The 72089-nt window shown below is 39.5% G+C and overlaps 1 protein-coding gene, 1 long non-coding RNA gene and 1 pseudogene across 2 annotated transcripts; 1 reads left to right on the top strand and 2 right to left on the bottom strand.

Moving 5' to 3' along the window:
- Positions 1-11058: 11058 nt before the first annotated feature.
- SLC30A4 (solute carrier family 30 member 4) lies at positions 11059-42665 on the bottom strand. Its single transcript, XM_040226443.1, has 8 exons — positions 42513-42665; positions 41897-42401; positions 32410-32556; positions 19584-19737; positions 17944-18145; positions 17020-17125; positions 16131-16265; positions 11059-15512 (listed from the first exon to the last, which is right to left on the bottom strand). The coding sequence occupies exons 2-8, from the start codon at positions 42285-42287 to the stop codon at positions 15358-15360; spliced, it is 1290 nt and encodes a 429-aa protein (XP_040082377.1). The 5' UTR covers positions 42288-42401; positions 42513-42665; the 3' UTR covers positions 11059-15357.
- On the top strand, positions 18789-26625 carry LOC120852945. Its single transcript, XR_005718688.1, has 2 exons — positions 18789-18976; positions 26553-26625. It is a non-coding gene; the product is annotated as an uncharacterized LOC120852945 (long non-coding RNA).
- Positions 42666-59997: 17332 nt separating the features above from the next.
- LOC120853634 lies at positions 59998-61519 on the bottom strand (annotated as a pseudogene).
- Positions 61520-72089: the final 10570 nt, after the last annotated feature.

Consider the following 72089-nt stretch of genomic DNA (forward strand, 5'->3'; position numbering starts at 1 on the left):
TACGTGGCATCATGCATTTGTCTCTCTGTGGCTGGCTTATTCCACTTAGCATAGTAGCCTTCAGGTTCAGCCATATTGTCGCGTATGGCAGAGCTTTCTTCTTTTTAAAGGCTGGATGGCAGTCTATTGTATGTATATGCCACACTTGCTCTATTCTTTCATCTATTTATGGACAGTTATGTTGCTTCCACATTTTGAGTAGCAAGCGTTTTAAAGAAAAGGGAAAGTACCCTCTCAAGAAAGGATGAGATCTGGCTGTCTGGAAACCAGAAGCAGCCCCGTGTTGGGTAGGGCTGGGTGTGTTAAGAGTGGTGGTGCCTCCCCATGTCATTTGACTGGCAAGTTAGTTAGCTTTAGGTTATATAACTTTTCTCCTCATGTGCAGGTGCTTTCGTGGGGAAACCCATGTGGTGATCGTGGGTCAAAAACTGAAGTGCTAATTTATTACAAATACAGCACAATGAAGCCCAGGTTACTTTGAGTCACCTTTTAGATCTTGGTACTTGTGTGCCAATGTGTGCTGGTGGTTTTTTTCTTGCCTGGTCATGATATGCCTAGCAGGGGTCCTTGGCCACAAGAAAGAAGGTCTTTGGCATGTTCTCATCACCAGAGTCCAGGTGGAGGAGAGAAAGATGGACCCAGTTCAGGATAGTGCATGGATCCGCTCATGTCTGACTACCTAACATACTTATGCTGCTGCTGCTGCTAAGTCGCTCCAGTCGTGTCTGACTCTGTGCGACCCCACAGACAGCAGCCCACCAGGCTCCTCTGTCCCCGGGATTCTCCAGGCAAGAACACTGGAGTGGGTAAACATACGTATATTTCTTCCTAAATTAAGGTAAAATGTGTATTTCTTCTAAGTAGTGTTTCCCAAATCAGTTTCCTCTTATCTCTTTTAATGTTAATGCATTTTCTGAAGGGGGTTCCGTGGTCAAAGAATATTGGAGAACAAGAATTAGACAAAAACTAAACAACTTCCTTTATTACATTACTTACCAGATCATAAATATGGTAGTTTATTCATTGAACAAAATATTTATTGAGCACCAACTATGAGGCACTAGTGAACAAACAGCCAAATGTATATTGTGTATTTCTAGGTGAAGGACACAGTAGATAAATTTTCTCTAATGCGTTTGAGCAAAAAGTTTTTATATCACTCATTAACCTTTTATATGATTCCACAGAATATCCTGATCTGGCATTTTTGCAGTATGATGTGAAAGACATGAATCAGCTTTCCTTTTTCCCTAACAGACTGATCCATATTCCTTAGCAGAATTTGTTAAATGTGATTCTTCTTTGTGTGGTTTCATTGTCTTCTACTCATTGAATATACATTTTCCATAATTTGGGGATTTGTGGCAGAGTTGTTTGTTTCATTGGTTCATATTTCTGAACTGTGTGTTGATCATGAAGGAATTGTTATTCAGTCGCCAAGTCGTGTCCGACTCTTTGTGACCTCATGAACTGCAGCACACCAGGCTTCCCTGTCCCTCACGATTTCCCGGAGTTTGCCCCAAGTTCATGTCCATTGAATCGATGATGCCATCCAACCATGTCATCCTCTGTTGCCCTCTTCTTCTTCTGCCTTCAGTCTTACCCAGCACCAGGTCTTTTCCAATGAAAATAAGGAACTAGCTGTATCCTAAAAGGGACAAGAACTTTCACTTTTCCCACCTTTAATTGTTGCTAAGATGAAGTGGTGCCCTTGAGCCGCAGTTTCCCTAGGCATCTGCCAGCAAGAACTGGGCATCTCTCAGAAGAAGCATGAGAGCAGAGGGTATAATGTCTCTGGAGTCTCCTCAGCCCATTCAGCCACCGGGAGGGCTGGCCCTGGCTGGCGCAGGAGTATTTGGAGTCAGAGCAGGAAATTGATAGTTACCGAGTGCTTACTATGTGCAAGCCACATTGCATGTAAGGAATATTTAAGGAGAGAGTAAGGAAGCCAGAAGCAGCAGCAGAGAAATGAAAGGAGAACCAGGAGGGAATACACACAGACTGAAGGAGGTGAGTTCCCAGGATGGGTTGGTCAACAGAGTAAAAACTTACAATCTATTCTTGGTAAAACAACAACAACAACAAAATCAGCCTATAATGCAGGAGACTGGGTTCGATCCCTGGATTGGGAAGATCCCCTGGAGAAGGGAATGGCTACCCATTCCAGTATTTTTGCCTGGAGAATTCTATGGACAGGGCAGCCTTGTGGGCTACAGTCCATGGGGTCCCAAAGAGTTGAACACAACTGAGCAACTAATACTTTTCACTCTTACCATACAATCCAGCAAATCACAATCCTTAAAATCTAACCAAAGGAGCTGAAAACTATGTTCAAACCAAAAACTTGCTCTTGGATGTTTATAGCATTTTTATTCATAATTGTCAAAATGTGGAAGCAATCGAGATGTCCTTGAGTAGGTGAATGGATAAATAAACTGTGGTACATCCAGACAATGGCACATTATTCAGAACTAAAAAGAAAGGAGTTATCAAGTCATGAGAAGACATGGAGGAAAGTTAAATGCATATCACCAAGTGACAGAAGCCAACTTGAAAAGGTTACGTACTATGTGATTCCAACCATATGACATTCTGGAAACATCAAAACAATGGAAACAGTAAAAAAAAAAAATCAGTGTTTGTCTAGAGTTGGGTCAGAGGAAGGATGAACAGGTGGAGCACAGATTAATGGTGAATACCTGCCACTATAAATTTGTCAAAACCCACAGAATGTACGTCAAGAGTGAACCCTAAAGTATGGACTTTGGGTGATAATGATGTGTCAATATAGGTGTTTTTGTCGTTGGATTTTTGTTTTGTTCTGTTTTTTTTTTTTTTTTTTTGCTACACTGCGTCTTCCTTTTTGGTATGCAGGCTCTTTGATGTAGTGAGTAGCCTTCTCTAGTTGTGGCACGTACAGGCCTGGTTGCCCTGTAGCATGTGGGATCTTAGTTACTGGACCAGGGATGGAACCTGCATCCCCTGCATTGGAAGGCAGATTCTTAACCACTGGACCACCAGAGGAATATAGGTTAATGAGTGACTCAATGGACATGAGTTTGACCAAACTCCAGGAGACAGTGAAGGACAGAGAAGCCTGGCATGCTGCAGTCCATGGGGTCGCAGAGAGTCAGACACGACTTAGTGACTGAACAAAAACAGCTAACAAAAAGAACAAAGCATCACTCACAATCTGGTCATGTGGGTTAAGTCATCACTCACTGATGGAATGTCCTGAGGGAGATTCAGGATGGAAAAACAGGGTGACACATTCTGTACTCTGGATACACCAGTCCCCGGTAGCTAAGATGCATATCTAAGGAAGAATTTCAATGATTTCAGATTCTTGCACCTTCTCATACATAGAAAAGCACGAAAATCATTAACCGGGGATGTCTGTTCTTTGTGATTAGCAGTCATCTTTTACCAAAATGTATGCTGGATACATGTATTTCCCAGCCAAAAAATTCACATGTATACTGGCTCTTGCCCTAACTCTTTGAAGTAGTCCCTTCAAAGCTAGTAAGAGGCTATTTTCTGGGGTAAGGGGATGTTGACAGTAGAGGAGACTCTGCATGCAGAAAGTAAATAGGAAATCTCTTACCTTCCTCTCAATTTTGCCATAAACCTAAAACTTCTCTAAAAAAATAAAATCTTAAACCTCAGCCTTGCAGATCCAGTGAGAACTCAGCAAGACAAAAGAGTTCCAGTTACTGGCATGAAAGATGACTAAGATGATATTCCTAGATGATACGAAACAGTTCCCCTAAAACCGAGTACCCTGGCCAAGTTTATGATTAACCTCTCCATCCAAAACTTTATTCTCTTTTTTTGTCCCACATTTGTCCCCTCAGGATTGAGGAGTATCAAAGAAAAGGGGAGACCGAAAGTTAGCGGGACCCTGTGAAGCCCTCCCAGATACAGTCTCCTCTATGCGACCCCCCCCTTCCTGTTTGTAGAAAAAGGCTTCAGCCTCCTAGACCTTCTTTAGTTTCAAAGGGCAGATTCAAGTACTTCCTAATTAGGGAAGAGAGGGAATGTAGAAACAAAGGAAAAGCCGTCAAAAAACAATATGTGTGCTTATTCAGTCGTGCCAGATTCTTTGCGACTCCATGGACTGTAGCCCACCAGGCTCCTCTGTCCATGGAATTTTCCAGGCAAGAATACTGGAGCGGGTTGCCATTTCTCTACTCCAGGGGATCTTTCCGACCCAGGGATCAACCCATGTCTCCTGCATTGGCAGGTGGATTCTTTACCACTTGCCACCCGAGAAGCCCCTCAAGAAACAATGTGCAGCAATTTAACAGAGTCCTGGTTCCTCCTCAAGGGCTGCATGTACCAATTTGATACATAGGCTTGAGTTGTTCTGTAGGAACTAAGGTCCCGACCTTGGGCCTAGTTCACAGAGCTGAATTTGGACTGACTGCAGGCAGGATCAAAGCCCTCTCTTTTCTGCTGCACCATGCTGTCTCACCTTAGTGTCTCACCCACAAAGTGTATGAGAGAAGAGGCACGAAGAGCATAGCCCCTTGGGGTCTTTATTTGCAAAACCTTCTAGAGAGCCTCAGGCAGTCCTGGGAGACGTGGGGTCAGAGATACGGTAACCTGTCCATCCAGTTGGACAATCACTGATGAAGCAGGCACAGTCCTGCTGGGTCCCTCTTCTTCCATGTCCATCCCACCCACGCAGGTGGGTTCTTGCAATGGCCCAGGACAGTGAGCCCAAGCCCTCCTGACCCTCTCAGAGCACCACACAACATTGCGCTTGCTAACCCATGTGGCCAGTCACAGCTCTAATCACATCATAAAGGGTAAGAGAGTGGACACTGGAGCCTGATTGCCTGGATTTGAGTCCCAGCTCAAGGTTACTAGTTAACCTTAGGCAAGTTTCTTAACCTCTCCCTGCCTTAGCTTCCTAACCCATAAAAACAGGATTATAATAACTCATAGGTTTGTTTGGTAGGATTCTCAAAAACCTGAAAAGCTTTTACAACAGTTAACTACCCCAAATGAAAATGAACATGTCTCTACATGAAATGGATTAAGAAAAAATAAATACTTGAACCTTTTAGAACAAGGCCTGGTATATACAGTCCTAAGCACTCAATCAGTGTTTTAAAAATAATAATAACATTTATTATTATTATCATTATTTTTGGCCATACCATGTAGCGTGTTAGTTCTCAGACCAGGGACCAAACCTGCACCCCTGGTGGTGGAAGCACAGAATCCCAAACACTGAACTTCCAGGGAAGTCCCTATTATTATTATTCAGATAGCCAGACTGAGGCATAGAAATACAAGAGTAACTTGTCAAATGAAACATGTATAGAAAAGCTGGAACCAGAACTGGTTCTTTTGCCTTTTAATCCAGTGTACTTTATATACTTGGTTACATGCTTTAACACTTAAGATTACTGATTTAAAATTCATCGATTATCTGAAAGTAGCCTGAGCTGTTCCCCTTTGCAGAAAATAATCACTTTATTAATTCATCTTTTTTAAAGTCTTTTATAAAAACAAACTGTAATCAAGAAGACTAGAATTGACAGGAACCAGCTCAGTTCTACCACTGCATTGGACTCCAAGAGGGAGATTATCAGGCTATGTAAGTGATAAAAACTGCTGGTTGTTAGCACCAGTTTCAGTTCAGTTCAGTCACTCAGTTGTGTCCGACTCTTTGCGACCCCATGAATTGCAGCACGCCAGGCCTCCCTGTCCATCACCAACTCCCGGAGTTCACTCAGACTCATGTCCATCAAGTCGGTGATGCCATCCAGCCATCTAATCCTTTGTCGTCCCCTTCTCCTCCTACCCCCAATCCCTCCCAGCATCAGAGTCTTTTCAAATGAGTCAACTCTTCGCATGCAAAGAGCACCAGTTTAGTTGCAATTAATTGCATAACTGTCTTGGGTGTTTCAGAAAAGTGTCTAATTTCTGTTGCAGTCTTAAAAAGATAAAACCATAAATACTTGCATAGCAGTAGTAGAATTACACATATCCTAAGTATCAAAAACCGATCTGGAATATTTTAATAGAAGAGTGGGTTTCAGTGGCATTACTAAGAAGAGGTTAAAACATTGGTGGTGGGGATTTTTAGGGCACCTTAAAAAAGTTTCTGGGTATAAATTGATATTTGGTGATGGTATAGTTTCCAACCGGGGGAACATTTATGCAGCCCTTCAGTGTCTCTAACGTTGAAGATTGGAAGAGCAGACCTAGGTCTCACCCAGGACAGTGGTGGCTTTCCAGGGTGATGGTGACAGAATGAGGGAGGTGAGCACAGAGGTGTGTGTGTGTGTGTGTTAGTCGCTCAGTCATGTCTGACTTTGTGCGACCTAATGGACTATAACCCGCCAGGCTCCTCTGTCCATGGAATTCTCCAGGCAAGAATACTGGAGTGGGTTGCCATTTCCTTGTCAGGGGATCTTCCTGACCCAGAGATCAAACTCAGGTCTTTTGTATTGCAAGAGAATTCTTTATTGTCTGAGCCACCAAAGAAGCCCAGAGAAGGGGCTCCTAATAGGGAAGGCAAGGAAAGCTTCTTGAAAGAGATAATGCCTGAGGAGTCTTTAAGGATGAGTTGATTTTTGTGAGGTAAACAACTTGAGGAAAAGGTCTTCCAGATAAAGAAGGAGACGAAGGAGCAGAGGATAAGAAAGTCTGTCTTGTTCTGGGTTTGCAAGATGCAATGCTCAGCTTTTTTTTTTTTTTAAGTCTGCATTTGTGAAGAAATTAACCTGCAGTAATTAGGATAGCTGATGTTCGAGTTTTGTGTGTTCTTAAGACTGTGATTATATTGGTCATTTAATTCTTGTAAAAGTCACATTAGGTAGAGATGCTTATTGTCCCCATTCTGCAGATGGAGAAACTGAGGCACAGAGAAGTTCAGTGATTTTTCCCCATTCTTCTGGAGAACCAGGATGGTAGCCTAAACTGTCTGTCAGAGACTTTGCCTTTGTGTGAGCTCACAATGAGAGCATCTGTTTGGTTTGGAGCTACCTAGTAACTAACCCAGATAACCAGATTATACCCACTCCCAAGCAAGATGAGATCAACTTTAGCTGATAATTCCATGACTTGTGGGAAGTTCATTCTCTTCTTGAAAATTTCTATGAATTACCAGAGGCTTGTGTTTTATTTTGTTTCCTGTGGGTTCACATTCTCTATGCAGCATTTCTGAGCTGTTTCTTCGTCTCTATCCTGTCTTGGTGATGGCCAGTTGGTGGGTACAGCCCCTTCTTAATTTAACCCCTTCCTCCCCCAGCTAAACCATGCATGAATTAAGATTTGGGGGGCTTTTGAGACCAATAGATGCCATGGCATGTTGACTGTAACATGGAGTTCCCTCCCCTTCCCGCTTCACAAGCAAGAGCAGCTGTGGGCTGGGAAATGCAGTGTCCTGACCTTAAAGGAGTGGCTGGCTGCAGGCCAGGATGCGTCCAAGGCCTGTGGCCTGGATCCCAGCCCTTGCCAGTCATGGCCTTGAGGGCTGAGGAATAAGGAGAGGAAGGGCCAGGGAAGGGGATATGCTGGGACCCGATTCAGTGCCATCCTGGTACCTCAATTAACAAACGGTAAACTTTTGGCTGCTTTCTTGCTAATCATGCAAGTAATTATATAAGGTTGAACGTTCCCTAAACTATTATACTTCTCTTACTTTTATACACCTATTATCTAAAACCTGGTTGTGATCGCAACTGCATTAGTTTATATTGCATCCCTTTAGTATTACATGTTTACATGTTTTTGTATTACATGTGTGTAACTATATTTAGGAGTCATCTGTGATTTCTATTCCTGAATTACTGCTTGACCTATGGGACTTTGGGCAAGTCACTTAATTTTTTCTGATCTCAGTTTCTTCACTTGCAAAATGAAGATTATAATTATCTTCAGAGGACCATCATGAGGATTAAATAATATATAAAAAAGTGCATGGTACAGTGTCTGAAGGGCAGTAATGGATCAGTACATGTTAGCAATCATTATTTCTCCCATCAACCAAGAGCTGACTGTAGTTTGGCTGATGTAGGGGAGGTAGGATGGCAGTAAGCAGTCATTAATTAGAAGGATTTTGTGTTTTTACCCAAAGGATGGATTTCATCCTACAGTTTTTCAAGCCATCTCTAGTGGGAGTGGGATCTATCTGTAAGGGTGACAGTATAACCCAACATGCTCTCCAAAAACATAATAAGAGTTTAATTTCCTGTTTAATTTTAAAAATACATAGGAGTTTCATGCTCTATTCCGTAACGTGTTCAGTGGTACGAAGGTGGCCTTCAAAGAGCAGTATTTAGTTGAATGATTATAAAATCAGCATCTGAAAGGAGTCTCAACCTATTCTAGAAAAAGAGAAAATTTCCAACCAACAGAGCCAACTTTTTGAGATGTCCTGATTTCAGTACCATGTCATCTTAAATTCAACACTGCTTCTAAGATCAAATATATATATCAATGATTAAAACACTCTACATTCTGTAATACTTTGTCTTAGGGATTAAAAAAAAATATCCTGGGCTTTGGAAAATGTTCTTACACAAGAAAGCAAAGAGAGGATGGAATATGCTTGTGTTCTGAAAATACTGAAACTTTGGTCAAGCTGTAACTGATTAAAAAACCTGTTGGAACTAGGATTTGCCTTGGAGCCTTCACAGTTGAATATGATAGATTAGTGAATGGAAGTCCAGGAAACTCTTACCTTCACCCCAGTTTTGAAGTTCGAGGCCAAACATTCAGTGTAATCTCTGTTCAGAGGTAAATATATCCCTGTTACCTTTATGCTGTTAGCAAGTTTCTTTTGGAAAGGATATAGGGGAATGGTGATAGGAGAAGGTGCGGACAGGCTGACTTTCCTCAGTCCTAGGAAAGTCAAGGGAACAGTCTTGCTCTAAGGCTAGCCTTGCTTCATGAAGTCTGTAAAAGTTTCCTATTTAAAAAAATCCCAGCAATTCCAGCAGCACAGTTTTTGAGGAACTAGCCTACTGTGTTCCTCCTTTGCTTGGCAAAGTAAATAAAGCCACTTTCTTTCTCTTTCAAAAACAAGAAAACAACAACAAAAAAATCCTACACTCTTAACAAGAAATACCTCAATATATTTTGGAGAAAAATCTACCCATACACATCTTCTCCATACTGTCAGCATTTTGTTAAAATGAAAAAAAGTATTAAAAAAAAAAAAACAAAAACCACCACCACAACCCACAAACCAATGTGCAGAAACTGGGAAGTGAATCACAGACAATAGGAATTTAAGTCAAACCAGAACAAGTCTTTGAAAAGTCCCGGCCAGGATACATGGAAGCTATTTGGTAACTTACAAAATATCATCTTCATGTTCGGTAATACCCACAGGCCAAATTTACAGTTTATGTCCTGTGAAAGTCACATGAGAGCCTTAAACCAGAATGCTGCTTGAAAATGATGAGCTCATTGGTGATACTTCACTGAACCTTACAATTTTAGGAGGTTTAAACATCTTATCTCCATGATTCACGAAGAGATATTTAGTCATAGGCTTTATACTTTCTATATATGCTTCATTTATTTCATAGCTTATAGCAATTATAGAAGATCATAGTTGGAACTGAAATATAACCCCAAAATATTCTTCTAATATATTAAGTAAGGCTGAAAGTTCAGCATAAACAAGTTTATAAGATTGGTACCCCAAATTAAGATTATTTTAATATATGACATAAACCCTAAAAATAAAACATCAAAAAATAGAAATAGACCAGAGTATGTCACAAAGAGTATGTAACATATAAGTGCTTACTAATATAACATATCTAAAACTGTATTATTATTTTCAAAAATAGTTGTCTTTTACTAGCTGGGTACCTGAAAAACTTTAAAGAGCATACTCTTTTAAAAGCCTTATAAGCAATTTTCAATTAACTTAGCAGATAAAATGCTATCTTTTTGTTTGTGAACTCCCAGGTAGCACCAGCTACGTAAGGAATTCAACATGTATATATTTTTATTTCATTCATTTTTTTGGTCATAACTTATGTGCAAAATATAAAAATTCAGGTGAATAAGCTTTATGTTGAAAAGTATTCTTAAATGGTACTGGTGATCATGGTGCTGTAGAAAATGGCTTTGCTGCTGAATATTATGTAGAACATATGGTAATTGAAATCTTGCTACCCTTTCTCTATATTGTGGCCCCAGACTCCAAGGGAGATAAAGAAAAGAAAAATGATAAAGGGAGGAGAATATCTTTTGGTGACTCAGTTAGCTGTCAGATCAACCAATCACAGGAACTTCCAAGCGGGCTGTTGAGAGCTTGCTGCATCCATTTATGCTGTTATGGTCCTAAAATGGCACAACAGGACACACCAGAGGCCAGCAAACTTTTTCTGTGAAGGGACAAGCAATAAATATATTTGTCACAACTACTCAATTCTGCCACTGCAGCATGAGTGCAGTTGTGGTTGAATGAGTATGGCTGTGTTCAAGTAACTTTATTTACAGACGCTGAAATTTACCTTATGTAATTTTCACATCATGAAATATTATTATGATTTTTTAACGTTAAAAAATGAGAAAACCACCCTCAGCAACTTGGGCCATACAAACAGATTGTGGCAGATGGGCCAGTGAGGTGTGGTGTCTGAGCCCTGGTCTGAAACAGTTGGAGGTCCTTCGGGCACTAAGCTCACACTTTCTGATGGGCCTCACCAAACTCACTCCCACAGCAGCTTCTTTCTTTCCTTTCTGCCATTGTTGCTGGGCTGCAGGGACATCAAAAGGGGCTCATATGGGAATTCCCTGGAGGTCCAGTGGTTAGGGCACCCCACTCCCACTGCAGGGGTCCAGGTTCATCCCTGGTTGGGGAACTAATATCCTGCATGTAGCATGGCCCCCGCAATTTTTTTTTAAGAAGTGACGGATATAAAAAGATAAAAGTTATTTCAATCTCTCTTTTATCCTCTCTGAAAGATTTTCTTCAGGTTTATTTCTTAAACATCTAAGAGGCCATTAAATTGGAGATTCTAAAACTAGATAGCTTAAAATCTATTTTCCAATGCTTTTCTTTCTATGAAGATTACATTTTGAGGCCTATTATGATTATTTATTCAATTTTAAATACATAGAAATTTAAGGCACTGTACACTTTCATTTTTTTAATAAACCACATGGCAAAACAATACTTTAATAAATGTATAGGAAATTACAATTTGAAGATTGCAAATTCAGTACATATACATATACTATAGTTTGATTTTAAATTACATGGACAGACTCCAGCTTCAAAATCTTTCTAAAATCAATCTTTATGCAAAATACCTGGTTTCTGAAAGTGTATATGGGAAAGTATATACAATTTCTTCAAGTGTGATATGGCTTACTTATTAACATGTATTTATTTAGAGAAGCATAAGCTTTCCAAATATACATTATCTTTCAGGTGCAAAGCTGACATACTGGCACATTTTAATTTTGTTGCAGTTATTTCAGAATATACTTAATTGCAGTATTTAAATTGACACTGTCATAGGTTTAACTGGGAAAGTCTTCTTAAGTGTTTTCCAATCTTACCAAAAATTAGAAAATGTTTGTTGGTCATCACAATTTGACTAGAAGAACAGGTTAAATCTTTTGAAAGTGAGAATTCAATGACTGGCTGGCTAGAATGTGTAATGGAAGGGCACACACACAATTTAACACTGAGGACTTCCCACGATGGTTCTTCTCTACAGTTTGTGTGCTCCTACTGGCATCACAAGCAACATCCCTGGCTAGCGATCGGTAACATAAATGTGAAGCCCTGTCTGGTGGGATTCATAGGACAGATCTGTAGCTAGGGTTTGCAAATGATATCGTGGTTAGAGAGACATTAGGCATAATCAACAATTTGGGGATCAAGCTGGCCTCCCCTCAACAGAGCATACTGCAAAGTGTCACTTTGCATTTGTGACTAATAATACCCAGCTGGCTCCTAAGTGAAGCTTGATTCAAAGACAAACTGAACCCGATGAACTAGTCTTGTGAACACATTCTGTAACTTTAAATTTACTCTATGTAAGGCAGAGGCAACAGCAAAAGTGTCTAAAACCTTATTCCAAAGGGGCTCAAATTCTATAGAAGAACACCTTATTTCATTGAACCAGCGGAAGAAAACACATTTAGCCAATTGTGCTTGTTTCAGAAGTAAACGCTTCTCTGTGGTGAGAGTGGTTATTTGAATCTTAGCAGTGATCCTGGCTTGCGATTGCGCAGCGCATCTACCACACTTACCATAAAGCTCGGCGAGCAGAGAAATTTGGATCAGGAACAATCAGCAGCTTAAACAAAGGTTCTACCTTACCCAGAAACACATTTATAAGTGGTGCTTTGTCTCTGAAGGATGTTTTTTCCTCATATTAAAATGAAAGGGAAGCTCATATATCTGATCCTGCCTGTGTCTATTCTGGGAAAATTCTACTGAAGACAAACACTCAGTGAGGACACCTGAGCTCAAGAGGTAGAACCAGAACACAGAGACTCCTAAGAGCAGGAAACTAGTTTTAGAAAATGGGAAGGAAGCACCCAAAGTCGAAAACAGTAAAATAAGAAATCTAGTGATTTGGCAAGCAGTACTGATGGGAGCTGCAAGTTGTGAAAATCCAGGCTCACATTACACAGGGAATAGCTAATGGAAAATGTATGGAGGAATTCTGTCGCTTCTGGTTCTGCATTTCAAAGCCCTCCGAAGTATGCCTTATGCAACTATATTCGCCATGTTATATTTCTAAAGCAGCATGGTCGTTAATGAAACAATAGGCCATAAAAGTCAAAATGCTGCATCTGGCCAGAGCTGTGAAACACAGGTTATACACATAAGTAACTCTGATTATTTGCAAATAAGAACCAAAATACACCTCACTGAAGAACTGCCCAGTTTTTATGTTGTGATCTGTTTTCCTTATGCAAAATTAATAATGCTAGGTGTTTATACAAACAGCCACTGCCTTTGCTGGACAATGGAGAGCCCTTTTTGAGAGCTGGCTGAGGAGTATAACTAGGGGCTGTAACTAGGCGGGGAAGGACAGACCAATTGTGTAATTCCTGGTCATATCTGCTAAGTTCACATCCTTCTCTGAGGGTCTTATGAAGTTACAAGTTAAATCTATCAATTCTCAAATCTTATACTCCCAGTGAAGTACCAGTACAAAGTCTATAGTCCTTGCTACAAAAAGCAAAGCATAGGAAAACTGCATGTGTTTCTCATTTTAAGGAGAACACTATAAGATTTACAAAAGTTTTTGGTCTTTCTGCGTTTTACAAAAGGATCCTTTCAATCCTCAAATGTATTTCAGACTGTTTCATCATCAAGTAACTTTCCAAGGAATGGGTTATTTATGAAAAGTCAGACATAGCTATTTAAGATAAAGGAAAATTTATAAGAAACAAGTTGGGTAGCTATGAGGAACAATTTGCAAATACGGGGAAATCTATTAGCATAATTAATGCATATTCTTTTTCCTTCTCTTGCTAAGTGCTCAAAGTCTACAAGTGCCCAAATGTCCACTGAAATGCCTCTCATTTATTCTTACTTGCCCTCTGTATTTTAATTTTATATTTATTTTGATTTCAACAGCTTATGTGCTACTGAAATTTTTGAAAAATTCAAATCTTTTTTTAAAAATAGATTCACAGTAAGAATCTCATAAAGTTAATATTCAACAAACACGAGGTTTTATTAGGAACCATTAATCCTCATCTACCCTTTTACTGGATACCGTCAACAATAAATTTTGGGGTAAATCCAGGTTTTATCTTAGGTTTATTACATAGTGAGGTATTTGGCAGAAAGATAAAGCGTGTGTCCTGTTCATTTATATCAGGAGTCATCTGCATGCCCATCTAGGATTTCAGTTCACAACTTGCTTGGTATGCTGCTCTACTCTGAATCTGAGGAGTCAAAGGACCGTATCTGTTCTTGGTATATGAAACTGTTCTTCTTGAAAATGGATTTCTAACATGCATAAAGATAATCTCAAAACCAAAAGTTGCAAAATGAAACATGAATATTCACAGCTGCCTCTTTAACACAATCGTTACCAATTAGTTGCCTCTGCTCTGAAAACTTTTATGGTTAGCCTCCCCACAACAGAATTAATGTCCATCCCCATTCCCCTGCTTCAAAACACAAGGACACACAAGGTCAAAAACCCTTGAAAATTTTGTCTTCTCAGAGTAATATTTTCCCCCAGTCCCTCTGGGCATTTCTGTTATGATATTATTATTGGAAAAACTTCAAAATTATATCCTAGGATTTCTGGAGTCCGCGGAGAATCCCTAACCCGTACCATTGATCTGAAATTCTTCCTGGAGGAAGGTGGTTGTTCTACACATGAGAGGTGGAGGGCACACTGAAACTTAGTTTCCCAGAGTTCTACCCTGAAAGGGCTCCACAGATTAACTGGTATGGAAGCAGGAAGGAAGGTACCAAGCAACTTCCTGTACAAAAGGCAAGGCAGTTCTTAAAAGGACAGAGGGTCATTGTTTACCTTCTGCAGTCTCTTGCTGTTCTTAAAATAATTCCATGAACAAGTGATTTCAGGAAGACTTAAATCTGAAACCCCACACCCCATTCTCACTCCTTTTTTTTCAAAGTATCATATTATAATTTGAGTTCATGATTCACTTCTGCTATACAGAATAACACAGAAAATATCTCCTAAACAATGTAATATCAGTGGCCACAATATGTAAATATTTGATTCTGATAAGATTACAAATAACCAAAAATGCTAACTTTGAGATACAAAACCGTGTACTATCTGGGAAAAGATGATTACAAAGTATAACAATAAGATTCAAACTTATTTGTGAAATAAAAGATTTCTGAAACTCTAGGAATACATGCTTATTCCACTCTCTGGATAATTAGTAGTACTTTGAGAAATTTGGTAAAAAGAGAGCTGGGTGTCAAATTCAAGAAGCTGGGTTCAAGATTACATAATTAAAAAAAAATCAGTTTTCCAGCACTGGCTTGATATAAAAATGGTCTTTAAAAAGGATTTTTAAATGCAAATACTGAATTCTTGATGCTTTCTTTAAGACATGTACTGTCATAATTAGTGAAGTACGGTCTTGGATTGTCTTCTATGAGGTATCTGTAGAGTCATGTCTCATTCTGTAAACAGTGTTTTAGAAACATCTTCACATGAGAATCATGGTGAAGTCTCATTTTACCATTAAACAGAAACTAGCACTGTCAGGCTGGAGTGTCTGTTTTGAGAGACTGGTGCTTGATAGTGACACAGCTGTCAGGGATTCCATTTCTCACTCAGGTGTGCATTTATTGCTCTCACATCTGTGACTGCAGGATAAATAAGGCAGCAGTCTCTCATATATACACAGTTAGGAACTGGAACTCTGACAGTTTGCACAAGTTCTGTCCACTTCTTGCCTGTAACTCTGAAGCTGAATAGTACATTTATACATGCCAAACGTGTTCAATAATAAATGCTTTGCTTTGGACTGTACTTCCTCCCATTTAGATGAACTTCCAGGAACTGCAATATCAAGAAAATATCATTACTATTCACTGCACACTGTTACATATTAGTGAACAAGATAAAGGGCAAAAAAACAATCATACTATTCTGTGTACATGTTTTTATTAGTGTGAGTTCTACCCTCTTGAAGCTATTCTGTTAGAGAAGTGTTTCAGTTCACAAAGCCAGAACAACTTCTTATTATTCCAATTTCTCTAGTCCACTCTTGCATAGAGAAAGAACACTAGACATCAATTACTAGTCTTTCATCTTTTGTAGTCTTTTTTTAAAAAGTCATAAGCATGTATTATTTTGATAAAAAATAAAAAGCATCAATCTGTGAAATGTTTAAATAAAAACATAGAGTCTAGCTTTTTCTATATAGAAAAAACATGGTAAATATACTTTATGCCTTTAATCTGAAGGCAAAAAAATCAATCTGTAATATCTCATCAGAGAGAAAATGATTGCTCTGCTATCATTATATTGACTTGCAACTCACCTTTTGAAGAGCTTCACCCTTCCCTTAAAATAAATCTTTCTAGCAGAAAAGTCTTCCTATTTACTCCTAAGGACAGTTGTTTAATTCCAAAGACAGAAGTCTACCAACCCCAGCATTTACCGTCAGCAACGTACTTAGCTGCATGTGTACTGTGGCAGTAGGTTTTCCTGAAGTGAGAGACCAGATATTTAAATCTTCCACTGAATGTACATCTTCTATTTTCATCAAAGCTTCTTTGATATAGTCTACGTTCAAATGGCTTGGTACACCTATTCAGAATGGATCATTTATAAATAAAGGCTATTTTAAGAAAAAAGTTATATATTAATAATATGACATTTTTTAAGAAAAGAAACCAAATGGGTTTACCTAATTCAGTTTAAATTAATGCTTTAAATTATATTAAAACTTTAAGATAAACTATGCATATATATATAGTAGGATATACATGAGAGGTTAATAAATACTTAAAAAAATGCTCACCAAAAAGAAATGTCAACCAAATCAGAATACTTTAATAAGCTAGGATAGACGAAAAAGGAACATACAATGATGATAAACCTGCTTTTGAGAACTCATGGTTACATGCTTATACTTAGTAAGGCAGGAATGTTAGAAATTGAATAGCAAGTTAAATGGGAATTACAGACTTAATACATGAATTACTAAACATAACTACATTAAGAATCATGAGTTGCATTCTTGTCCTAGCTCCACAGTTTATTAGCAGCATGACCTTAATGAAGTTATGTTACCCCACTGTGCCACAGATTTGTTGTTGGTAAATGGGGATAATAATGTTTGTCTTGCCTACTTTTCTTGGCTATTACAAAGATCAAATGTGTAATAGATGGGAGAGTGCATTGACTCTTGTATGTTTTTTCATGTAAGGTGGTATTATAGACTAATAAGTATTAGTAAAAAGAAAGACATGACTCCTACCCTAGAGAATCCCTCCCGCCAACAGCCCCAATCTGATTTAGGGAAATAATTAACTCACAATGGGGACACCAGACAGCTTACCTTCTAGAATTATCACTACTGTGTCCCATATGATTCGAAAGGTTGTAAAAGCCACAAGTAATGAAAACACATATGTACAGATGGGATCAGCAATCCTGTATTCTGGCTGAAAAGAGACAAATCAAAATTGTGTGATTAAAATACAAACAGACATAAAACAAGTCTGAAAAGCAAAGCAAGGCATACTCTGTCCCTTCTTTAGCAGGACTGGAGCATATCTTTAAAACTTGGATATTGCCAGTCAAGAAATGTCTACTGTTCTTTGTGAGACCCATTTCCAGAAGTTTAGCCATTTGTTCCACTGTTTTCCTCTGTGCCTCCTCTAAATCTTCCACCCATAAGCCACAGACCATCAGAATTGAAAGGAGTTTCAGCAGCCATCCATCTGGTCTAAGCCCCTCGTACTAAAGTGGAAAGAACTCAAGTTTAGAGCTGGGGGACTTGCTTAAGATCAAAGCATTACAGCCAGAGCCAACACTAGAACTGAGATCTCTGAATTTTCATTCCGGTATATATTCCAGTACCTAGTAGTAGAGTGTTAAAGCTTAAAATTGACTTTTTCAGTGAAAGCACCACCAAAACCAATAGATAAGTTATTCCTTGAGGGGATACTATTCTGACTAGTGCTAGTAAAAGAGCGATACTGATAGTTCAGGTATGTTTGCATAACGCAAAGTGAATAGGACTGGCATTGGTATCTAGCATATCGATAAAAGATGATCATGACTTTTAGTTTAGTTTAGTTTTTTGTTTTGGCCGAGCCGCACAGCGTGTGAAATCTTAGTTCCCCAGAAAGGGATTAAACCCATGCCCCCTGCATTAGAAGCACAGAGTCTTAACCACTGGACTGCCAGGGAAGTTCAGTCATTTTTAATGTTGAAATTAAGTAATATTTTAAGATAGAAGAATTAGTGATTACGTTACCTTGAATCGTATGATGTATGCAGCTATTAGCACACCGACACTCTGTACCAGGTCCCCCAACGCATGTACAAATGCAGCTCTCACTGCCAGGCTATCCTGCCCTTGGTTGTGTCCGCATCTGGGACCTGTGGTAGGAGAATTTGAGGGCAGGGCGTGGGAATGGGCATGATGGTGACCAGACTGGTTCAACAGAAACCCCATTCTGTTAAGAATAAAAGAACAGATTATTATTCTTTCTAATATTGTTGATTAAAATATTTGTTACTAATCAGGTACTAATGAGGCAACATGAAGCTCATTCATTTAATTAATATTTGAATACCTATTATGTATCAGGTACTGTTCTAGGTGTTGGGGTCAAAACAGTGGTAAGGCAGACATATCCCCATGGAACTTATGTTCCAGTAGAGAGGGCAGAGAATTAACAAATAAATACATAATGTACTGGTTGACAATGTGAATGCTTTGAAGAAAAAGTAAAGCATGGCAAGGAGATGGAGAGTGATGGGGAATGATGACAAAAGGCCTCACTAGGATTCTGAGTAGAGACTTGAATGAAGTCAGGAAGCAAGTAGTGGCGGAAGAGTGTTCCAGGCAGAAGGACCACCAGGGCAAAGGCACTAGGATGAAAATGTGCTCTTAAAAGCAAGACAGCCACTGTGGCTAGAATAAAGTGACCAAGATGCTAGGAGGTGAGCTGGAGAGGTACACAGGATCTAACAAAATGGCTATGGTAAAATGTTTTGATTTTATTCTAAGTATGAATGGAGGCCATTAGCACAGGGACTGGCAAACTAGGGTCTGTAGACCATAGTTGGCTCACTTCCTGTTTTATATATTTTTTTCTTTTTCTTTTGCAAATAAAGTTTTATTGGAACACAGTCATGCTCATTTGTTTACATACTAAATGTGGGTGCTTCGGTTTTATAGCAGTAGAGCTGAGTATATGTAAAAGAGGCTCTCAAAGACTAACATATTTATTATCTGGTCCTTTTATAGAAAAAGTTTACAGAACCCTGGTCCAAATGATTAAGTAAGTATTAAAGATTTTGTAGTTTTTAGGAAAAAAGTTGGTAGTTAGAAAAACTTAATAAAAATACTATAAAAGTTATTTTAAAAACTTTGTTCTACTTAAATTCCTGATTGTTAGTCAAACTTCAGTATACCTGAGCAAACCCATGAGAAACTTATATAATTCCATAACAGTATTTTATTAACATTTAGAAGAAAAATTAATGTACTATAAAACTTCAAAATATATTAAAATATCACTGCACATTATTGAATGCATACACAATAGTCTCTAAGTTCACAGTACTTGAAAATATTAATGTGAACACAATATAGAGTGTGATACTATAATGGTAGATAGTGTCATTATAAATTTGTCCAAACTCATAGAATGAGTTTAACACCAAGAGTGAACCCTCATGTGAACTATGGATTCTGTGCAGTAATGACATGTCAGTGTAGAGCTCATGGCTTGTATTAATAACAAGTGTGCCACTCTGGTGGGGGATGTTGATAATGAGGGAGGCTATGCATGTGTTGGGATAGCGTACATATGAGAAGTGCTTACAGTGAACCTAATACTGCTTTAAAAAATAAAGTTATTAAAAATTTTTAAAAATACAGCTTACATCACATTAACTGCAACTCCAATAGCTGCAGTAATGAGCATTATATCTCCATTTATTTCATATTTCATGTGGATAGTTCTTTGGACAGCTTCATAGAGGAGGAACCCCATAAGTATATACACCAACAGCACACTAATCATAGCTGACAGAACCTCTGGAAGGAAAAATAAAATAAATATATTTGTAGAATGGTTATTATACTTCATACATACTAAATACTGTGCAGTCTCTAATGTACATCTTCTTCCCTCTAAGGAGATAAAGGCATAATATTATTTTTGTCATGTTATTTTTCTTATTTAAAAAATTGTTTAGTTGTTTGCTTTGGATCCTCTATTAATTCATTCCCACCACTCCCCACCTCCTTCTTATCTCTTTAGGGTCAAATTATGTAATATTTACAAACAAAAGAAAAAAACTGAGAATTTGTAACATAGTTGATCACAGACTAATTTCTCCATAGATGATATACTTACAAATCAATAAAAAAGCAAACAACCCATAAGAAAAATGGGTAAAGGACACAAATAGTAATATACAGAAAAGAAACAGATATCAAAATCAACCATAATACAAGAAATTCAAATAATTCCTTTTGCCCCTTACTAAGTTGGCAAATGTTAAAAAGTTTAACAGCCATAGTCAGCAAAGATATACTGATAGAAGCATAAAATAAAACTATCTTTTGGAGAGCAGTTAGTAAAACTAATAAAATTTTAAAATGCATATATTCCTTAATTCTAAAAATCTACCCAATAGAAACACATCCATATGTATACAAAGACATCTACAAAATTTTCTCCTGTAGCTTAGCCTGTAGTATAAAAAAAGATCTGGAGACATCTTAAATGCCCACCAATAAGGAACTTAATGGATAAATTATGGTATATACATAATGGGAAGCCATAGTCATATATATAGGTATTTTTAATTGAAGTATAATTGATTTACCATATCTTGTTAGTTTCAGTTGTACAGTACAGTGTATATATATATATCTTCTTCAGATTTTCTTCTCTTATGCTCAGTCACTTTAGTTGTGTCCAACACTTCAGTTGTGTCTAACTCTTTGTGACCATAACCTGCCAGATTCCTCTGTCTACGGGATTCTCCTGGCAAGAATACTGGAGTGGGTTGCCATGCCCTCCTCCAGGGGATCTTCCGACCCAGAGATCAAACCTCTGTCTCCTGCACTGCAGGCAGACCCTTTACCACTGAGCCACTGGGGAAGCCCCAGTATAAGGAAATATTGAGTACAGTTCCCTGTGCTATACAGTAGGTCCTTGTTGGTTTATTTATATTTTTTAAAAAAGGGGAAAAAAAGGGACTACTCTGGTGATCCAGTGGTTAAGAATCCACCTTGCGATCCAGGGGGACATGGATTCGATCTTTGGATGGGGAACTAAGACCGCACATGCCTTGGAGCAACTAACTCCACACACAACTACTGAGACCACGCACCACAACTACTTAACTCACACACCACAACTACTTAGCTCATGTGCCCCAACTACTTAGCCCACGCACCACAACAACTGAGCCCATACACCACAACTAGAGAGTTTGTGTGCCACAGTGAAAGATTCTGCATGTAACAACAAAGACTTGACTCAGCCAAATAAATAAATATTTAAACAAATAAATAAAAGGAAAAAAAAATCAGGCCAATTGATAATCACAAGAAAAGATTGACAAAAAAATGTTATGCCTGGGAAATCAGACTGAGTGCTTGGGGAATTTATTTTTCCCTTTATTCTTTTTTGTAACACTTGAAAAATGTTAAGTTTTTACTATAAACACATTTGTCTTTAGACTAAAGAAAAACAAACCCACTTTTAAAGGCATATAAGTATGCATGAATGCACTTTGACTTAGGAATTCCTCTTCCAGGAATGATATACACATGCCAGCTGAGCTGCACACGTACAAAATGAGGTATGTTAAGAATCTATTTATCAAATATTACATATACTAGCAAACAAGTGAAAACAATAAAAGAAGTGATTAGTAGGAGCCTTATAGCATGGAATATTATGCAGCTGAAAAAAAGCATTGAGCTCTTAATGTTTTAATAAGGAATCATCTGTGTGAAAAAAGAAAAGTACACAACAGTATACATGGTATGTTAGCATTTGTGCCAAAAGAAAGAGAATATATAATAATGATCTGTACATGCAAACTCTGGAAGACTATACAAAATACTGATAAAAACAGATTGTGAAGGAAATGGGTGGCTAGGAGACAGGGATAATGTTCCACTAGATATGCTTTCCACCATGTGAGTAAGAAGTAGAAATCATTTTATATCTTCTTAAAATTATTAAAATAGGGCAATGTAAAGTACATTTAAAAATAATTATTATATAAAACTAGTGTTGACACTCAGAACAATAACAGAAAGAAAATATATAAAATTTTTCTTAAGAAATAAAATATTAAACCTTTAAGTGTTATAAGTTAAAACAACCTGGAAAGTTGTTATCTGGGTCAACTTATTGCTCAAAGGTCCCAGGCAGTTCCAGTATATTGGACTTTGATACATTTTTATTCCACCTCATAAATTGCAACACAGAAAACTATCTAGCAGTAAAATAAGCTGTTTCCCCAAAGACATCTCATTAATGTAGCCAAAACTCTAAAATTCTGTGAATCAACAGCTGTTAGAATAAGACAAAAAACATAACAACCCCTATTTAAAACTATGATTTACCTATTCCTGACATACTAATTATCATACTTTAAAGGAGACACTGCAATAAGAAAGACAGAAAAAACCAACTGAAATACACAAAGATAGGGAGAGACTACTATATCAAGTCTAGGCTCTAAGCCCCTTAAGGATATGACTATTTTACATTCCAGGTAACATTTACTGTAGCACTCAGCAGAAAGGCTGGCATGTAGTATGTACTCACGTATTTATGGATGGATCTGTAGAATGAAGTTAGTTAGGCTGAGTAAGGAAAGATAAAAGTGTATATATACAATTAAGAAGGTTAAGCTAAATATGAACAATAGGTTATTTACTAAATCCCGAAAAACAAGAATAGGTTAAAAGAAAATAATTAAGCCAAATATAAGACTGAAAACATATAGAATTTCTTGTTAAGTTATAACCGCTGATGGCAAAATATACATATATAAATAAAGAATAAATAAAAAATTTTGAACTGTAAAATCTCAGGTACTAGTGGTTGGTTCCTCATTTTACTCATGAAGAAATAGAACTTTAACTCTCTTTAATACTGGTATTTAAAAAATACCAATCCTTCTCAAACTCTTCCAGAAAAAAAAAAAGAACTTTAATCATGTGTCCAGATTGAAGCTAGCTAACAGTTAGGACACCATAGTTTTAAGGGTACCCAAATCAAATTTTTAACATGAAATTATAAAGCAGTACATTTTGTAAAGATTAACAGTTATACAAGTTAATGACATAGAGATGTGATTGCTTATGAAGATCTAAAGTCAGTAATTAAAAATTCTTTCAAAACACCTTGCAATTAGGTTGGCCATACTTTCCTGTTTTCCCAGATAGCCCCAATTTATGCCTGTTATCCTGTCACAATTACTAACAGTGTCCCATTTCACTCTCAAAAGTGTCTTTGTCTTTTGGATGATAAGATATATTGTGACCCTAGGAGGTCTTCCAGATAAAATACTGGATGCCCAGTTAAATCTGCATTTCAGATAAACAACCAATTTTGGCATATAAGTATGTCCCATGCAATATTTCAGACACATTGTCATCTGGAGAGAGCGAGAGAGCTTGCAAGCAAGTTAAAATGTGGCAACACCCACATCTCAGTAATCATTTTCCTAAACACTGAGAATTATCTTTTTGTGAACTTTCAGACAAGGCAAACCATATTCAAAATAAAGTAAAATGAAAGTCAAACTAAAGTATAACGTTCTTGACAAGGAGGATTCCCACCTGAGAAGGCCCGAGGCCCTTGCAGCCGAAAACTCAGTTTTCCACCACACAGCTTTCACCCACATGAGTAGCACAAAGGACCCTAATGCCTGCCCATAGTTAAGAGTAATGGAATTCAGCTGATTCCTAGAAATTCCCAAAATGACATTTTAGGATACTGTTACCAAAGATGTGGCTTATTCAGTAATTAATAGGAATGTGCCTCATATTTAGTTTCCCTGGTGAAAAGGAAAGAATTCATCTGTTATTTTTTTATTCTAATGATCTGTCAAAATGTTTTCTAAACAGAGCACTGATAAATGCAAAAAAGAAACTAAATTTTGAGTATATTTTTGGGGCTGAGATTTATAATTGAGAAGTATAAGGCACAGGAACATATATAACTAAAATTTCTAATAGTAGACGTATGATCATTCTGATAAAATGAACAAAAAGTTCTTTCACTGTGAATAAATTAAACTTTGGTGAAATATCATGAATAGACCTAATTATTAAAATTTTTTCATAGTATTTTAAATATGATGGAATGCAGATAAATGCAGGCAAGATATTGTTTTCTCCCACATTTGAGAGAGAAGGAAGCTTTCAATCAACAACCAAATTATGACTTGCTCCAATCTTCTCATTCTTGCCCTGTTGCCCTGGGTTGGTATTTGGTCACATAACATACATTAAAGTTTTCCAAGATGAAAGGAGTATACAACATATGGATTTTTCATTTTCTAAAGGAGACTCAGGAACTTTCACAATTGAAACCCTAGTTTCTGTGAAAGTTACTATCCTATTCGTCTTAGATAAACTTGACAAAATGGAAATTTAGCATAAGTAAACTCTTGAAAGAGATTTTTATGGAAATTTTAGAAAACCTATTTTATAGTAGTTCTAACATAATTTGCTATTTTATTCTACACACCAACAGTTGTATCACTCTACTTGGCTGAATGGTAGCATTGGAGGATGGAGTAAGATGAATGAATATGTGTTTTGTAACACTCTCTTGTACTCCTTTGTGGCTCAGAGGTTAAAGCATCTGCCTGGAATGCTGGAGACCTGGGTTCAATCCCTGGGTCGGGAAGATCCCCTGGAGAAGGAAATGGCAACCCACTCCAGTATTCTTGCCTGGAGAATCCCATGGAGGGAGGAGCCTGGTAGGCTACAGTCCATGGGGTCGCAGAGTCGGACACGACTGAGCGACTTCACTTTCTTTCAACACTCTCTTGGGTCATTTCATTCTTTCAACACTCTCTTGGGTCATTTCATTCAGCTGAAACACAAATGCTTATTATGATCAATGATCTAACAAAGACCAAAATATACCCTAAATTTCACATACAGAGGATAAACAACAGTTTTGATTCAAAAAGCTAATAAATAGTAAGAGCAAAAATTAAATGGAACAAAACACAGATGATTATCAAGTTTTGATAGTACTATAATAAATTAAAAATGTTTATTGTACATTTTAACACATCTGTAAATTGCCAAAGGGTTTCCCAGTTGGTACAGTGGTAAAGAACCCATCTGCCAATGTAGGAGATGCAAGAGATGCAGGTTTGATCCCTGGGTCAGGAAGATCCCCTGGAGTGGGAAATGGCAACCCACTCCAGTATTCTTGCTTGGAAGATTCCATGAACAGAGGAGCCTTGCGGGTCGCAGTCCATGGAGTCTCAAAAGAGTTGGATACAACTGGGTGACTGAGAGCGCATGCAAATAAATTGCCAAAACTAGAGGTTTTCAAGATTCATATGAAAAATACTGAGTCCTTCTCTGATATCCTCTGTTATTCTCCATCATACTACCTTATTCTTTCTCTTTACAACATTTAATACAATTTATGATTATGTTGTGCTTGTGTATATATTTATTGTTTCCCCACCGTATAATATTACTCATTCAACAGGAACTTTTGAGCACCTATTCAGTGAATGAGTAACAATCTACTTCAACTATGTAAACCACACTCAACCCAAGCATATTTGCTTTTTTATAAGTGCTGCCCAGATGTACTGGCCTGTCATAACCATTATCTTTGCTATGATGCCAATAATGTCTGTTTCCCTTCAGGCATACACATTGTCTCTCTACTGACTCAAACTTAAATAGCAAACATCTGAAGTTCAGGTTTCAGAGGCCTATAAAAAAGAATAGGGAAGGAGAGTGGAGATACAGTTTCTTCCATTTCCTTTTATGCTATTTTTCTTTTCTACATTCTTCTAAAAGGAAGGAAAAATAAGGAAAAGCAGTGGGCTGTACTGGATTTGCCTAGGACTTCCAAACTAGTATTTTTATTTCATCTCATCCACAGGTGAGGATGAACTCAGGACAAACACATCACATAGGATTTCAGAGGCCCACAGTTGCCACCAGGAAAGCTAAACTGCAAAGTCTGTATCTTTGGATCCTCTCACTTCCTACTCTAAATCACCTCCTGTTTTCTGCCTTCGTACCACTCCCTCTCCCCCACACCCACAGTGCCCAGTGCTTGCAAGTTGACTTTTGGCTATCCAGTGTTGACTGATGTCTTACACCTGTCTCCGTAGAAACTCCCATTTCTAGCATGTACCTATACTGTCCCCTAATATGTCCATGTGATATAAATTAGCGCTTAAGATGTGAACATGACAAATAGGCATAACTCTTGTCAGGGGTGGGAGGAAGTTGTTGAAATGAATCACCAGGGAGAAGAGATGGGGTTTTTTGGTTTTTTATTTTTTGGCTGCATGTATGGGGGAAGAAATTTTTTTAGCTGAATACTTTCTGTTCCTTTAGTAAGTATCAGGGGAAAAATAAACTATGTAGAATCAGCATTATAAGCATATACCTACCTCAGGACAACCATCATCTAGTCAGATCTGCAAGGCCTCTGCTCAGTAGAATGACACACTGCTACAAAAGACTCCTGCACTGTCACTTCACAGTTAACCTAGGCTGAGATCTGCATTACCAAAGTTAATCTTGCTTTTCATTGCAAATACAGACAACTCTGCTTATTACAGTCCTTCCACATGGTCACTATCTTTATCTAATTCTTGCAGACTCTTCAGCCCAAGAACTGGAAGAAAAGCCAAATAAATAAAGTCAACTACATTCATAATCCACAGAGAAGGATAAAAGCAGAAAGTCCCCCCTCCTTACTTTGGAATAGCATGTCCCCTGAGACATAATGCTATTTCTCTTAAGGATTTGTGGGATTTCTTCTACAGTGTGGCTTCATGAAGTTCTAAGTTTTATTAACGTCCAGATTAAGATGACATACCCACAGTCAAATAAATCCAGGCATTTAAAAATAACTCACATATCTTCTCACAAAAGAGCTGCCATTGTAACTCACTGAAATGTAAGAAAGAAAGAAAAAAAAGAAAAAGGAAAAGAAAAACCTGAATGATTTTATACAATCTGTGAGTTCACATGAAGGAAAGAAAGCACCAACAGAATGGAACTGACTCCTGCAACAGCCAGTTGGGCTTACCCCTCAGATCAGAAACTACCTCTCTGGCCTTGACTGAGAACGATTTTTGCTAAAAGAAACTTTGTTAAATTGCCCCAAATGTTACTAAAGACCTGAGTTATAAAGCACATCTTTAAAAATTGTTAATCATGAGGGTGAATCATGTTACTTTTCTCCTACTACCTGGCTGAGATAGTTTTGCTAAGAAAATAAGAATTTTGATTGGGGTGGGGGGAAGCAGGCGATTTTGAAGCATGGAGCATTTTGAGAGATAAGAAAAGTCTGGATAAGATGATAAACTGGCAGAAGAAGGAAGGAAAAGATGGCTGACACTAACTTTTAGTGAGAATTTACTCTGTGCCAGGTATCATGTTAGGAACTTATACTACCTTAACTATGTCTTTTTTTTTTTTTTTACAATTCTTCAATAAAAGTACTATCATCTCTATTTTACAGTAGAAACCCATAGTTAAGTCATTCTCCCAAAGGTCATACAGCTAGTGAAAGAGCAGATCTCAGACGTGGGATCAGCCCCTGACTAAGATAAGGAGAAGAAATTCCCTTCTGACTAGTTTCTTAATTAGTCTGAAGGACCTATAAGCCAGGCTACACAACTCAGCTATGTTACTGACCAAATAAACTTTTAGAGTTTGTGAGTATAAACCGATTCAGAATTATAGATAAATGCTTTCAAGTCCCAAACAGTTTTGTCCCAAAATTTAAAAAATTCTCCTACTCTCAGTTTGGAAGTCAGTTTAACTTCAAAAACAAATGATTTAAGGATCACTAGATTATCTGTTTCAGTTTTCATATCCATATTTACTCAGCTTTGACTATGTAACAATCTGATTAATGATACCTTATACAGCACTTAGTGCCAGAGCCATAGACTTTTGTATTTTGTGTTCTTGTCCCTACTTAATTCATGGTCTAGAAGGAGACACTGTCTCATAAAAATATCTATAAAAATGTGATAAATGCTATTAGACATGTATAAAGTGTTACGAGAAAACAAAAAGAAAATAAATTTAGGGTATGATACTACTAATATCTAACCCTTCTCCATAGACATACACCTCCAGTATGCTGCCTTTGCAGAAAAAAGGGTCGTGAGGAGCTGCATATGAACATACATACATATTTTTTTTTCTTATACTTTCAAAAGGAAATGCTGGAAGGTCAGACAGAAAGTAATTAAAATGGTTGCTAATTAGGAGTAGGGCAGAAGGATGGGTTGGAGGGGACAGGATGAAAGCAAGGCTTCTCTGAGTAAATCTTTTAAAAATTAATTTTTTACTTCTGTGACAGTTTTACATATATACAGAGTAAAACAACAAAGAAAAATCCAACTCCTATCACCCATGCCATCAAAGCAAAACAAAATTCAACAGCACAGTAACCAACTAGAAGTTTCTCAGGGGGAATTCCTTCCAAAACATTCTTTAGGACCTGAATCCCCAAGTCTTGGTAGTTGGGAGGTCATTAAGAGGCACGCTCTCTAAATGCGTCCAACCTCTAAATGCATCCAACGTAAACATACCCTCCCCTAGAGAACTTAGATTACTTGTGAAGCTGTGGAATTTTATAGCACATGAGGACAGCCACTGCTTCAGTTTATAGCTTTGTTCAGTTCTACATACCTTTGTTGCCTTTTTAATCCTTCTCAGATCATCATAAGTTTTTCTTTCATTACTTCAAAGAGCAGAATAAGTGAAATAAGTTCTTACCTATATATATCCTTGTAAGATTTTGGAATACAAAGAAGAAAAAGATCTCAAGAGGCCCTTCCAGTGTGAGGGTGTGATTCCCACCTTAGCTCTGGAAAATACTCACCTATCTGTATCACAACAATTCTCTTCCTTCTATTTTTTAGAAGACTTAAAAAATTTAGATAAAATTCAAATAACAAAATTTACCACTTTAACAATTTTGAAGTGGACAATTCAGTGGGTTTTCATATATGCACAGGTTGTGCAACAAGTACCATTAATTCCAGAACATACTCATCAGCCCCAAAAAGAAACCCTATAATCCTGAAGCAGTCACTCCTTTTTATTTTTTAAGTCTATTTTTCTGAGGTTTTTAATAGTATACTTCGGACTTTCCAGATCATTCTTTTATAGTTTTAAACTTCTTCCTGTTTTTATTTTTGTTCCGTATTCTGGGAGACTTTTTTTCTTTTTTACTATTGTTTAAAATTTTTATTGTAGTTGATTTACAATGTTTGTAAATTTCTTCTACAAAGTGACTCAATTATATATATTCTTTTTAATATTCTTTTCTATTACAGTTTCTCATAGGATATTGAGTGTCATTCCCTGTGCTATAGAGTAGAATCTTGTTTATTCATCTTATTATACAACAGTTTGCCTTTTGCTAATCCCAAACTCCCTTTCTGTCTCTCCTCTACCCACCCCCCACTCCCTCATCCCCTTTGGCAACTACAAATCTGTTCTCTATATCTGTGAGTCTGTTTGTTTCATAGATGGGTTGATTTATATCATATTTTTGCTCTCATATATAAATATTATCATATGGCATTTGTCTTTCTGGAGGACTTTCTTGATTATATTTTCTAGTTCTATTGAAAACATTTTTTGTAATATTTCAATTTCAAAGAGCTTTTTCTATATGTTTTTTCAAAATATTTTACTGTTTTACTATACTGAGTGTTAATAAGGTAATTTAAAACATTTTCCTCTGTTTCTTAAGTCACCTCTTTTTCAGGTAGGACAAATTTTTGTTAGTTTTTTTTTTTTTTTTAACTTTCTTTCATGCTGCTGGTTTTTCTCACTTCCTAAAAGATTCTTGGTTGTCTGTTCACATTTAGGGAAGAAGGACAGGACTATGCAAAAAGTAAATGCTGGAAGGATAACATATAACTATTTAAAATAGGTATGAATAAGGGGTATAGAGCAGGGCAGACTAAGACAAGTGTATTACTTTTAGTGTGAGTATGTGGGGACCCAGACTCTTAAGGCTGCAGAACCCTGAATTCTAGGATGAAAAATACTTATTTTGGAGTATCAACATTCACACTAAAAGCCTCAGCTTTCTCCAAACATTTGGCTTAGTTTCTTTCTGGAAGAACTATTTGGTGTTCACGCGGAGAGAAATGCAGACTGCCTGAGGGGAGGTGGGGATGGGAAGAAGGTAGGGACATAGTGGACTGACTAGTAGCAGCAGTTTCCCATTTATAGCCATTCAGTTAATCTTGTTTAAGCCCTCTTTCTCACTTCTGCCATTTCTGTCCCTGAGTCTTCTTTGGAGTTCCATTAGGCTGATCCAGTTCCTGCCCAAACGTACTCTAGGCTGCTGTTCCTTGGCTTGTTTCTTTCTTCAACCCACTCCCATCTACTTTCTGACTTCCAGAAATTTCCTGTTTATTGATTACCCAACCATTTGCTTTTCTTTGTTGTTTTGGTACTCTGCATTTCCTGTTGAAATGTATTTCCCGTCTCAAATGCTGATTTCTAGTCCACCATCTTGAACTAGTACTTTTAAGGAAAGGGAAAAATTTGACTTTCTATAGAAATATACAGAAATACAATAGAACCAGTTAGTTCTTTTTTCTTTCATCTTTCCATAGTGCTTGTAATCTACAACCAAATAAACAATAAATACTTCTTTGACATTTAACAGAATTTCCATGATTATATGTTCTTAATTTATCATTTGTAGAACCTTCTATGTTACTGCATGTTTCTAGAGGAGAATTCCACTGTTTTCATTAGAATTGCAAGGGATCTACAATCTAAAATGAATATATTCTCTTTAGAAAATAAAAATCCCCATTCCATGATGCTGTGTTTGAGTTCTGATCTTAAATTGCAAGAGTTTACATCACACAAAGATTAAAGTTTGAGAATAATTTTGAAGCTGTTTACAAACCCCAAGGCAATCAGTAAACAAACGGATGTATAATGTGTCAGTTAGCAGTGGGAGTTTTTTTAGGAACACATCCAAATGCATTATGTGTTATGCATTGGCTTAACAAATAACAGAAAGACCTCATTCAGGGCTTTACCTCTCTGGTACAGCAGCTGAGGATGCTGAGATACGGGATGCCAGATAATTTCCCTAAGTTATGACCTGGATAGCTACTTGGAATACAGCTATTCATGTACAACGTCAAGTTTTACACCAGAAGACTCAACTATTAAATTATATGAGACCTACATGTTAAGATTAGGCTAAAAAGTAACAAAGAAGAGGAGATACTGATTAATATATTAGCCCAAAGTGTCAGTGTCTCTACAAAAGATGTTAATTCTGGTTCTTTAAGACCAGTTTTGCTGAAGCTACTTAAATGTCAATTTTTAGGTTCTAAGCAAATGCAAAAATTGGTCATATGGCACTTCATATTCAAGTGACTATTCTATATGTATTTTAAAAATAAGTAAAAATTTTAAAAAACAAGCAAGAAGAGTTGTGTGAATAATAATATATGATTTTAACTTCTTTTAATTGAATATTTATTCAAAACAGGAAAATAAAATATGTGTGCATTGTTAAAGAAAAAAATTCAATGACACTTGTTAAACCATAGTAAAGAAGACTTTATTAAAGACTTTATTAAAGATTGGTATAGGAAGTCTTGTTGAAAACAAGCCAGGGTGATGAGACATCATCTGGGGATAACCCATCGAATATTGAGAATGGGGTTTCTGTTAAATTGGCTTGGCAAGGTTCTTGCTAAAACTAGAGTTTACAAGGAAGAACACAGATGGGCTTGGGAGATGATTCAAGAGGTTTGGTCAAGCAGAGAATCTTTGCTGTATTTACAGTTAATGGCCACAGTGAAGGTCAGCAATACAGTATGTTATACAAATTACAGTAGTGCCCCAAACCTGGACTACATTAGCTTTAATTGGAAAGCCTGAGGTGAAAGAAAGAAGTTAACACTCACTGATGAATTAAATACATATATATAGTTCTGCTTGGTTCAGTAAACTGAAGGTAAACTTTTTTTCTGTTAACATCTTCAGGACACAGGGAACAACATTTGAAGATTAATGATCATCATATAATTTTTTTCTTTTGGCTGTGCCATGGCATGCAGGTCAGTTCCCTGACCAGGGATCAAACCTGTGCCCCCTGAAGTGGAAGCACAGAGTTCTAACCACTGGACTGCCAGCGAAGTACCTGATTACCATGTAATTTTACATGTGTAAGCTATTTAGCTGAATGAACTGAATGTACCCTGGAAGATATATATCTGAATGTACCCTGGAAGATATATATCTGAAGATATATATCTGAATAGCTTTATTTCCTAAGCCAATGCATAACACGTAATGCATTTGGAGGTGTTCCTATTTGTCTATTTTCATTTGCTTTGTTCTAACAGGCTATCACCAGAAAGACTAGTTAATCAAAGGTTATATAGTTCATTGTGATTTTACTATAAAATTTTATAAATAAAGAAATGCCTAATTACTTACCTAAGCGATGAAATCCAAAAGTGAACCTTTTGGTTGGTGATTTTGAAGATAGCCACAAAGCAAGCAGGGTCAATATGATGGCACTTAGGTCAGTTAACATATGAAGTGCATCAGTCATGATTGCTAGGCTATTTGCAAGGTATCCACCTTAGAGTAAGGGTGACAGGAAAGAAGGAATAAGTTAATTAAAATAACAAACATAGGCAATCAAACCCCAAATATACAATATTCCACAAAACATGAAATTATAACTAAAGTTAACTAAATACTTATCCTATTACAATTAAGTCAAAGTATCCTGAAATTTTATGTAAAACATTAACTATGCATATGTGTTTTTCTGGTGAGACTGTCCATTTCTAGAAACAGATTCTCTGAGGAATCAATGACCTTAAAAAAGTTAAGAGGCACTAAAGGGGGGCTAACACAAGATAAGTTTTATGTTTTAGCACTTCAGCTTTTACTCAACCTACTAATTCTGCTGCTGCTGCTTAGTTGCTTCAGTTGATTCCAACTCTGTGCAACCCTATCGACTGCAGCCTGCCAGACTTCTCTGTCCATTGGATTCTCTAGGCAAGAGTCCTAGGGTGGGTTGCTATGCCCTGCTTCAGGGGATCATCATGACCCAGGGATCAAACCTGGGTCATATTCTTTACTGCTGAGAACTGTTAGTGAACTTAATAACCACCATATCTAAATATTACAATAAAGCTGAACAAAAGGTAGATATTCACTAATTTGGGAGGGTTTGAACATAAACTAAAGAAATCCATAAGATATTCAATAGTTCAAAACAAAAGATAAAAAATAACTGATTCCCTTAGATATAAATAGCAGTGTCTCCTAATAGAGGGATAAAAGATGTCATTTAGAATACAATTATTTTGTACTGGTTTTCCAGTAAATAATAATAATGTATATATTTCATATATTTGGGTGTATATGTGTCTATATATATAAATTTATATTTATTATATATATGTGTATATATATAAAATATATGTACACTATTTATTATTATTATTTAGTTCCATTATGGTCAACCAATTTTCCTATCACCATTCAGAGAATAAATTTTTATTATACAGAGTATTCAAGCTTGTATGTATATCACAATCACCTGGAAGGTTTGTTAAACTATGGACTTCTTGACCCCACTCCCAGAATTTCTAATTCAGTAGATCTGGATGAGGCCTGAGAATTTACATTTCTAACATGTTCAACTTAATTTGCAATCAAACTCTTTTAGAATAAATAACAAGAAGTACCATTTTCAACTAATATTAGGAAGCCTTTTACAATGTTCATGCCCACTTCTTGGGAAGTTTCTGTAAGAAGGTCTTTGTGGTGATGCTAACTTGGGTCAGAAAGATATTTCTTTCTTTCTTTTTTTTTTTTTTTTTAGAAAGATATTTCTGAAAAGTGTTTGAATAATTTAGGTCAGGAATATTTTTTTAGAAATGTGTGCATTTTATCTATTACTTCTACAAGTCAATGCTAAGGGATCAAGCAGAAATGTGGCAAAATTTTGTGCATTTGGATTTCAATTATAATGTTATTTATTTTTTAAAAATATAAAAATCTCCTAATCATTACCCTGGTAATAGTTTGAAAAGCTTTAATATTTTCATCCCCAAATATTTTAGCATTAAAAATAATGTTCTTAAAATCTGAGTTCTGTTTGCATTCAAGGAAGAAATCTTGCCATCAGGGATTTATTTCAAAATTCATTGTGAAAATTCACTTCTGGCAGACCGAATTTCATCTCTCAGGGAGGCTTTTCTTAATTTTGGCTAATCAATAAAAGATTCTCATACTTTGGCAGTTTTTCTCTACCTGCTTTTTGCGAGTAGTTCAGTTCAGTTCGGTTCAGTCGCTCAGTCATGTCCAACTCTTTGCGACCCCATGAATCACAGCACGCCAGGCCTCCCTGTCCATCACCAACTCCCGGAGTTCACTCAGACTCACGTCCATCGAGTCAGTGATGCCATTGAGCCATCTCATCCTCTGTCATCCCCTTCTCCTGCCCCCAATCCCTCCCAGCATCAAAGTCTTTTCCAATGAGTCAACTCTGCATGAGGTGGCCAAAATACTGGAATTTCAGCTTTAGCGTCATTCCTTCCAAAGAAATCCCAGGGCTGATCTCCTTCAGAATGGACTGGTTGGATCTCGCTCAGCCTTCTTCACAGTCCAACTCTCACATCCATACACAGAAGAACTGTACAAAAAAGATCTTCACGACCCAGATAATCACAATGGTGTGATCACTCATCTAGAGCCAGACATCCTGGAATGTGAAGTTAAGTGGGCCTTAGAAAGCATCACTACGAACAAAGCTAGTGGAGGTGATGGAATTCCAGTTGAGCTATTTCAAATCCTGAAAGATGATGCTGTGAAAATGCTGTACTCAATATGCCAGCAAATTTGGAAAACTCAGCAGTGGCCACAGGACTGGAAAAGGTCAGTTTTCATTCCAATCCCAAAGAAAGGCAATGCCAAAGAATGCTCAAACGACCGCACAATTGCACTCATCTCACATGCTAGTAAAGTAACACTCAAAATTCTCCAAACCAGGCTTCAGCAGTACGTGAACCGTGAACTTCCTGATGTTCAAGCTGGTTTTAGAAAAGGCAGAGGAACCAGAGATCAAATTGCCAACATCCCCTGGATGATGGAAAAAGCAAGAGAGTTCCAGAAAAACATCTATTTCTGCTTTATTGACTATGCCAAAGCCTTTGACTGTGTGGATCACAATAACCTGTGGAAAATTCTGAAAGAGATGGGAATACCAGACCACCTGACCTGCCTCTTGAGAAATCTGTATGCAGGTCAGGAAGCAATAGTTAGAACTGGACATGGAAAAACAGACTGGTTCCAAATAGGAAAAGGAGTACATCAAGGCTGTATATTGTCACCCTGCTTATTTAACTTATATGCAGAGTACATCATGAGAAATGCTGGACTGGAAGAAGCACAAGCTGGAATCAAGATTGCCAGGAGAAATATCAATAACCTCAGATATGCAGATGATACCACCCTTATGGCAGAAAGTGAAAAGGAACTAAAAGCCTCTTGATGAAAGTGAAAGTGGAGAGTGAAAAAGTTGGCTTAAAGCTCAACATCCAGAAAACGAAGATCATGGCATCTGGTCCCATCACTTCATGGGAAATAGATGGGGAAACAGTGGAAACAGTGTCAGACTTTATTTTGGGGGGCTCCAAAATCAGTGCAGATGGTGATTGCAGCCATGAAATTAAAAGATTGCTTACTCCTTGGAAGAAAAGTTATGACCAACCTAGATAGCATATTGAAAAACAGAGACATTACTTTGCTGACTAAGGTCCGTCTAGTCAAGGCTATGGTTTTTCCTGTGGTCATGTATGGATGTGAGAGTTGGACTGTGAAGAAGGCTGAGCGCCGAAGAATTGATGCTTTTGAACTGTGGTGCTGGAGAAGACTCTTGAGAGTCCCTTGGACTGCAAGGAGATCCAACCAGTCCATTCTGAAGGAGGTCAGCCCTGGGATTTCTTTGGAAGGAATGATGCTGAAGCTGAAGCTCCAGTATTGTGGCCACCTCATGTGAAGAGTTGACTCATTGGAAAAGACTCTGATGCTGGGAGGGATTGGGGGCAGGAGGAGAAGGGGACAACCGAGGATGAGATGGCTGGATGGCATCACTGACTCGATGGACGTGAGTCTGAGTGAACTCCGGGAGTTGGTGATGGACAGGGAGGCCTGGAGTGCTGCAATTCATGGGGTTGCAAAGAGTTGGACAGGACTGAGCGACTGAACTGAGCTGAACATGTTCCCAGGTCACCATTGGTGCTTCTGGTTTTGGGACCACACTGTGAGAATTACTGTTACAGTGTACTGCAGAACTTCATGATCAGGATGTTGTGACACTTAAATGTGCTGAGCTGTTGATTCCCCTGTTCCTGAGATGTGTGTGCAGAGCCAAGAGCAGCAGAAGTGGGACTGATGATCTTGTAGACACATCCATTTATCCCAGTGTTGTCTATACAAATACCATTTTTAAAATGTTTTCCCTGACATGAAAAAGCTGGAAATCACTGAGAGAAAATATAGCTTGGTGGTTAATACCATCAGTTTAGTTCAGTTGCTGAGTCGTGTCCAACTCTTTGCAACCCTATGGACTGCAACATGCCAGGCTTCCAGGACTTTGAAATCTGAGACTTTGAGCAAGTTACTTACTCATTTTTGAGCTTCAATTTACTCATCTATAAAATGAGGATAACACCTTAAAGCCACACTGTCCAATAAAACTGAGATGATGGAAATATTTTATCAGCGCCGGCCAGTGGGGTAGCCGCTAGTCACATGTGGCTTTTGAGCATTTGAAATATGGCTAGAGCAACTAAGGGACTGAATTTATTTTAGTTAGCCTAAAGAGCCACATGTGGTGATCACCACCAAAGAAAGCAGAGTAAGGACCTTTGAAGATCATCTCCTCCATACAAGGCATGGAACACGGGCAGAAACGGTTCAAACCAGCTTTCTGAAAATTATGCACATTAATTAAACAAAGGCTGATACAGGTAGCATTTATTCAAGGAGAATGCTCAGCCTTGATAAGAATCTCAGTAGCTCTGTGGCATTTTAACTTGCTTTATGCCCAATCTCTCCCTCTTCAATTCCACGGTAGCCTTGGAAACTAACAAGCAGTGAGCACAGTGAAAACCTCAGCCTGGCAGCCACTGTAGGGAATAGGATGGAGTTGAAAGTGAAAGTGTTAGTCGCTCAGTTGTGTCTGATCCTTTGTGACTCCATGAACTGTAGCGAGCCAGGCTCCTCTGTCCATGGGATTCTCCAGGAAAGAATACTGGAGTGGGTTGCCATTTTCTTCTCCTGGGGACTGAACCTGGGTCTCCTGCACTGCAGGCAGATTCTTTACCGTCTGAGCCACCAGAGACATCCTGGATGGAGTTAGAGGTCATTAAAAGCCCCACCACCAGGAAATTGTCATTATTTGACCTGTTTGGTGATTCCCTCAGAGACTATACTTGCAAGGTTCTTTTTATTTGACTTGACTTGGAACTTGGCCCTGGTGCAAACCACAGTGAATGTTTGTCGAAAACAATCAGAGACAGTTGTTGAACACACCAGTTGCCTGAAGCAATAAATAAGTCTTCTGAAATTTTACAATGACGTACCTCAGTGTGGTATTATTTTCATCCAATTTGGGCTTTTATTGACTCTGTCTGTAATTATATACCCGTCAGTTCTCGGGAAATTTCTTAAACTATGTTGCTGATGATTTCTTTCTTATGCTTTCTCTATTCCCCAAGCCCCTATTATTTGGAACTTGAACTCATATACTAGTTTTCTTGCCTTTCTTCCCCCATGATCTTCTATCTCTCTGCTCTATTCTGTAAGAGACTATCTTAATTCACCTTCTAATTTGTTTGGAGTTAAAAAATATTTTAACGTTTTTATTATTCAAAATATTTTTTTCTACTCTGATTTTCTTTTTAAGAATATCCTATTCTTGTTTCATAGATTCATGATCTCATTTTATCTCTATGGATACTTATTCTATTATTATACTATTATATCTGACTGGCTCTTAAACACGTTTTCATAAACTTTCCTTATTTTAGCCTTCCTCTTTACCCACTTAGAGGGGTACCTGATGCAACCAATTCTAGTCCTGCTTAGTACTCTCTAGTGCAGTTCTCAATTGTAGTACTCAGGATCAGCAGCATCAGCATCTCCTGGAAACTTGTTAGAAAATACTACCCCAGAACTACTTAATTAGGAACTCTGGTCCAGCAATTTGTGTTTTAACAAGTTATCTAGGTGTTTCTGATGCACTAGCATAAATTGGATTGGGTCTTGGTTTTCCCCACTGCTTGTTTAGGAATTGGCTTTCTTGGGCCTATTAATATAGTTACGTCTTTTACATGATTCCGTTCTAGTTTGTGTTGCTATTGTCTCCTTTCCAGTTTTCCCCATCTGTGTGGAAATAATATATATATATATATATTCCATATATGTATGTGGATATATGTATATATGTGTGTGTGTGTATATATATATATATCTCCACATATATCTTTTTCACTCCCATGCAGCTGTTAGAGCAGTCAGTAACTGTTACTAAATTCAAAGGATATTTTAGTTCTTTTGGGCCTCTCAGCAGCTTTAACTTATTTATTTCCAATTTGAAATACTCTTTTCTTCAGTTCTGGGATACTTGTTTGCCTTCTGGCTGACTTCTAAAGTTGTAGTTCCTCAAGACTTGGGCTCTCTAGATAATTTTTCCTCTTCCTATGGCATCTACCTTGACCTCCCTTCTGAATGACAGACTTACATATAATAGGTCACTAGACATTTTTACATGGCTATTTCACATTCATGTAACACTTAACATGTCTAAAACCCTTGAGCCCATGCTTAAATCCTGTTCTGTATTTTCTCCCTTCCCTGCTTCATAAATGATACACATTTCCATATACTCAGCAGGTTAGGTACGAAATTTCAGAATCATTCTTGATATTGCTGTCCCATCAACTCTCACGTTCTACTCATTAGCCATTTTGCCACAGTTACCTCTAGAATGTTTCTCAATCAGTGTATTTTTCTCCATCCACTCTATTTCAAGTCATAATCACTTCCTACTGGGACTTCTGTGAAAATATACTTGCTTCTGCTCTTGTACCAGCCAATCCACTCTCCATATAAGAGTCAGAGTTATCTTTTTAAAAAGTAAATCCCATCATGTCAGTCTCTACTCAAAAGCCATCACTGGCTCCCCATTGTACTTAGAATTAAAGAACAGACTCATTTAAAATGGTCTGTCAGGACCTACTTGATCTGGGCCCCCTACCTCTTTCCCTCTCACTATATTCTGGCCAACTGGTCTTTTTAGGTCCTTGTAAAGAACTGATGGTTTTAGGACTTTTGAACTTGCTGTTCTCTTTGCTTGCAAAAAAAGTCCTCCTCCATTCCCTTTTCTTAAATAATTCCTAATATTCTTTTTTTGGTTTAACTGTATCTGGCTCATACATAAACCATGTCCTATTGATTACTATGTCCTATAGTATCTTGTTCTTTTTCTTCACAGTACTTAAAACCACTTGCATTTTAAATTTACTTGCACGTTTAACATCTGTGTCCTCCATTACAGGAGGACATAATGTCCTCCAAACATTAGATTAATTGTTTTAGATAGTAGGGATCATAATAGTTTTGTTCTCCATTGTATATCTGGAACACCACAGCACACTGCCTGGTACATAGTAAGTATACCAAGAAATACTTGCTGAATGGAAAGAACTGACCTTGCCTAACATCTCAGGGCAAACCCAAGATTCAAAATCAAGTCTCCTCTTTCAGATTTTTAAATTATTTCATTTTAAAAATTACTCCATACTTTCTACATAAGATGTTTTATTTCTAAGAGCTTTTGACACATTGTAGTAAATGCTCTACTGTTTGCAATTTAATTCTATGTAACATTCTGAATAATATTGTTAATGTCTATTCTAAGTACTAGCACCTCTACAGTGTTTGACAAGATTTTCATACTTCAAAATCAAGTTAGTATTTGAAAAGAAATGCTTATTGTAGCTTTCGCAAGACATCATTTACCAAGTAAGACTTAAAAAATATCAGGGCAATTATATCCTAGTAATTTTTGATAGGTGTAAACTCTAATTTTAAGGGGGAAATTTTGACTAAATGTGATTTAACTTCAAATATTAAATATTAACTGAATGACTCCATATTCATGTGAATTTGGGCATCACGGACTCACTCTGAGAGCATACCTTATCTGATCTCAACTTCTACTCCTTTCTTTACAGTGTAAACATTTATAATTCTCAACCAGTAATTATTAATTAAACAAAAATTTATTGAATGTATACTCTTCGCTAGTCATTGTGCTGTGTGCTGGTAACTGAGCTTATATTTCAGTAGACACTGATACTAAACAAGTGAATATACAAGCAAGATAGTCTGAGGGCTTTTAAAGTGGGGGAAGAAACAGGGGAGAAAAGACTTACAGGCAGTCAGAAAGGTCTCTAAGAGGTATCTTTTGAGATGAGACATAATTACAAGAAGTCATCCTAGAATGTTTTGGGAAAAGGCAGTCCATACAAAGTTGTGTTTTTCAAATTGTGGGCTGTGACCCATTCATAGACCATGAAATCAATTATGGGCTGGACCATAATTGAAAAAACAGAGCACATCACATGACATGCAACTTGTTTTAATTATACATATACTTATACATATGTGTATAGTGTCTGAACATACTTACATATGTATGCATGCATGCCTACATAGGTCACTATGTTAAGCGTGTATCTTACTACAGTGAGATCAAAAAGGTCTGAAAGCCACTGGTGTAGAGGGGACAGTCAGTTTGAAGGTGTTATGGGCAGGAAAAGAGCTTTATGAGTCAAAGGGAGAAAGAAGGTTAGCATGGGTGAAGTGAGCACTGGGGAGGAGTGGTATGAAACGACTTAGGAAATGTATGTAATTTTTCTGCACATAACCCCCAACCAGCATCTTAAATCCAGATGGCTTTCTCTGTTCTCATCATGGTTCTTCATTAAGAGAACACAGGAGGGAATTCCCTGGCAGTCCAGTGGTTCGGATTACCTCAGAAGTTCAGTCCCTGGTCCAGGAACTAAGATCCCAGAAGCCCCAGGGCGTGGAAAAATATAAAAAAGGAGAACACAGGAGAATAATCTCCTTTCTTTAATGTCACTTTATCAATGATCACTTAGAGAAGTTAGCAGTTATACTAATGTGACTCTGAAATTAATCTCTAAATGGAGAATGTATTTTATAGTAAAATTGCATTACTTGAATAATTAAAAAGTGAAAAAGCCAAATTCATAAAATCTGGGGAAGACGTCTGACTTTCAGATCCTCCTTAAAATGAAAAACTTTGAGGTTAGTTAGTAGTATTTACCTATGCAAATTTCCTGGATATAAATACAAAAGGAAATAGTAAACAATCACTAAATTCAATGGCAGAGGGAAAAAAAGACAATGGGATGGTAGATCTTCACTTACTTAAGTGTCCTCATAATCTATTTAACCTCTGTGCCCTCAGAACTCTTGAAAAAGGTGGAGCAGGTGTTCAGTAAGGTCCCTTTCACATAGTAAAATGTTATTTTTCTAAGTAATTTTAGAATCATTTACTATTTTAAACGTTGCAAAAATTAACCTAGTGTTTTATCAGATTTTTTTTTTCTGAAACAGGAAGTTACATGATATATAATGAAGAAAATGTCCTTAACTTTCCAGTAGATGACATGGTGTTCAGAGAACTAGAAAATGTCAAAAGTTATCTTTGGAAGTTTATGTTGTACCTAGGCTGATCTGCAGTTTGTGAGGCCTTGGCACGTCACCAGATCAGTATCTTGATAAATAACAAGCTTCCTAAAAAGCAAGTTTGAACCCCAAAGCAGTAGGCAAGGTAAATGGAAAGTGAGTTGGCAACACAACTCACCTACAAGCTCTCCAATCATGAAAAGCAAGTAAAGAACGGCAGCAGTGGTCAATCTGGTTTTCACCTTTCTCTGCTTCAACAACTCTCTCTGCTTGCTGCAGTTGTCACAGGGGTCCGCCTTCAAACTCAGCTGACTGTTGGCCAAAGGTAAGTCCTGGTCCAGCAAGGAGTCATCGTCGGCCTGGAGGGCCGAGTGCGCCCCGTTAACAGGCCTTTCCGGGGCTTCGGAACCATCGTCGGCCACCACAACTCGAAGTTTGTTAAACCGAGAAAGCCCCTCGTCGCCCACCTCGTCCGAGAAGTCAAAGGCGCTGGTGTCATTTAAGAACAGCGGCGCATCATCCTTCCTCAGCATTGATTTGAGGCGCTTCCACGCGCCGGATCCGGCCATAGCACTGGCTGAGCGGCCGCGGCGCCGAGCGGCTGGGTGCAGGCGGACGGCCGGCGACTCCTACTTCACTCGAAAGCCAGTTCCCAGTGGCACTGCGGCGCGTCCCTCCTCATTCTGTGGGAAAGGAAACACATTATAAATTAAAGGCAGCCCGACAGAGCCCACAAGTTCCGAAGCCCGGGGCGGCGGGGGGCGCCGGAGCTCCGAAATGGGGCAGCGCTCTACCTGGGGTGCCGCTGCCGGGCCGCCGCTCATCTCCCCTCCCCGGCCGGCTCCACGGGGCCGGCTCGCGCATCTCGGCCCGGGGCCGCGAAGGAGGGGGGCGGTCCTCGAGCCGGCGGCGCCCGCAGCTCCAGGCCGGGTTCCCGAGTCTGACAGGTTCGGGGCTGGGCGCCCGCGGCCGCCGCCTCTCCCCGCCCTGCGCGAAGCCGCGCGCGTGCGCTGGAGCGGCCGCGGACGAGCCGCGCCAGGGAGGGGTGGGCGCGAGGACACGCAGGCCTGGCGCGCCCGGCAGAGGCTCACACGAGGGGCGGGGCGGGGCAGGGGCGCGCGCCGCGTCCCCCGCCCCTCACCCGGCTCTCCACTTCCCGAGGCCGCGAGGCCGGGTCGGAGGGAGCTGGAGTCCTCGGGCTAAGTGGGTAGATTTCTACGGTCCCGCCCACCCGAGGTTGGGCGTTGCTGCAGGGAGTTCGCTCCGCTGAAGAAGGGCCTAGAGAATCTTTGATTGAGATCTGGGTTTCGGATGCTTGGCGACAGGAAAATGTAATCCTTTCTTGCTAAATTGAGCAGCTTTTCTGCCATTAGAGTTGCTGCCTCTCTGGCAGGTTAGCAAAGTTTGCTGCACAGTCAGATCAGCTTGGAGAGGGCAAGGCTTGTGGTCATAAGAAGTTCAGTGTCCTGCTTTATATTTACTGTTGTTTATCAGCAAATATGTATTATCTGTGTGCTCCCTATCAGGTTCCTTTTGCTGCCAAGGTATTTACAGTATGGACTAAACCCAAGCACAGGAACTATATATAGTGCGGTGAGTCCCCTACATACCAACCTTCAAGTTGTGACCGGTCAAAGATGTGAACTTTCAAAGATGCGAACGTGCTTTCCATGCTTTCCCACCATCTAATCACATAGGTTAGTTCACGTGTTTGGCATACATTATCATATATGTGCATGCTCTACAAGTGGCTGTGCTTTTGTGTACTTTACTGTACAATACTATATATAGTGCTACAGTATCTTTATTTTAAGCTCAAGATGTCCGGAAGCACGTTTAAAAGCAGCCATGATGTAGCTGGTATATAGTACTACCCAGGCATCACTGGATCTTTTTTTTTTTTTTCAAGAATGTAGATAGACTTGAATCCAGCGAGGAATCAGAACCTGTGCCATTAATGTCAGGTAATTTGCCCTCCATCTCCTGTTGCTGACAATCCTTCAGCACTATCAGCTCCCACGTCTCTCCCTCCAGGCAGTAACTCTTCTTGCCTGTTCATTCAGTACCAACCCCTGTATGCCAGCTGTTGTACTGTACTACTGTACTTTTCAAGGTACTATAAGATTAAAAATGTTTATTTTTGTGTTTGTTTTTATGCATTATTTGTGTAAAAAGTATTATGAAGTATTATAAACCTATTACAGTACAGTACTATAGAGCCCATTGTGTTAGTTAGGTACCTAGGCTAACTTCGGAACAAATTGGACTTGCAAACATGCTCCCAGAATGGAATTCGTTTGTAAGTGGCAAACTTACTGTAAAAGAATCTGTACTGGCTGTTGATTCTATTTAACAACATGATTTAAAAAGAATTAAGTTTTTATTAGTAGCTTCTAATTTAGATCTAATTTTAATGACAAAATGAAATGACAATAAGCCCCACCTTCTGCTTCTCTGGCAATTCTCCAGGTGAGTCTTAGGGGATTTGGAGGCCTTAAAACTACATGCAAAATTTTGTGGGTATATATATTTTCTTGAGTAAGTCTGTTAGCCTTCATCATATTCTCAAATGAGTTTCAGACTAAAATAAGATTAAAACAACAGCACTGTTAGGAGAACTCACAGATCAAGACCCTAGCTTCTACTTGGACTTGAATTGTAGTGCAAACTCCCATTAATACAGTGTTTATAAATGTATTTTAACAACAATCTATATGAATTACCACATTTTAAGTTACAGAAAATACAATAAAAAGTCATATAAACATCATTTTCCTCTGAAGATCCAGATGACATTTTAGAATCTTGTATGTCTCAGGTGCAACTCACCTTTGAATGCTCACGATATTCCTATAGAACTACAGTCATGGGAGTCAGGTTAGGAAAACTGGATTAGCGATCCCCTAGTTCCCTAGACCCAGAGTATTTAATAACCAGGGGACCTCGGTCGTTATCAATAGAAGGAAGAAATTTTCCTGAAGGTTGCTCCCTTAATTCTAATATTAATCCATCCAGATTGGGAGTAGTTTATTTGTTGTTAGTACTTTTAGTTTGTTATATTGCCTGAAATCTTACTAATGAGAAATAACAAATGAATAAAGTATTTCAGGAATATGATCACTCTTTAATAAAAATTTTGCAAATGAGATTCCATTAAGGAATGGAGATAGACGTTTTTAAAAACAAGATGAGGCAAGAGCATGTGTTTTGTTTTTGATATTTGCAGTAAACTTTGTTGGGAAGAGCTAAAATATGGAAAGTTTTGGGGTAAGTTATTACACAGCAATAGATGACTAATATAGTTGATATCAACTTTCCTCTGTTCCAGAAAAGACACCTTTCTTATTCTTTTATCACATGGACTCTTGTTCCTAGGCCTGCCTTGAGTTAGTGGCATGATTTCTATTATTGAACTTTAAAGGGGGCTAAATAAATAGATTTCTGTGAATAGTCTTGGAAGGTAACTACAATTTTCAACCTTATATCTACATATTCAGAGATTATAACAATAGATAAGTCAGCTTTTGAAACACAACCCATTTATAAGCGGAGCACTTCCTGCAAGTATTCTAGCTCTTGGTCAGTATGCCATTCTTTTATATGAGACAATACTTCTTAATACTTTGCCTGGGCAAATGGAAAAAGTTGTCAACCATTTAGCCTGTCTCTTAACCAGGTAACCTATAACATATAGATGGTTTAGGTAATAGCAGAGACTGGTCAATTCGATTTCAGGACACATATCTCAGGGCAGTTAACTGGAATAGATGCAAAATATCCTATGTCAAAACCTGTTTTCTGGCTCAAATATCTCTTGGAACAAATGACAGTGCTAAAAATAATACTACAGCTAACATTTACTTAAGGCTTGTTTATGTGCCAGGCACTAGGCAAGGGATCTGATTTACCTGAGTTCATTTAATCCTTACAGCATCATTAGGATACAATCACTAGTGATACAAAGCATGGGTGTGGGAGTCAGACTGCTTGTGTTTGCATCCTGGTTTCACCACTTAGAGTCATATAATCTCTGGCGAACTGTTTAACCTCTTCATGCTTCAATTTTCTTACCTATGAAGTGGGAGTGATAATCATACCTGCTTCACAGGGCTTAATAAGGATTAATGCATATAAAGCATGTAAAACTTAGCATACTTAGTTCCTAGCAAATAGTAAGTACTCTATCAATGCCAATGATTACTATTTTTTAAGTAGATGGAGACATAGAATCTCAGGGAGATTAGGTAACTTGCCAGAGTTGTGCTGCAAACAGAGCAGGAGCTCGATTCCAGATCAGTTTGGTTTCAGAGCCCAAGCTCTTAACTCACTCTACACTGTCCCTCTTGATTTCTTTCTGCACAAAAATGGAATAATCTGCAGAAAAATATCTAGACTTCTTGGGATATGTTAGGAGAGATCTCTGTTTCATACATAAAAGATTTGCCAACAATTTGAGACCTCTATATTGTCCTGTGAAATCCTGTTTGGGAGTGGAAGGGGGAAAAGGTGTTTTTTTTTTTTAATTGAAATGTAGAAAAGGTGCTTCATCTACTTAGTTGATAGGTTCAAATGCTGCATATCCCCATCCTGAGAACTCTTTTGTCTGTTGGAGTATGTGGCTGTAGGAAGTTCCTATAGGATGTTTTTGGAATGTGTTCCCTTACCTTTTTTAGGAGGGGATGAAAGCTGTTGGATAGGTATGAACAAGAGTTAGTGATGTGATACACAACTCTGGTGAAGATAATGCTTTCATCTTTCCATGGATTACTCAGTAACACAGTGGCTGGAGATTCAGTTTAACCTCTCCTCCAGGGAGCAGAAATACCAGAAATAGATTACCTGGGGACAGGCAGTTGCCTTCTTGGCCAGGGAAGAGATAAGATCTCTGGCTGTAGAGACCATCTACCATTTCATCAACCTGTGAGCCAAACCTACTTTCAAACAAGTTCGTAGTTTTCATATCTTTGATGAATGGACAAGAAAGCTGTGGTACATATACACAATGTAGTATTACTCAGCCATTAAAAAGAATACATCTGAATCAGTTCTAATGAGATGGATGAAACTGGAGCTGATTATACAGAGTGAAGTAAGCCAGAAAGAAAAACATCAATACAGTATACTAACACATATATATGGAATTTAGAAAGATGGTAATGATAACCCTGTATGCGAGACAGCAAAAGAGACACAGATGTACAGAACAGTCTTTTGGACTCTGAGGGAGAGGGAGAGGGGGATGATTTGGGATAATGGCATTGAAACATGTATAATATTATGTAAGAAACGAATCGCCAATCTAGATTCGATGCAGGATACAGGATGCTTGGGGCTGGTACACTGGGATGACCCAGAGAGATGGTATGGGGAGGGAGGTGGGAGGGGGGTTCAGGATGGGGAACTCATGTACACCCATGGTGGATTCATGTTGATGTATGGCAAAACCAATACAGTATTGTAAAGTAAAATAAAGTAAAAAAAAAAAAAATTAAATATTTCTATGGATTTCTCTAATTGTGCCTGGCTGAAATAAAAGGGAATAGGAGGTCCCAGCTGGGACAGTAATTTAAGAACTAAGCATAGGATTTCCCTCTAGTCCATTAGTTGAGACTCACCACTCTGCCCTTCCACTGCAAGAGGGCTCAGGTTTGATCCCTGGTTGGGGAACTAAGAGCCTGCATGCTGCTCTGCCAAAAAAAAAAAAAAAAATTTCTTGAACTGAATAAAAATAAAAATACAACATATCAACTTAAAAAAAAGTATATATATAAAAAGAACTAAGCCCATCAGTCCTGGAGTTTGGAGGTTATAGCTGGGCTGGGGAACTTGAAGATGAGGGTGGAATTTGGAAAACTTAGTTTCAGCTTCTAATTTTGCCATCTATTCACTGTGATCTCTAGCAGTGTACTACTGCTAAGCTCATTTTCTTGTGTGTTAATAGTGGAAAATAAAACTTGTCCTACCTGTTTCATAGCGACACTGTAAGAATCCAATGAGATTTTGAATGTGAAACATCCACTTAACCTACTTTGCTAGTGAGATCTATTAAAGACCACGCCATCTAAATCAAATTGCAAACCAAGGGTACAGGCGAATGTTGGTCATCCGATATCCTTCTTAGGATTGCTACACTCTATTTTTGGTTTATTAAACATGTTTTGACTCACTTAGACCTCTTGATCACTACCACATATATTTCACTGTTATAGTTACTTTATTTCTCTCCTAGGCTCTGTGTGCCCTTAGTAGCTGACATTATACTCAGAGCGGAAACACTATAAATACATGGAATTAATAGATAAAAATATTTTTGTTATAGAGAGTTCATCCATGACTTTAAATTCCTTTCTAACAATATTTCTATGTCGTTAAGCTAGTGTGTAAAGTCATTTGTAAGAAATTCTTACCGGGGAGGTCAATATGTCTCATAATGACTAGAGATTATTAATATGCTAGTAGTTTGTATTTATACTAGACTCATTTCAAAGAATGTTACAACATTTATGAATTAAACTGGGACAAAGAAGCAATGGCAGACAAAGGGACTCTTTTGTGGCCTCTGACAACTGGTGGTTTTAAACAAAGAAAGCCGTTGTGTAAGAACTCCCTCCTGGGGTTATTGTGAGGATTGATTAGATTAAAATCTACAAAGTGCTTTGACTTTTTCCCAGAATTCTTTTACAAATAAAGATGGCGTTTAATTTTTTTTTAAGTATTTTTATATTGGTCCTCGCTGACTCAAGTGAAACAAGTTCACCTACTATTTCACTCTCTGTATTCCCTGAAGCAAAAAAACCAGACTAAGCCAACCTAAATTGCTTTTAATGGTTTTAAGCTGGCCACCAGTGCACACATGACTGAGCAGAATTTAGTACCCTAATCACAAAGATCTTTGTGTATGATTTACATGACACAGTAATGCCTCGTAATCACTATGCTACATGGTCATTAGATATAAATTGCTGTAATTATTACAACTGTTTTATACTGACCAACAAAGTTATATAGTCCCCTTTGTTATTTATATTTTAATAACTCACATTCTGCTTACTCAACAAAGAATGTTTCAGGCAGTCTTCCCTTTGGTAGTTCTTCCCTATCTTCAAACATTGTAAATGTTGAAGGTTTGCCCTGATACCAAGTACTGTTTCATCTTCATTGTTTACTCAGAAACACATAGAGATACCAGATAAAAAATGAGAGTCCTAGATCCAAGTTTCCAATAGTTGAGGTTCCTCGGGAACCCCTCCTCCTTGGCCTCTTGGTCTCTTCTGTTCCCAGAGACCCAACCGTCCCATGCTGTCCCTTCCCTGATCTAGAAGGAGCCACTCTGTACATGCTGGGAGGCAGCAGTTTCTCTGGAGCAGGCCCACATGAGGTCTGGGAACACTGGAACAAAAAGCCTGTTGGGTAGGCCACCCCAAAAATATGCCTCGAAGGCATATTATTTATTTTGAATCAAAGTTATGGCCAACTGAAGAAGAGGCACTCTGAACCTTCTGTCTTCCTGAAAGCCGGAAATAAATCTCTTCTTGTGAAAAGTACACTCCCTACATCTGCAGATACAAGGACACCTTATCACCAAAGATAGGGAATTGGAACTGAGAAGCCTGTGTAAACAAACCTTCACTACTTCTTTAGCTTACTACCCCAAGCCAAAACTCTGTTTTGATTCTTCACGAATTGGGCACCCAGAACCTAAGTTTCTTTGTCCTGTCAACTTCTCACAAAAAAGTTTGTCTAAAAAGTATAAAATATGGACTTCCCTGGTTTTTGTTGTTGTTGTTGTTGTTCAGTTGCTAAGTCGTGTCCAACTCTTTGTAACCCCATGAACTGCAGCACACCAGGCTTCCCAGTCCTCCACTATCTCTTGGAGTTTGCTCAAACTCGGATGGTAAAGAATCTGCCTGCAGTGCAGGAAACGTTGGTTCAGGAAGATCCCCTGGAGAAGGAAATGGCAACCCACTCCAGTATTCTTACATGGAGAATTCTGTGGACAGAGGAGCCTGGCAGGCTATAGTCCTTGGGATTGCAAAGAGTCAGACATGACTAAGCTACTAACATGCACACACACACACACACACGTCCACTGAGTCAGTGATGCCATCCAACCATCTCATCCTTTGTCACCCGCTTCTCCTTTTGCTTTCAGTATTTCCAAGCATCACGGACTTTTCCAATGAGTCTGTTCTTCACATCAGGTGCCCAAAGTATTGAAGCTTCAGCTTCAGCACCAGTCCTTCCAGTGGTGGTCCAATGATTAAGAATCCACCTGCCAGTGCAGGGGACATGGTTTTGATCCCTGGTCCAGGAAGATTCCACATGCTGTGGGGCAAATAAGCCTGTAAGCCATAGCTACTGAGCCCACACTCTTGAGCTCATGAGCCATATATGGTGTGAGCCTGTGTGCTGCAACTCCTGAAGCACGTGCACCTAGAGCCTGTGCCCCCCAACAAGAGAAGCTACTGCAATGAGAAGGCTGCACAAAGCAAGGGAAAGTAGCTCCTGCCACTGCAAATAGAGGGGCTTTCCAGGTGGCTCAGCAGTAAAGAATCTGCCTGCCAAGCAGGAGACACAGGTTTGGTCCTTGGGTGGGGAAGATCCTTCTACAGAAGAAAGTGGCAGTCCACTCTAAAATTCTTGCCTGGGAATTCCAATGGACAGAGGAACCTGGTGGGTTTCAGTCCATGGGGTTGCAAAGAGGTGGACATGGTTTAGCAACTGCAGCTAGAAAAAGCCTGGGTACAGCAATGAAGACCCAGTGTAGCCAAAGAGCAAACAGTATAAAGTCTGCCTACTTTGGCTACTTCTTCGGTCTCATTCTATGGATCTTCCATGGGCATGAATTTAAATTTGTTTCTTTTTTTTTCATTAATTTTAAGTCCAGCCACATGAATTCAAGAGGAACAGAGGGAAATTTCCTCTTCCCGAACCAGCCCAGTGTGTTAAATGAGGAATCCATCTGGCGGGTGACCAACTGTCCTGGTTGGCTTGGAACAGAGGGGATTCCCAGGGCCTAGGACTTTCACATTACTAGGATGGGTTTCCCTCGCAGGGAGAATAGATTCCAGAACCCTGAACATTTGGATTCTGGAGCCCTGGCTGAGTGCTTGCTGGGCAGGTAGAATATCTTACCTGAGAAAGTCACCTTGTTCCTTTCGGGCCTGCAGCACACAGGGATGGGTGTTCTCAGGGAACTCTCCAGATGTGAATCCTGTTACATTGAAATGGAAGAGGTCAGAGGTGTCCAAGAGGGAGGCAGCCACATGAGGTAAGGCCCTGGATGACCCTGCTAGAGCCGCCAAGGTCCCAGGTCAAGGTCCCAGCTTTGCAGGTGTGGAAACTACCCCTGAGAATCAGGCTGAAGAAATCAGTGTATGCCCTACTGCCTGGAGAGCCTGAGGAACTTACTGTGTGGCTGATACCTTAATTGTTCTGGAGGACACACCTCTCCTGTGGCCCTGGCCCCTTCACAGGGCTGGTGGTAGGAGAAACCAAGTTACCTTGGAGATAGAGCAAAGGTGACAGGGAGTTTTATTGTGATATATTTTCCAGGCCTCATTGTCTCTCCTGGCCTCTTATGCTTCTGTTTTCCCACTGGGATGTTCTTCCCCATTCTTGGAGGGTGTCCAACTCCTGTTCAGCCTTCAAATTCTATAGGTTCTATCCAGTTTCCTTCCTTCTTTCCCTCCTTCATCCTTTCCCTCTTCCTCTCCTTCCTTCCTTCCTTCTCATCTTCCTTTTTTTCCTTCCTCTCTCCTTTTATTCAACAGATATTGTTTGAATGCTTATCATATGCCAGTCATTGAACTAGGGACTGGGGCTATAAAGTTAAACAAAACAAGGTCTTGATGATAACCCATCCCCCAGTAACCCAGTAGTAATACCACACACTCTGAATCTTTATCACTAATTTCTTCTGGAGATTATATGCAGACTGTCATTATCTATGTCTGTATATAACTTTTAAGTGAAAGTGCAAAATAATATGGCCTTTCTTCTAGGTTGAATTTTAGCTTCATTGTCCTGAAATCATTCCCCAGGCCTCTACCAGGGATGTCATCAGACAGCCAACCCCATCCATTGTGTACTGATTCTTATAGTCTGGGGCAGGAAATTCACACACTGTTACTCTAGCTGCCTTCAGTCTTTGCCATTGTGCTTAGTTCTGAGCTGTGACCTCATAGCTCAGAGCCTTGTCTTCATTTTATAAATAGTTTGTATATTTTTATTCCAATGTGCATTACTTTGCACTTGTTCCTACTAAAGCTCATTTGTCAGTTGTCTGACCACAAGCTCAGAGTTATAGGCTCTTCTGACTAGCCCAAGAACGGGCTACCTTGTTCTATAAGGGGCCAGATAGTAAATAATTTTAGCTTCGCAGCACTACGCTAGTGCTGGTGGCAGTTATCGGCTCTGCTGCTGTGTCGTGAAAGCAGCCAGGGACGATAGTAAACAAATGAGCATGATTGCTTTCCCGTAAAACTTTATTTATAGACACTGAAATGTGAATTTCATGTAATTTTCACCTGGCACAAAATATTCATCATCTTTTGATTTTTTTTTCAGCCATTTAAAAATGTGAAAAGTATTTTTAACTTGTGGGCTGCCCAGAAATAGGTGCTGGCTGGATTTGGCTCTTGGGTTGTAGTTTGCTGACCCTGATCTAGACCCATCGCTAGTTAGAAGTTAGGGATTTTACTGCATTCTCCCTCCGCTTGATCACATACAAATGTCAGTGAGCCTCTTCCTAGCACAGATGCTGGAGGATTCAGTCTCTTAGGTCCATCAGTCCCTGCTTCCCAATGTTCTGTTAAGGCAGCCTACCTGTCCTCATATAGAGGGGGTGCAGCTGGGGTCCCAGAACCCACAGAGTGCTCTGCTTGTGGCTGCCCCAGCCTCCCAGGTGTCCTGTTAAAATGCATTGGACTTTTCAGAATAGAAATCTGACTGAGTCTCCACCCTCCCCTCCACCCCTAGCTCAGGCACTCTAACAGGAAGCCACACTTAACTTGCATTGTTTGAGACTTTGATCACAGCCTTTGTAAGCACAGGTGCCTTATTTGGAATGGTTTTTCCTCACCATTCCTTTACCTAATTAATTCTAGGTAGACTCTGGAGCCACTCTCCCCCATGGCACTCATAGCACCCCAAATTTAGATGAGTCCATCTGTTACATGTGCTAATGTCTCACTATGTAACTTTATTTTCATTAGTGACCTTGTTTGATTAAGAGCTGCCTCCAACTGCCTTATTAGACTCTCTGCTCCACAAGAATGGGGGACTGCCTTTGTTTGCTTACTGCTGTGTCTCCTGCACTTGGCCTTTTGCCTGGCACATAGTAAGTATTCGAAAAGCATTTGCTGAACAGAGGCACCAGTGCCACAGCAGACCTCAGCCTGTTGTCTGGGGGCACTGCTGTCCATATATAAGTCTCCCAACTAGAGAATGGTGGAGTCAGAATTTGTCCAAGCCAAGTGCCCATCATCTTTCCATTCTGACATTTTCCTCCTTTCTATGCTTGCTGGTTGGTGATGGTGATGGGGAAGGTGTGTATGTAACATTCTCACTTTTATAATCTTTTGGGTGATTAGCCTCTTGTTATGACTGGTTACTCATTTTGGTAAATGGTCTTTCCATGTCATATTAGAGTTCCATCAAAACTCACATAGGTCTTGAAGTATTACCCTTTCATTTAAACCACTCATCATCCATCTACCCAACCCATATTTCTTAGCAGGTTATTTTAGTCTGTTTGGACTATTATAACAAAATACCACAAATCAAATGGCATATAAACAACAGAAATGTATTTCTCATATTTCTGCAGGCTTTAAAGTCCAACATCAACAGCATGGTTGTGTTCTGGTGAGGACCCTCTTTCTGGTTCAAAGCTGGCCCTTCTTCACTGTGTTCTCACATGATAGAAGAGGCTAGGAAGCTCAGCAGGCTCTCCTTTATGAGAGCACTAATCCTGTTTATCCACTCTCATGACCTAATCACTATCCAAAGGCCCCACCTTCTAACACCATCACATCAGGGGGCATTAGGATTCCAACATGTGAATTTGTTGTAAACCAGACACACTGAATATGTGCTATGTGCTGAATATGCTTTAGGCCAAAGAAGTATGTTCTTAAAGTTAAAACTTTGGGGAGTTAGTGGAAGAGGCATTTGTGGGGGAGGTGTGGAGGTAAGGCAGATGGAGAGGAAGGATAGGAAAGAGGACTTCCTATGAAGTTTCTACCCTAGGGACCCACGAGTCCGGAGGAGGCTACTGGCTGTGATGGGGAAGGCAAGGGGAGGTTAATGAGAGTCTTACACACTAGGATAGAAGGGATGAGGTGGAACCAGCAGAACTTCATCCTGGAATGAAATACTGCTTCTCTTGGTAAGGGCTTGTGGTTTTCAGTTCCCTTCCCAACTAGCCGGTACTTTCCTAGCTCTCTGATGTTCTCATTTACCCGTTCCAAGCCAGCATAGATTTCGTGTTCTTTGTATAGGTAGCATCCCTACTTATCTTGATAGCCTACCAGTATTGCTACAGTGACCAGTTACTATACTGTGTAGAAGAGGTCACTTCATTTTCCCCTTAGTCATGTGTGTGTGTGCATTGTTTGTGCATGTGTACACAAGCGTGAATAGACTTGTGCATGTTAGAGGTGAGGGACCCTGGTTGTTATAGTCCAGTCATTAAAATCATGTTCAGACACAGGGGTTCTGGTGACTGCTGGAAGAGACATTTACGTAAGGCATTTTACCTTAGTGAGTTCACTGTGCATCAGATTCAGAAACTTGATTTTCTTAGGGCATCCTAAGAAAGCATTAATTTCTCATTAACCTAAATTATGGAAACTAAAAAATACAAACCAGAATATTGTGGATATGTAAGAAAGTATATGTAATGTTTTTGAGGTACATACTGAAGTAAGTGGGGATGAAATGACTTGGGTCTAGCATTTGTTTAAAATATTGTAGTTCGTTTTTAAAAGTACAGGAATGTGAAGCAAATATAGGATTTGATAATGTTTTAGCTTGGTTAATGAGTATTCTACAGGACTACCAGGAACAAACCTGTGGTCTGACACAATCAGTCTCACAGCAAGGGGATACTCTGTAGAGCTGCGATATGCTGCCCTCCTCAAAGGACCTCTAGCAACTGTATTCTTTTTTTTCCCCCTCACTGTAGCATTATTTTCTGCAGGAGCTCCTCTGTCTGCAGCCAGGAGCTCCTCTGTCTCCTTCTGCTCTTCTGTCCCAGGGTCAGTTCTAGGGACTGTCTGAAGACTTGAGAGATCTGATATCTACACACATCCCACTCCCCATCCCCATGTCAAGCACTTAAATCCTGTTCTAGGCTGAAGGAGTGGGCACACCTATTGCTATACTAATGCACCAGTCATCTATTTCTCTTGCTTCCAGCTTCTGGTTTAGCTTTAAGACGTTTTATCTTTGGGATACAAAACAGATCCTGCCAACCCAACTGGTGCTTCAACTTCTGTTCCCACCAGCACCCCCTTGCCATCAGATGTCTTAGGGGCTGAAACCTGAGAAGCTGAAGGGCAAGGTGAGGATTCCTGGCCTTGCAACCTGACCTGTCTGCCTCACTCTCAGCCTTGTTTGCCCAGCTCCAGGAATGGCAGAGGTGGCTAAAGAGGTGCTAATGATACCTCCCTGGTTTACAAGGCATTTTCAAAGGCATGATTTAATTTGATCTTCTTGCAGACCTGGAAGATACAGTTTTTCCTATTGGAAGAGATAAGAAACTAGGGCACCACAAGGTTACATAATATGTTTACAGTCACAAAGTTAATCGGTAGCAGGGCCATGAAATGAGAACTGAGGTATTCTTTCTCTGGGGCAGTTTATCTAAGTCCAATTTATTACTAAACCACTATATTTCTATAATTAAAATGTTATTTGTAGCCACCAAGTTGTATTACCACAGAAGAGGAATCATGATTAGCAGCAGGCTGAGGTTGTTCAATGGGCTTCCTTCATAGCTCAGTTGGTAAAGAATCCACCTGCAAAGTGGGGGAGATTGTTCAATAACCAAATGCTATTTCATTTCCATCCATGTGTGAATGTACTATTTTTCCTAATTTTTCATTATGAGGAGTCAGTAGATAGTATATAGTTGATAAATCAAGAAAAAGAGGCATAAATATATTACCTGCAGTTTTCAAATGGTAATCACAGTAGAACTTAGAAACTGTCAGTTAAACCTCTGGTGGTGGGAGATTTTTGTTTCTCATTTTAGGTACTTTCTGCACAGTCTGAATTTTTAGAACAAGTAATGTGCATTGCTTTTAAATAAAAAATTTTAAAAATGGAAACAAGAATGGAAATAAAATAAAAACTATTCCCTCAGTGAGTGATTACTTAGTCATATGTAATACTAGGCAGTCATTAGAAAAACTAAGGTCCATGTATACAAATTTTAAGTAAGGAAAACAAGTTGCAGAATGGTGTGGTTAGGATAACACCATTTATTTCAAATGTTGTGTATATACATGTGCATGTGAGTGTGTGTGTACACCACACTGGGAAGGTACGTATTAAAGTGATAGCAAAGTATAGGGATACATAGCAAAGTGGGGAGGAAAGACTTTATAATATTCTACACTTTATATACTGTTGTCCCCCTGTTTTTTTTAAATTTTTATTTTATATTGGAGTGTAGTTGATTTACCATGTTGTAGTGTTTGTTTTTTCAAGGAGCATACATTGAATATGAACGTATGGAATGTTCTGCAGATTCAAAACTAAAGTGATTCTGAGTGTTTCCCTTCCCTTTTTTGCTATGAAAAGGGCCAAGTGTGATTGCACTGTGTTAGGTATAAGGGTCAGGATATTACACTGACTTGTAGGGAGGAAATTCACTGGTTCCCCACTCATGAGTATTGTTCCCAAAGGGAAGTTTGTGAATTGAATCAGTCTGCTGTCGTGCCTTAATGTCACCATAGAGCCGACCAAAAATCTAATTCATGTTTCTTTTTATAGTTCCATTTCCTTCTTCTGCTTAGTTTTGAGCAAGAGTGTGTGGAATTTAAATCCCCAAGCCTAGTATCTGATGATTGTGGCAAGGTATCTGTCCCACACTTTAGAGTTCTGGACTTGGGGTCTTGACTAACCCTGATATTAGTTAGAATTCTTTGGCAATTGAATTCACTTTTGTATTTTATTTTATTGTGGAAAGAACACTTAACATGAGATTTACCCTCTTAACATATTTTCATGTGCATGTTCAGTCCCTCAGTCGTGTTGTACTCTTTGCAATCCTATGGACTGTAGCCTGCCAGGCTCCTCTGTCCGTGGGATTTCTTGGGCAAGAATACTGGAATGGATTGCCATTTCCTTCTCCAGGGGATCTTCCCAACCCAGGGATCAAACTCCATCTCCTGCATTGGCAGGAGGATTCTTTACTACTGAGCCACCTGGGAATCCCAACAAAATTTCAAGTGTTTGATATGTTATTGTTGACTTCAGGTACAATAGTCATACAGCAGACTTCTAGAACTTACTCATATTTTTAATTTTTTTGGTTCCAGTTTTATTGAGATAAAATTGACATACAGCACTGTATAAATTTAAGGTGAATGGCATAATTATTTGACTCACATACATCATGAAATGATTACCACAGTAAGCTTAGCAAACATCCATTATCTCATATAGTTTAAAGAAATAGAAAAAAATTTTTTTCTTATGATGAGAACTCTCAGGATTTACTATCTTAACAACTTTCATATATAACATGCAAGTGTTAATTACGTTTCTCATGCAGTACATTTCATCCCTAGTACTTATTTATCTTATGACTGGAAGTCTGTATCTTTTGACAGCCTTCATCCAATCCCCCCTCCTCCCACCCTGCCTCTGGTAATCACATTTCTGATCTCTTTCTCCATGAGTTTGCTTTTGAAGTATAATTGTCCTCCACACTATGTTAGTTCCTGTTATTATACACAACATAGTGATTGTATATTGTTATACATTTCAAAGTTATCACCGCAATAAGTCTAATTACTGTCTGTCACCATTCAAAAATATTACATAATTATTGATTATATTCTCCACACTGTACATTTCATGCCATGAGTCATTTATTTTGCATCTAGAACTCTGTACCTCTTAATCTCCCTCACCTATTTCTATCTTCTGCCCACCCCCTTCCCTCTGGCAACCACCCTTTTGTTCTCTGTATCTGTAACTCTGTTTCTATTTGGTTATGTTTGTTCATGTGTTTTGTTTCTTAGATTCGACATGTAAATGAAATAATATAGTATTTGTCTTTCTCTTGTGTGACTTATTTCACTTAGCATAATATCCATCCACATCTGTGAAAATGGCACAATTTCATTCTTTTTTATGGCTGAGTAGTATTCCACTTGGAGAAGGCAATGGCACCCCACTCCAGTACTCTTGTCTGGAAAATCCCATGGATGGAGGAGTCTGGTAGGCTGCAGTCCATGGGGTTGTGAAGAGTTAGACATGACTGAGCGACCTCACTTTCACTTTTCACTTTCATGCATTGGAGAAGGAAATGGCAACTCACTCCAGTGTTCTTGCCTGGAGAATCCCAGGGACGGCAGAGCCTGGTGGGCTGCCGTCTATGGGGTCGCACAGAGCCGGACACGACTGAAGCGACTTAGCAGCAGCAGTATTCCACTTCATAGGAGGGGCTGAATCTTTGCCTGGTAGTTGTTTGATCCAGTACTGATGCCAACAGTCTGGTGGGTGGGTCTAGTCCTGGTACTAATAAGCTAGAGGGAGGATTCCAAAATGGCACTTGCCAGCACAATGTCCTCGTGGTGATTCCCCAGAGTGGATGCTGCCAACGTCCCTGTCCCTATGGTGAGCTCCAGTTGCCTCCTAACTTGCCAGGAAGTTTTCCAATAGCAGTTGGTGGGACTGACCCAGGCTTCTTTTGAATTACTACTTCTGTCCTGAGTTCTGGTGTATATGAGCTTTTGTGTTCTCCCTTTAAAGTGGACTCTATTTCAAACAACGCTATGGGTCTCCGGAAAGTAAGCCCCATTGGCTTTCAGCGTCAGACATTCTGGTGACTCCTCTTCCTGGTGTAGAACCCTCAGGCTGGGGAGCTTGATGTGGGATTCAGACCCTGTGTTCCTTGGGGTGAGCCTCTGCAACTGTAATTGTCTTCTCATTTGTGGGTTGTCCACCCAGGGCTATGAATCCTGGCTAGACCATGTCTCTGCCCCTCCTACCCTCTCACTATGGTTCCTTCTTTATATCTTTAGTTGTAAGAGATCATTTCTACTAGTCCCCAGGTCTTTCTCATTAATAGTTTCACTGTAAGTAGTTATAATTTTGGTGTGCCTGTGGAAGAGGGTGAACTCAGGGTTCTCCTACTCCACCATCTTGACCACACTCCCTCATTTTTTTTTTTTTTTAATAAAAGAAGTTAAATTTACAAACACTTTAAAATAACTTGGGAAATATGCAGTAAAAAAAAGAATGAATCCTTCAAATTACAAAGATTTTACTAGTATGCAAACTGCCAGTTCCTCTAAATTTGGCATATCCAACCTACTTAACTGATTTGTTGTTGTTCGGTCACTAAGTCATGTCCAACTCTTTGTGACCCCGTGGACTGCAGCATGCCAGGCTTCCCTGCCCTTCACTATCTCCCTGAGTTTTCTCAAACTCATATCCAATGAGTCAGTGATGACATCCAACCATCTCATCCTCTGTTTCCCACTTCTCTTGCCCACAATCTTTCCCAGCATTAGGGTCTTTTTCAATGAGTTGGTTCTTCGCATCAGGTAGCCAGAGTATTGGGGCTTCAGCTTCAGCATCAGTCCTTACAATGAATATTCAGGGTTGAAATCCTTTAAGTAGTAATTTTTCTAACAGAGTTTAGTTGGAGAATGAGTAATATATTTATGCCTTTGACAAAGAAAACATGTATGTTATTGCTGTGCTTGAGAACAGAGAATATGCTGCTGCTGCTGCTAAGTCGCTTCAGGCTGCTAAGTCGCTTCAGTCGTGTCCGACTCCGTGAGACCCCATAGATGGCAGCCCACCAGGCTCCCCCATCCCTGGGATTCTCAAGGCAAGAACAATGGAGTGGGTTGCCATTTCCTTCTCCAATGCATAAAAGTGAAAAGTGAAGTCGCTCAGTCGTGTCCGACTCGTAGCAACCCCATGGACTGCAGGCTACCAGGCTCCTCCACCCATGGGATTTTCCAGGCAAGAGTACTGGAGTGGGGTGCCATTGCCTTTTCCGACAGAGAATATAAATCTTGGCTAATTTTATTGTTCTGGCCCATCAAAACTCAAAAGAACATGTGAGGTTCTGCCTGGCCAGTGAGGATCGGCAAATATAATAGCAGGTGTGCTAGATGGGCACATGTTTTTATCTTACAAATCTTATGGTTGTTCCTCTTCATCTCCATTTGGAAAATACATAGGGAGTAATAAATTTTATTTTATTTTATTTATTTTTAAAAATAAATTTTAATAGTAATCTTTATCTGTGAGCAGTTTAGAATCTCTGAGCATCTCTGAGCAATTTTTATGTCCAGGTACGGAGCCATTTACATAGCTTATATTGTGCTTTCAGTCCATATGCTGTCCTATCTGTGCTTCCCATATGTCCAGGTGTTTTAGTTCCAGGCTGACTCTGGCAACATCACTGGTTGAAATTGCTCTAGTACTTCTGTGGATTTTTGTTTGACCATGAGTAGTAGTGAAGTGAAGTGAAGTGAAGTGAAATCACTCAGTCGTGTCTGACTCTTTGTGACCCTGTGGGCTGTAGCCTACCAGGCTCCTCTGTCCGTGGAATTTTCTAAGCAAGTGTACTGGAGTGGGTTACCATTCTGGCCTTTATATCCCCATGTTTTCATGATGCCTCAAAAACCTTTACCATTATGATTTTTGTTGTGACATTCATATACTGTCTGGGAGAAAATGAGCAGCATAACAAGGAATGCCTGGTTTAATGACAGTGTTTTCTGTTATTATGAAAGGTTTTTAACTTTCCATACTGGCAACAAGTCAAGTTTCCAGTAAGTTTCGATATAGATGTAGATTTACAGAAATGTGGTACCGTTTTTCTTCCTACAGTTAGGGATGCCATTTTCCCATTATGGTTTTTCTTTGGAGTGTATTTTAGGATGTGACAGTCTTGTATTTTGTTGCCATATCCTTTTGACAATCCTTAGTCCATAAAGGCATCACTCCCAGCTTCAGTGTGATAAGGTCAACTTTAGAGGAACCTGGTTCCCAAGGATGTAAAGGCCATGGTTCATCTTTTAATGGACATAATTTACTCACTAATTGGGCTTTTTTTTTTTTATCAGAGATCAACTGCTTAACAATATTTTCTTTGCAAAGATGCTTATTCCATCAAGTGCAACTCTTGCTGTGGGGTCTTCTAACAAAGAGCCAGGTGTTCCTTCTCTTCCCCAAGCCCTGAGCAGCACCAGGCTACCTATGCCTCAGCCCAGTGTGGACTAAAAAATATAGTCACAACCTGAAAGTAGAGAGTTACTTTATTTGGTGGGAATGTTTAGGACTCTGAGTCAGGCTGACAGCATCTCAGTAGCTCTGAGAAAACCGCTCCAAGGAGGCAGGAGGGAAAGTCAGGCTATATACAAGTTTGCAACAAAGGGAGCAGGCAGCCCGAAGATCAAAGATCAGGTAGCAAGTTAAGGAATTCAGCATTCTGTGTATGGGAAGATGCAAGCCTCTGGGCTTGCTGCATTCATTCCTTTTGTATGCCCCTCAGCTATCTGGTCCAGTTCTGTTTCCTTGCTCACCTTGCTTCTTGCATTCCCCCAGCTCCTCAGCAATCACTGTTGGTGGGGGTGGGTGGCCACATCCTCTGGATCAGTTTTTGGAACCCTCATTCATATTTGGAGACCAGAAATTGCTGATGGCTGTGACATTTCTTGTTTATTGATATGGAAGGAGATATTTTCATTTCATATCAGCATCTGTGCACTGGTCTGCATCGGCAACCTCCAACCAGGCGTCCTGTGGCGGGAGAGGTGTCTTTTTGAGACACTTTTAGGCTCCCACCACTCTTGTTTTCAGGGCTTCTCTGCCAGGGGTCAGACATCCGTGAGCTATTCAACCAATGATCTGCTGGTTAGAACTTATTCCTCTTGCTTAACTGAAATTTTGTGCTCCTTGAGTCCTCATTTCCCTCACCTCCCAGCCTCTTACCATTCCATTCTTTGATTTTATGAATTTGACTATTTTTGATACCTGTTATAAGTGGAATCATGCAGTCATCTGTCTATGATTGGCTGATTTCACTTAGAATAATGTCCTCAAGATTCATGTATCTTATTGCATATTACAGAATTTCTTTCTTTTTAAAGATGGAACATCCATTGTGTTTGTGTGTATATATCAATCACATTTTCTTTATCCATTTATCTGTCATTGGACATTTGTTTTCACATCTTTGCCATTATGAATACTGCTACAATGAACATAGAAGTGCTAAGATATTTAAGATCCTGATTTCAATTCTTTCAGAAATGGGATTGCTGGATCATATGGTAGTTCATGGGAAATAGATGGGGAAACAGTGGAAACAGTGTCAGACTTTATTTTTTTGGGCTCCAAAATCACTGCAGATGGTGACTGCAGCCATGAAATTAAAAGACGCTTATTCCTTGGAAGAAAAGTTATGACCAACCTAGATAGCATATTCAAAAGCAGAGACATTACTGTGCCAACAAAGGTCCGTCTAGTCAAGGCTATGGTTTTTCCAGCGGTCATGTATGGATGTGAGAGTTGGACTGTGAAGAAAGCTGAGCGCAGAAGAATTGATACGTTTGAACTGTGGCATTGGAGAAGACTCTTGAGAGTCCCTTGGACTGCAAGGAGATCCAACCAGTCCATTCTGAAGGAGATCAGCCCTGGGATTTCTTTGGAGGGAATGATGCTGAAACTGAAACTCCAGTACTTTGGCCACCTCATGCGAAGAGTTGACTTATTGCAAAAGACTCTGATGCTGGGAGGGATTGGGGGCAGGAGGAGAAGGGGACAACAGAGCATGAGATGCTGGATGGCATCACTGACTCGATGGATGTGAGTTTGAGTGAACTCCAGGAGATGGTGATGGACAGGGAGGCCTGGCGTGCTGCGATTCATGGGGTTGCAAAGAGTCGGACACAACTCAGCGACTGAACTGAACTGAATGGTAGTTCTATTTTTAATTTTTTAAGGAACCTCCATGATTGAGCGTGTGGAGCAGAGCCCAATAACCTGATGACTTCCATAGGCTGTTTGGTGAAGGGGGAACATTTATTTACTTGAGACTTAAGAGACTTTAGGGTGTATCTGTTACCTTAGCTTGTATGGGTATTTTTAAATGCATCTGCTATAATTGTTTATCCAGCTGGTAGAATCATTAGTATTGACTCCTTTAAGTAATTACTACATTTTTGTTTCATTTTCAGTAAGTTAATTTTAGGGATCCTCCTGGCATTTTAGAATTTTGAAAGAAAAATTTCACTGGCTTGTCAAAGCTAAAACGCTATAGTGTCCATATATAAAGTAAAACAAAGCTTTGAATTATAACAATCTTAAAATAGGGCTGTTAGCAATTACTGCAGCTGTTATATTTTGGGGAGTGCCTCTACATATGTACACATGTATGTGTTTTTAATTGAACTATTCCTTGCTTCTGATAATAAAGCCTAAGTGAAAAGGCGTTGTTACATGTAATAAGTGGTATTTCAAACAAGTTAAATGTGACTTTGTTCATTGCTCCATTAAAAGTGATAACTTCAAAAAAAATAGGGCTTTTAGCGTTGGTGTAGAGTAGATATTAGTGTGTTCTCCAGGGTAAGACAGTCAAGTCTTCCATCATTTAGCACGATCTATATAAGCATTATAAAAATTATTTACTCAACATGTGCTTGTTGTTTTTCAGTCGCTTAGTTGTGTCAGACTCTTTGGAACTCTATGGACTGGAGCATGCCAGGCTTCCCTGTCCTTCACCATGTCCCAGAGCTCAGATTCATATCCATTGAGTCAGTGATGCCATTCATCCAATATGTGCTTAGACATTGGGAACCCAAGGATAAATGAGACAGACTTACTTCTTTTAACCATGGCATTTATAATCACATATTTACCCAGGCTGACTATGGGCAAGCTACTAATCTCTGTGAACTTTAGGTATTCCATTTGTAAAATAAAAGCAATATTACTGTTACATTCCTTCTAGGATTCTGGTGGAGCCTTGTTGTTGTTCACTTGCTAAGTTGTGTCAGACTCCTTGCAACCCCATGGACTGCAGCACACCAGGCTTTCCTGTCCTTCACTATCTCCCTGAGTTTGCTTAAACTCATGTCCATTGAGTCGGTGATGCCATCCAACCATCTTATCCTCTCTTGTCCCCTTCTCCTGCCTTCAATCTTTCCCAGCATCAGGGTCTTTTCTAAGGAGTCAGTTTTTTGCATCAGGTGGCCAAAGTACTAGAGATTCAACTTCAGCATCAGTCCTTCCAATGAATAGTCAGGATTGATTTCCTTTAGGATTGACTGGTTTGATATTCTTGCTGTCCAAGGGACTCTCAAGAGTCTGCTCCAACACTCCAGTTTGAAAGCATCAATTCTTTGATGCTCAGCCTTCTTTATGGCCCAACTCTCACATCCATATATGACTACTGGAAAATCATAGCTTTGACTAGATGGACCTTTTTGGCAAAGTGATGTCTCTGCTTTTTAATACACCGTCTAGGTTTGTCATAGATTTTCTTCCAAGAAACAAGTGTCTTTTAATTTCATGGCTACAGTCACCATCCTCATTGATTTTGGAGCCCAATAAAATGAAATCTGACATTGTTTCCATTGTTTCCCTACTATTTGCCATGAAGTGATGGGACCAGATGCCATGATCTTAGTTTTCTGAATGTTGAGTTTTAAGCCAGCTTTTTCACTGTCCTCTTTCACCTTCATCAAGAAGCTCTTTAGTTTCTCTTTACTTTCTGCAATTGAAGTGGTATTATCTGCATATCTGAGGTTATTGATATTTCTCCCAGCAATCTTGATTCCAGCTTGTGCTTCATCCAGCCCAGCATTTCGCATGATACACTCTGCATATAAATTAAATAATCAAGGTGACAATGTACAGCCTTATCATACTCCTTTCCCAATTTGGAACCACTCCTCTGTTCCATGTCCAGTTCTAACTGTTGCTTCTTGACCTGCATACAGGTTTCTCAGAAGGCAGGTAATGTGGTCTGGTATTCCCATCTCTTTAAGATATTCCACAGTTTGTTGTAATCCACATAGTCACAGGCTTTAGCGTAGTCAATAAAGCAGAAGTAGATGATTTTTTGGAATTCCTTTGCTTTTTCTGTGATCCAGCATATGTTAGCAATTTGATATCTGGTTCCTCTGCCTTTTCTAACTCTAGCTTCTTCATTTGGAAGTCTTGTTTCACGTACTGCTAAAGCCTAGCTTGAAGGATTTTGAGCATAATCTTGCTGGCATGTGAAATGAGCACAAAAGGAGATTAGACATGTAACACAGTGCCTGTTGTATACTAAGTACTCAGTAAATATCAGTTTGTCTTTTTTTAAAAAGATTTACTAATCATTTGTGGTAGTTGGTAAAGATTTCCAAAGAGCAATTCTTAGCTTTAACTCTGCCTCTGAATCAACTACAGTCTGTGGAGTCACAAAGAGTTAGATACAACTGAGCAACTAACACACTCACTTTCACACTGAATCAGCAGCACCAGAACTTTACGTCATCTTGGTGAGGAACTTCCTTACACTGGGCTACTGAGTCAACACTGTTCTCCACAAAAACAAATTTATAAGAATATTCATTTGTTGTTGTTTAGTTGGTAAGTCGTGTTTGACTCTTTTGCAATTTTGACTAATTCCAATTTATTTTTCTTTGTTTTTGGCTTGTGTTTTGGTGTCATATTTAGAAATCCCCTTGCCTAATCCAAAGTCATAAATATTTACACCCTTGTTTCTGTTTTGTAGCTTTAGCTCTTACATACAGGTGTATAATCCACTTTGAATTAATTTTTGTGTATGATATGAGATAAGGGTCCAAAGTGATTCTTTTGTATGTGCATATTCAGATGTCCAAGCATCATTTGTTGAAAATTATTCTTGGTATTGAACTATCTTGATCCTGTTGTGGAAAAGCAGTTGAACACAAATCAGTTTTAATTCCAATCCCAAAGAAAGGCAATGCCAAAGAATGTTCAGACTACAGCACAGTTACACTCATCTCACATGCTAGCAAAGTAATAATCAAAATTCTCCAAGTGAGGCTTCAACAGTATGTGAACTGAGAACTTCCAGGTGTTCAAGCTGGTTTTAGAAAAGGCAGAGGAACCAGAAATCAAATTGCCAACATCCATTGGATCATACAAAAGGCAAAGAGAATTCCAGAAAAACATCTCTATCTACTTCACTGAATATGCTAAAGCCTTTGACTGTGTGGATCACAACAAACTGTGGAAAATTCTTAAGAAATGGGAATACCAGACCATCTCAGCTGCCTCCTGAGAAATCTGTATGCAGGTCAAGAAGCAACAGTTAGAACTGGACATGGAACAGAGGAGTGGTTCCAAATTGGGAAAGGAGTATGTCAAGGTTGTATATTGTCACCGTGCTTATTTAACTTATATGCAGAGCACATCATGCAAAATGCTGGACTGGATGAAGCACAAGCTGGAATCAAGATTGCCTGGAGAACTATAAATAACCTCAGATACCACCCTTATGGCAGAAAGCAAAAAGGAACTAAAGAGCCGCCTGATGAAAGAGAAGAATGAAAAAGCTGGCTTAAAGGTCAACATTCAGGAAACTAAGATCATGGCATCCATTCCCATCACTTTATGGCAAATAGATGGGGAAACAATCATTTCGGGGGGCTTCAAAATCACTGCAGATGGTGACTTCAGCCATGAAATTAAAAGACGCTTGCTCCTTGGAAGAAAAGCTATGGCAAACCTAGACAGCATATTTAAAAGCAGAGACATTACTTTACTGACAAAGGCCTGTCTAGTCAAAGCTATGGTTTTTCCAGTAGTCATGTATGGATGTGAGAGTTGGACCATAAAGAAGGCTGAACATCAAAGAATTGATGCTTTCAAACTGTAGTGCTGGAGAAGACTGTTTAGAGTCCCTTGGACTGCAAGGAGATCAAACCAGTCAATCCTAAAGGAAACCAGTCCTGACTATTCGTTGGAAAGACTGATGCTGAAGCTGAAGCTCCAATATTTTGTCCACCTGATGTGAAGAACTGACTCCTCTGAAAAGACCCTGATGCTGGGAGAGATTGAAGGCAGGAGGAGAAGGGGACGACAGAGGACGAGATGGTTGGATGGCATCACCAACTCAATGGACATCAGTTTGAGCAAGTTTCAGGAGATGATGAAGGACAGGGAAGCCTGGCGAGGTGCTGTCCATGGGTCGCAAAGAGCTGGGCATGACCAAAACAACTGAATAACAAACAAAACATATGGGTTTATTTCTGGACTCTTAATTCTATTCATCAATCTATACACCTGTCCTTCTGCATAGTTTTCAGTGTAGTTCTAGCTTGCATTTGTGTTTTCCTGATGACTAATAATTGCCCTAGAAGTTCTTTTCTGCCCCTTCCCGTCAATCCCTTTCCTTACTCCTTAGAACTGACCACTGTTTTGATTATTATTATTGTTATTTTTTTTTACCATACATCAGTCTTTGCTGTTCTAGAACTTTACATAAAAGGAACCACACAGAATGCACCCATTTAGTGGAGGCTTCTTTCACTCAACATAATGTTTCTAAGATTCACCTTTTGGGGACAGTGTGAGGAAATCAGGAGAGACTCCATCTTGAAGCCTGTCATCCATCTTAAAGACAGGATGTGAACTGGGCCTGAACACCTGCCCAAGAGTGCGGAACCTGTTGCTAGTGAAAACCAGGTCTCCTGGAGACTTCCCTCCCCTACAGATGACAACTGGAGATTGTAGTTGAGGTCAGGCCGCCCCTGTTAGATTAACCATGGAGACATTCCACCTTGATGTATAATCATTGTTCCCTGCCTTTAACCTTAATTGTTTGTTCTCCTAGCACCTACTTGTAAAACTCAACCATATATAACAAAGAGGTTGCTAACATGTAACCAGGCATGTAGTGGGAGGTATAAAACTGGGCCTCTCAGAAACATCAGGGTCCTTGTTGGGAACTGATTCCCCTTGGACCTGCTGGCATAAGAAACTGTACTCCACTGTCTTGAGTGTCCTTTGTGACACTCAAGTGTGTTTTGCGACTGCGGTTTCCACAACATTTCTGGTGCATTGGCTGGGAAGTCCTTGGCGAGACAGGCCCATTGAGCCTCTGCCTGTAACTTGCTGGGACGAGAGCCTCTGGGAGAGGAAGGTGCCTCCCCCTCCAGACTGGCTCTTGTTTTAGCGACTTGTCCTTCCAGCTGGACTTCACAAGACTGTGGATGAAAGAAGGGAAGCTCGCAGGTAGGTCTCACTGTAATAGTGGAAAAAGGGGCCTGATCAACCTCTTGGGGCTGGATGAGTCTACAGTGGCTGTGTCCTCATAGGCTCAGTGGGAAATTGTTCATTGAAATAACTGGCACTCTGTTAACCAGGCCTGTACTGATTGTCAATGTATCTTTTGGTTTCCAAGGGACTGTCCCCTTTGCCACGACACTCTCCCATTCTCCTTAGGGACTCAGGGACCTCCTGAGCGTTGCTTGGGGTCAGATTGGGAACTGTGGCTTTGGACACATGTTTACCTACATCATCCAGTGATGAGATCGTCTTGGATTTCGGAAGGATGAGACTTGTACAGAGAAGAGTACGTGGAAGCCTTAATTGACTAGATCTGGCTGGCTGCTGAGAGAGCAAGAAAAGCATGAGAGGTATCACCATTGAAAGACTTAGCAGGTAAAGCCCTTTTCACCCCAGTCATAGCTGAGATAAAGTGGCAGTTGTCTTGTTTCTTTGAGTGGAGACATTGGTATTGGCTGGGATATAAGACCCTGGCAAAGGAGCAATGAAATAGAAGTCGAACTTGCCATAAGTGATAAAAGGAAAGTAAAAGCAGGATGAGTGGTGGAGAATCCAAGCCGACCATTTTTGAATGCATGATTAAAAACTTCAGAAAGGGCTTTGGAGGAGACTATGGCATAAAGTTAACCCCAAACAAGCTTAAAACCTTCTGTGGATAGAGTGGCCATCCTGTGGGGTAGGATGACCTTCAGAGGGAACCTTAAAATTGGACAAAGTTCGGGCTGTGTACTCTGTGATAACCAGGCAGCCAGGCCACTCAGATCAGTTTCTGTACATTGACTCATGGCTTCTAATTGTACAAAACCCACTCCCTTGGGCCTGGGTATGTTACCTTAAAAAAAGAGAAAGTGAGATTTTGCTGGCTCAGGCAGAACCCAGGCAAGAAAATCTGAAAAAATATATATTATGATCCAGAGGAAGAGGAGCTCCCACTTCCTCCCCCATACTGGGGAACACAACAGGGACTCCCAGGCATCTGAGGTCTAGAAAGAAACCTCAAGAGAGAGAGGTTTTGCAGATACCTCTTAGGCAAGTCCAGGCGGCACTGCAGACTGGCATATTCATCCTGGCCCCACTGCTCTTTACTACCAGCCGTTCTCCATATGTAAAGAAAGGGAGCTATTAACTGCAACTGACAAAGAGATAAAAATAAAGATAAAATTCTGCTGCTGTTGGAAGCAGTGTGGGAACCCGCTGCAGTGACAGTAATGCACTTGTAGGGGCCGCCAGTGACTGGACACACCTCAGGCGAAAGGGAACTAACTGTCTGGCCAAGTGAGCGGCAAAACAAGAAGCCGCCCCAAACAATATAGCAACCAAACTTATGGTGACGCCTGTGGTGTCTAGATTACTAACCGCCCAAGCGGCCCCAACCTAAGACAAGGGAAAAAAAACATCTGGACACAAACAGCGAGATTTTAGCTTGCTATTTTATCATACCATATCTAATAGCCTTGTGTGCAGATGTAAGCCTCTGATGCTTAACCTGTGCCAAGAATAACCCGTCTCTCAAGGAGACCCGGCCTCTGGGAATACAATTAAAGGGGATAGCTTCATTTAAACATCTAGAAGTGGACTTCACTGAGATAAAGCCATGCCAAGGATACAAATATTTGCTGGTGATGGTATGTACTTTTACCAGATGGGTAGAAGCTTATCCCACCAAGACTGAAAAAGCGAAGGAAGTGGCCTGATTCTTGCTGAGAGATGTTATTTCTAGGTTTGGCTCTGAGTATAGAATCAGATAATGGGCCCCCATTTGTGGCTGAATTATTCTAACTGGTGTGCACAGCAGTAAATAGTCAATGGAAACTACATACAGCGTATAGGCCACAAAGCTCAAGAATGGTTGAGAATGAACTGGACCATCAAGGTGACTTTGGCAAAATGGGTGCAAGAAACTGGCGCCCCCTCTGGATGGACGTGCAGTCATTAGTGTTAGTGAGGATCAGAATGACCCCCTAGTTGCACGGGTATTCCCCTATGAGATAATGTTCGGGAGGCCTCCCCAACTTATTTGGGAAGTAAAGTGAAATTTATTACAAAGAGAAGGGATGGAGGTATTGTGGCAACTGGAACAGTTGAGGAAGGTGATCTGTGACATCACCCTTTATGTTAAAAAAGAATTCCATTTTCTCTAGACACTACTGTACACTCATACTCACCAGGAGATTTAGTATGGGTAAAGGATTGGAAGACAACAAACGCTGTCCCCACCCACCTGGAAAGGGCCATACACAATTGTAACCACTCCCACTGCAGTTAAAGTTGCAGGTGTTACTCCCTAGATTCGCCATACCCAGTTCAAGACAGCAGCAGAGGAAAAGGGACCTTGGACTGCCCATCCTAACCCGGAGGAACCACTGAAGACCTGACTTGTCTTCCATCAGCGACCACAGATTCAGGATGGAGCCGCTGCGAATAATTCTGCTGTTCCTGATCAGCACGATGATCCTACCGGGACTGCAAACTCAGGATATTGTGTTCCTGTCCTGGGCCCACTTGTATACAAACTTCCCAAGTACTTCTAACTGTTAGGTTTGTGGGGCCATGCCTTTGTCAGTGATGGATGTACTCCCTTGGTGGGTGTCTCCCTTATGCAGAGGGGACTTCAGCTCCCTCTGCTCATTTTTGAGACAGCAACAAGAGGTGTTTGCTTCCTCCGTAACTCACAACCTGTCACTTCTTGCTTGGTGTAACCTGGACTTTAACCAAATTGATCAAGGCCATGGGATAACATTTGAGGTAAATGTAAGCCTTACAAAAGTGACCAAAGCCTATACATTTTACTTAAAAAATAAAAGGAATGAGAACTCAATGGCCAGTAAGAAGGGACAATCCATCAGGTAATTTGATTAATTTTACAAGATATGGGATGAATATTTTTGGATGACCCCAGAAAAAGGCCAACCTATTGTCCCTGCCCTTATCTGTTGGGAACAAAGGGAACAAGAAGTTGGATTTGGTGACCATCCCATAGACGGAAAAGGACTGAAATATGTGGGATACTTGTCTTCTGAGCAATGTGAACAAATATTAAAGGTCACTTATTGCCCAGATTTACCAGCTCGCAGGCCTGGCTCAGACTGGGATCTGATGGGTGGCCCCTAGTGGCACCCAGTGACTGTGTGGATCAAATTTATGGCCTTGGCTTCCGGTCGGTCGGGTCAGCTGCTGTACATTAGGATTTGCCTTTGCTCATGGAAGTATTAAGCCATCCTTACAACGAGCCCCAGTAAATTTGCCTTATTTACATATGCAGTGGTCTGTGGTGATTAAAATAAAAGCTCTAACTAACTTCACAAAAGAGGCCCTCCTGGACAATGCAAAGGCAATCCAAGCTTTAAATGAAGAACAGATACAAATGAGAAAGGCAGTGATTCAAAATCAAATGGCTTTAGACATACTTATGGTCACCCAAGGAAGGACCTGTGCTATAATTAAAATAGAATGTTGTGTATATATCCCTGATTTCTCCGGCAATGTATCAGCCACTCTGGACAACATGAAAAACCAGGTAAAAGCTATGTCTAATGATAATCCTCCTTTTTAGATGTTGGTATTTTCTTGGATCAAAGGTGATTGGTGGAAAATCTTTTTGTAATTATTTTGTTAATCATTATGTTATTAATTTTGGGGCCTTGTATTCTCCAGTGTATAACTCAATGTGTAACCTCCAGACTGACAGCCCTGCTGCAGTTATTTAGTCCCTGTGTGCTGTACTTACCCATGACTGATGGCCATTGTTAAAGATAAGATGAGTATCAAGAGGGGGGAATGTTGGGGCCAGTGTGAGGAAAGCAGGAGAGACTCCATCTTGAAGCCTGTCATCCATCTTA

The sequence above is a fragment of the Oryx dammah genome, unplaced genomic scaffold (assembly GCF_014754425.2).
Source record: "Oryx dammah isolate SB20612 unplaced genomic scaffold, SCBI_Odam_1.1 HiC_scaffold_26, whole genome shotgun sequence".
In the NCBI taxonomy this organism is placed as follows: Eukaryota; Metazoa; Chordata; class Mammalia; order Artiodactyla; family Bovidae; genus Oryx; species Oryx dammah.

Bases quoted from the DNA above. Each gene is read 5' to 3' on its own strand.
- SLC30A4 (XM_040226443.1), bottom strand. From the start codon at position 42,287: ATGGCCGGATCCGGCGCGTGGAAGCGCCTCAAATCAATGCTGAGGAAG. The intron at 19,738-32,409 runs GTAAGTAATTAG...TTTTCCTTCCAG, and splicing joins TTTTGGATTTCATCGCTTAG to AGGTTCTGTCAGCTATGATT. The intron at 18,146-19,583 runs GTAAGCTGTATT...TATTCTTAACAG, and splicing joins GGAGTTGCAGTTAATGTGAT to AATGGGGTTTCTGTTGAACC.